We start from the raw sequence: 72089 nt of genomic DNA on the forward strand, positions 1-72089 counted from the left end.
GAGTCACGATAAGGTTTTAGACTCAGGACTCCTGCTGTCTTGCAACAGAATGAGCTTCGCTACGGGTCTTCGGATAGACACATGCGCGGTGGTGACATCAGCCACTCGGACGAGACCGTCAGCCCCGGGCAGAGTGCGCTCAATTCGCCCTAAACGCCACTCGTTGGAGGGGAGATGATCTTCGGACACGATCACGAGGTCGCCGGTCTGGATGCTGCGAGTCGGTGATTTCCACTTGTTCCGTTTGTGAAGCTCCTTGAGGTACTCACTCTTCCAGCGGCGGCAGAAAGCCTGCTGGATTGCCTTTAGTCGCTGCCATCGGTTGATCAGCGACATAGGCTCGACCAGAATTTGCGGTTCCGCAATGGATAAGAGTGGTCCTCCAATCAGGAAATGTCCCGGGCTTAGGGCCAGCAGATCCTCTGGGTCCTCGCTCATGGGAGAGATTGGCCTGGAGTTTAGGCACGCTTCGATCCTACACAGGAGAGTGGAAAGTTCCTCGAAGGTGTATTTGACAGTGGACGAGGACTTGTAAAACAGGGTCTTAAAACTTTTGACCCCTGCTTCCCACAGTCCTCCCATATGGGGGCGCTTGGCGGGGAAATGCCTTCATTATTTCAAGCTTGGTGGCGTTCAGGAAATCTTTTTCGAGCGCCTTTGAGGCCCCTACGAAGGTTTTGCCGTTGTCGGAGTAAATGCGCTGTGGGCATTGTCTCCGTGCGACAAACCGAGAGAAGGCTGCAAGAAATCTTTCAGTGGTGAGGTCGGAGGTAGCCTCGAGATGGATTGCCTTCGTGCTGAAACACACAAAGACGCAGACATAACCCTTAGTTATGAGACACGCACGCCCGGTGTAATTTTTGATCTCGAACGGCCCTGCGAAGTCAATGCCCGTGTGGGTGAAGGGCCTGGAGTACGTGATGCGTTCTCGAGGGAGATCACCCATCATCTGGGTCTGTAGTCGTCGACGATAAACGATGCAGACTTTGCACCCCTTGATGTGGGACTTTACCATGTTCTTTATCCGTGGGATCCAGAATTTGTGATGACGTTCATCATATCGGAGGGACTCAGCGGCCCGGAGTCGTCCGCAGGAGCGGAGTAACCCATGCTGGTCGAGAAATGGGTTCAGATTGAGTAGCGTGCTGGATGATGGCAGGGGTCGCCCTTCTCCCAGGGCCCGTATCTCCGCGAGGTATTCCCGCCGCTGAGAGGTCCGAATCAAGGCACGCTCGGCGGAAAGAAGTTCGTCATTGGTGAGGCGAAACGTGGAAGGCGTCGAAATCCTCTTGGTGGCGAAGCGTAGGATGTACGCGATGACTCGTAATGCCCTACCATAATTCGAGAAATGTTCGCTGACGTCCTCGAATAGGGTGGTCGCGGTGGTGTGGCACTGGACCCGTTGCTCCAGCTGGGTGTCTGGGAGTTCGTTATGGGGAGTTGCTTAATACTCGGGGGTCGCTGGAGTCAGTCCGGCCCATGCCACCAGAGGCTGCTGGCCGATAACTCGGCCGCGGAGACTCCACGGCTCGCCTGATCAGCAGGGTTGTCCTCGGAGCGCACATGTGACCAGCTTTGGCCACTGGTGCTTTCGGAGATCCTGGATACCCGATTGGCCACAAAGGTGGACCAACTATACGGGGGTTTATTGAGCCAAGCCAACACGATGGTAGAGTCGGTCCAAAACTGGGAGGTTGCAGGTGGGATTGGGAGTTCAGGAACGATCGACGCCCAGAGATCGGCTAGCAGAACCGCTCCGCACAACTCCAGCCGAGGCAGCGAGACTGTTTTGACTGGAGCTACACGGGTCTTAGCCGTTAATAAATGGACGTCAACTTGATCGCCGTACCGAACCCGCACATATAGGGCCGCTCCATACGCTTTCTGTGACGCGTCACTGAAGCCATGAAGCTCCCACGAGAGCTTCATTCCAACGGGGAATGCGGAGTCGACTGAGGCCTGGGTAATCCTGCAGGAATTCGTGCCATTGCTGCAGCAGGAGAGGCGGCAGAACATCATCCCAGCCCAGTTCGGTAAGCCAGATTTGCTGCATGAATATCTTCGCTCGGATGACAAATGGGGCTAGCCAAGCAGCGGGGTCAAAGAGTTTAGCGATATGGGACAGAACCTGCCTCTTGGAGATCGACTCCTTCAAGGGGGGGGTCCGCTACGGTGAAGAAGAAGACGTCCTCAGCAGCTTGCCAGCGAATGCCCAAGGTTTTTGCAGTGCTCGCGTCTTCCAGCTCGAGAAAGTCTTCTCGCAGCAAATGCTCTCTCGGAATGGCTTGAAGTACTTCCTTCTTATTGGAAGTCCACTTCCGAAGCGGGAAGCCCGCAGATTGGAGGGCCGCTTGAAGCTCTCGTATGGCGAGACGGGCGTCGGCTTCAGTGTGAGCGCCGGCAAGGACATCATCAACATACATGTAGTTCCGAAGGATTTCGCTCGCCTGAGGATACATCGCTTGCACGTCTTGTGCCAGTTGTAAAAGGACTCGGATCGCCAAGAATGGCGCGCAGTTAACCCCAAACGTGACAGTTTGTAACTCGTAATCCTGAATATTGCCGCGTCTCGGTAGAGGATCCGCTGAAAGGGGGTATGCCTGGGATCGACTCGGATTTGTCGATACATATGCGTTATGTCGGCGTTGAAAACGAATTGAAAGAACCGCCATTTCAGTACCTGAAGCGTGAGGTCGGCCTGAAGAGTGGGACCGGTGTGCAAGACATCGTTGAGGCTGACGCCTTGTGTGGAGGGGCTCGACGCGTTAAATACCACGCGTACCTTAGTGGTGGTGCTATCGGGCTTAAACACCGCATGATGGGGGAGATAGAAGTTTTTCCCATCTTGAGGCGGCGTCACCCGAATCATATGAGAAGGCGTGCTTCATTCCGCAGGAATTGAGGCAGCGCGATCGGTCTTGAGTGGCCCAAGTCAACGCTATTCGCACCTTTGAACGGTAGGGACACAACATATCGGCCGTCCTTTCCCCTTTGGGTGGGAAGTTGGAAGTTCCGCTCGCAGAATGCGTCATCCTCCTTTTCCGGCTTTGCGGGAAGGTCTTCCACCTCCCAAAACTTGGTGAGGAGTACATCAAGTTTTGCTTCGAGACACCGGACGGTCAGGAGTGATAGCCCCACACAGAACCCATCCAAAGATGGTTTCTAGCCCGACGAAATCACCAATATCCATTTTGATCCGTTCTCCGAGGATGTGGGGAAACAGGTCTACACCGATAATCATGTCAATAGGCGCGGGCTTGTTGTAGTACGGGTCAGCCAGAGGGCGATCGAGGCCCTGCGTCGGAACCGTATTAAGGAATGGAGCTGTTGGAATGGCCCCTGACAATTTGGATACGACCAGGGCGGACACCTCAATCTTGTTCAGTCTGTCACACGGGGGAGACAGCATTAGCAGACACACCTTGTCGGCGCAGCCTCCATCACTCTGGCCCATGCCAGTAACCGCGGCGTCTACTGGGTAGAAGGGGGGCTGGACCATGCTGAAGACACGCTCGGAGAGAAAAGTTGAATCGGCCCCCGAGTCGATCAACGCCCGAATATGATGATCCACACCACGATGGTGCAGAGTGACAATCGCAGTGCCTAAAAGGCCTCTGCCTGGGGTAGATGCAAAATAACTTTGAGCATTTGTGACCTGGTTGCTCGTGGACGGACGCTCTGTGGCGCTGGATGGTGGGACTTGCGCAGAGGACGGCGAGGGCACGGACACATCACTAGGATGCAACAGCGTATGATGACGTTCCTTGCAGGTATGGCAATTATGCGCACTGGAGCAGCCCTTCACTTGATGACCGCTTTTTTTTTGTTTTGGAAGTGAGAAGTGGACTGTATGGGGACGCAAGAACTTTCTCACTGTGCACCGCAGGATTGCGGGAGAATTTTCTCGCGTGTGGCTCGGAAACGAAGCCCCTTTAATGGGGATAGATACGGAATAATATACGAACGCACGATTGCGGATTGAAAATAACACGTAGACGAAGAGAAATGATTACAAAACAAGTTTATATGGATTCGTGAGTAACGATGGGAGTACGTATAAAACAAAACACGGATGAAATATATAAATAAAGATGTATAGTATAAAAGATATATATATATATCTGGATATATATACGTGCGCAAAATAATGGCCGGAAAAAATTGTATACATAATTTATATATATGGACGGATATATAAATATGGGCCCGATAGTGCTGGAAAAAATATATATATGTATTTATATAGAAATATGGGCGGATATATATATGAGCGCAAAAGGCTGGCCGGAAAAAATATATATATAATTTTTAAATATGAACGGATATATAAATATGGGCCCGATAGTGCTGGGAAAAATTTATATGTATTTATTTATAAATATGGGCGGATATATATATGAGCGCAAAATACTGGCCGGAAAAATTATATATAAATAATTTATAAATGTGGACGGATATATAAATATGGGCCCGATAGTGCTGGAAAAAATATATATGTCTTTATTTATAAATATGGGCGGATATATATATGAGCGCAAAAAGTTGGCCGGAAAAATTATATAAATAATTTATAAATATGGACGGATATATAAATGTGGGCACGATAGTGCTGGAAAAAATATATTTGTATTATTTTATAAATATGGGCGGATATATAATTAGGCTAAAAAGGAGAATCGGAAATAATGTGATTTGAATTTGGCGCGCTTGAGCCGCCTATCGATATCACGACTCTACTCACGTGTCACCACTACTCCGAAAACAGCTGTCGGCCGCTGTTTATATATTTGGTTTTTGATTTTGTTGTTTAATTATGTTAATAATTTTTTTTGTGGTTGTGCGGAAAAACCAAGAACAAAAGAACGTTTTTACACACCGCGAGTGTTGTGCGCGAAGGCAAACAAAACAAACGATCAATGCATATGGACAAATGCTTTGATCTATGTATGTACGTACATGCATAAGTACACAGGTGAGTATATAGATATGTATGCACACGCGTTGTTCACAACAACAAAAAAACGTAAATAATGGTAATTTAATTGGATGTGGGGTTGTGTTAAATCAATGCGCGACAATGGATATGTACATATGTATGTGCAATGTATGACTATGTAAGCATGTATGTACGTATGTAAGCAAGTGCACCGGTATCCAAAGACGCGCGTGAGGAAATTAATTTCGCACCTAATTCGAACGCGCAAGAAATCGCGGTGCATACGTTAAGTGCTATTTTAAAAAGAATATATATTTTTTTTTTTGCCTTTTTGTGTCGTGGTAAATGTGCGAAGGGATTATATGTATATGGATATGTACTTATGCGCGTACATCAACAGGTGACGATGTATGTATGTACGTACTACGTAGATACGCGCGTGCGGAAATAAGTTTGGCATTAAAAATAATTATTCCAACACATAAGAAAACGCGGTGAACACTTTGATTATTATTTTTTCCTATTTTTTATAACACTTTAATAATTTTTTTTTGTTCTTTAAACCTTTACGCGGATTTGGGAAACAGCTGTGGAAATTACATGTACATGTGAATGCATATGTAAAAAAAAAAGGTGGATTTGGACAAGTGCGAGGAAAAAACATAAATAAAAATGGATAATCGTGGAATGTAAAACGAGAACGTTGGACAATCACGCTAAGGATTAGGAACTACCATGTAACCTTGGAACAGGTCATGTATGTACATACAATATGTAAAAGTGTGTAGGTCGCTATGGAGAAGCGGGAAAACCTCACACTTTTAGTAGTATGTAAATGAAATGAATAATGAAATTTTGTACTTATCAGGAAGTCCGCCGATGCAAGCTGGAGGAGCGGAAGGATATCCGGCTCGAAGGACCAATGTTCGTGGAGGGGCGGAAGGACCCAAATAATATACAAGTAGTTGGCGGGTGCCAATTTCTTCTGGATATGGTGAGCGAGTGGTGAATTAATAACGCGCGATAACTTCGGTTAAACAGAACTTATGCTTTATTAAATATTCACAGGGAGCCCGACACACACGAAATGGTTCGGGTTGAACAAAATGACTAATCGTAAAAGAAAAAGAATCAGGAAAAAGAACGGGTGTTCGGGTGAAAAGCTCGATTCAGAATAAATGGCGGTGCCCATTGGAAAAACCAAGTCACTCCTCCTGGTGTGACCGTAGATGCCGAGGATCAAAAAACCCTCCTCACTCCCTCACCGCTCACTGCTCTTCGCCGCTCACTGCTGTTCACCCGGTGGCGTGAACAAGATATTTTTCTGCCTTGGAGGAAATGTGTGACGTAAGCGTCACATACTGGCACTTTCAGGCTAATCTCTACAATTTGTATCGTGAGCGCACACATACACGAGAGTCAGCGACGCTCATACACACTCACACGATCCGATGCGGCATCACACATGTGAGAGCCAATGCACACGAGCATCATCGTTTTTTTTCACACATACACGCACTTTGAAAACTCTTTTTCTTTTTTTCAAATATTTTTGACGACGAAAATACTCGAATCGAGGGCGATCCGAATGCAGGATTGTCCGAGCTGTCACCAGACAGTTTATGAATATAATGATTCAGCCCTGGACGAGCGACGTTATACTCTACCCCTGGTTTTATCGATAAATGAAGAAGAGGTAGTTGGCGAATAAACATTGAGAAGGAACGAATAAGCTCCTACGATCGGTGGTAACGAACGGCCATCACGAACAAATTCAACGGCATCGCTTTACAAACGTCTCTATATGGTTAAGTCTCAATTAGTTAATAAATCCATAGTAGTTATCTACCTAAACGTACGAGTCTCGCATTTCTATTGGTTCCAAAAGCCGCACTGCCTAAGCCTTCCTGACAGCTTCTCCATCTACAATCTTCTACTGGTTAATGAGATTTACAATCGACCTTCTCAGAAGTATGTTTTAGATGTGACAATTATTTCTCACTCATTATTTTTTTAAATATTTTAAGTTCAACCTAGCGGATGAAATGTCATAATTTCCTTCGATTAATTTAGTTGAGCCGTCATATTAGGTTAGGTTGAGCCTAATATATTTCTTAGATTAAGTTAGGTTGAGTCCCCATATTTGTGGGATTTTCGCCCACAAGAATTAAATTTATTATTATGTTATTCATTTGGTAAGTTATTATATTTAAGAAAGATTATTAAATTGGTTTCTAAAAAATTTAAGTGATTTGATGAAATGTTCTTGCTTCGTCTACACACACACGTCGTTCCTTGTTCGTCGTTCTCTACTCTCTCCTCGTTTTCGCCGTTGCCACATCGCTTTCTCTGCTCTTCTTGCCACCACGTCGATCAGCTGCTCGAGGATAGGTCGGGCCTTACAGCGCTACCATACCATCACAACATTTATCCAACGAATTGACCTCGAGCCGGCAAAGCATGTCATAAATAATTAAAAGGTCGCTAAAATCAACAATAACAATGTTATGTTTATATCATTAAAGCTCATTTACTTATTTCTAATATTTGTATTAGATTAAATCATAGTCTATTAAAATATATAAAGCCTTTTTAATGCTTAGTTGTCTGTGCTTAGTTGTCTATCCCCGCTTAACACATTGTAAAATCTTCAACTTTAAAGTTTTCTTTCAAGATAATCAGCTACGATATATTTTCAATCTATTCTATTGGCTTGTTAGATTTGATATAAGTTGGCGTGCTGGACTACAAAGTATTCAAGGAAAGCCTAAAATTCAACTCCGCAGTTTTTATACCCTTGCAAAAAGGGTATATTAATTTTTGTCAGAAGTGTGCAACGCATAGAACGAAGCATCTCCGACGACGAGACATGTCCGTCCGACACCTCCTAGACCGTAAGAGCTACGGAGCTGAAATTTCGCACGTATATACTGCAGGGCTTGGATATCTCAGATTCAGCCGGATCGAACCACTATATCATATAGCTCCCATACAAACGCCAAAGTCACGAACAGTGACTTTTCTCAATAACTTCGTTATTTTCTGTGCTATTATCGTGAAACTTAAATTTAATCAAGATCAGTCACCAGATTTATCATATAGCTCCCATAGGAACGATCGCTCGCAAACAGTGACTTTTGTAAATAACTTCGTTACTTTTAAACATTTGTTAGTTTAATATATCTGTTAATGACTGTGACGAATTTAATGAAGATCGGGCGCCTATATCATATATTGTAGGATTGCGTGAGAACCCCTAATGGTATCAGAATGCCGATAACGATATTAGTTTGAAAAGAAGGGGAGAAGAGCTTGAGTTGCTGGACGAAGAGGTTGTGTTGGTCTCGTAAAATTAAAAGTGTTCAATAAGATGGTTTCCTTTTTTCTTTTGTTAATAATTAAATAAAAATGATAAGCTAAGATACATACATAAAAGCAAAGTGGTGTGAAGAGTATTTCATTCTGGTCCAGTGGACTCAGCCTTTCTACATTTTGGGGGCTCGTCCGGGAAAGTTACAAAGAGCGAGTGAGAGAGAAAACTTTATGAATAAATCGCGCGTAATTGCAAGAGTGACGCCAACATAAGGAAACATGAGAGCAAGCGAGACAAAATAAAATGAGTGCTTTAATTTGACCACCGAAAGACAAGAAAAGAGACGAACACATGAGAAATAACAACAAAGATGAAAAGATGAGTGACGCTTAAAAGACGACAATTTTGTTCAGAGAGGAACAAAATGAGGAAAAGCAAGAACAAAGACGAAAATATTTGAAAGACGAACAACTTCCCAAAGACGAAAATTTGCTTCAGAGACGAACACGAAGAGCATCAAAAGACGAAAGACGACAAAAATTTGTTCAGAGAGGGACAAAACGAGGAAAAAAATTGAACTTGCTTGGATTCGGCGCTATCCAATCATTCATGCAAGCCAAGAAGTAACCTGGAGCAGAGATCGGACTAGGAGTCACACGGAGAGTGGCTGCTAATACGAGGAGTACCAGATCAAGACAAGACGACCCGATTCACCACTACATGCACAGTCAGAAGGCATCATCCATCCAACATTGTGTGTGTGTGAGTGAGAAGAAGCTAAGACGTAAAGAAGACGACACGTAAGAAGACAACTGCGTAAGGAAGACTACACGTAAGAAGACAACTGCGTAAAGAAGATCACGAGACACGAACAACATAGACGTAAAATAACCAGGGCTACATCGCAAGTACATTTATTTTTAATACTAACAATAGTTAAAAGTTTTGAAATAGGAGAACAGACGAATAACAATTTGTAAAACTAAGAAAAGAAGATTTAAAATTTTGGAAAAAAGAAAAGTTGATCTAAGAGTTTTGAATAATAGAAAAGATGAATTACAATTTTTAAAATAAGAAAAGAGGATTTAAAATTTGAAAATAAGAAAAGAAGATTTAAAATTTTGAAAAATAAGATTAGAAGATTTAAAATTTTGAAAATAAGAAAAGAAGATTTAAAAGTTGTGAAACAAGAGAACAATGAATTACAATTTTTAAAAATAAGAAAAGAGGATTTAAAATTTTGGAAAAAAGAAAAGCAGATTTAAAATTTTGAAAAATAAGATTTAAAATTTTCAAATTAGAGAAAGCGAAATAAGAAAAGACGAACTACGAGTTTTGAAAAATAAGTAAGAAAGAAAAATTCAACAAAGAGGAATTAGAATATTTGTAATCATATAAACTAACATCTAATTTAAACACTAATTTAAATTATTTTGTAATCAATATTTTTACACATGTTGTATAACGAGATCACCGAACTGACCGTCGCAGGGTTAAAAGAAAAGTTAAAAGAGCTGAATTTAAGTGTAAAAGGCAACAAACCTGAATTAAGAGAGAGATTAATTTCATATTTTGATTTAGACACGAACGAGGAATCCTTATATTCAGAAGCTAATACCAGTATTCAAGGCGAAGTTGAAGAAGTTGAGAGAGAAGTGTCAATGACGTTCACATTAAAAGATATTCGTGATTCGTTGACAGAGTTTGATGGGAGCAACAAAAAGGATGTATTAGAATGGCTTTCAGACTTTGAGGGTACTGCTGTAACAGTACAATGGAGTGATCTTCAGAAATTTATCTATGGTAGACAGCTGTTGACAGGAGCGGCTAAGTTGTTCGTAAATAGTCAAGAGGGTCTAACAAGTTGGGGTAGACTTAAGAGCGCGCTACAGGATGAGTTTACTGTTAAATTGTCGGCAAAAGAAGTTCACAAGCAATTAGAGAGTAGAAAGAAGAAATACAACGAGAGTCTGGTTGAGTACTTTTATCTAATGAAGAGTATAGCCAAAAGAGGCAGCTTAGATGAGGAAAGCATTGTCGAATACATCATTGAGGGTATCCCTGACTCTAAAATGAATAAAAGCGTTCTTTACCAAGCGAGAGATATGAAGGAATTACGAGAGAAACTAACGATGTACGAGAAATATGCTTCCAACCAAGAGTCTAAAACAAAACCAAGATTTGAGAAGCTGCAATCGAGGAATACTTTGGAGGATTTCAAATGCCTTAAATGTGGAGGAAAGAATCACGTCGCTAAGAATTGTAAAGACAATTTCAAATGTTTTAAATGTAATCAGATGGGTCACAAAGCTAATCAGTGTGAGGCAAGGAACACAAAAGAAACTAAGAAAGATAATACAAACTATCAACAAATGACACTTAAGTTTAATCGTTCTTTTAAGGACGTTCCAATAGGCGATAGAGTATTATCTGCTCTGTTTGATTCAGGCAGTGATCTTTCCACCATTAGCGAGAGCACTTATAAGGAAATAAACCCGGTTAACTTAAACCGTGAATGCAAGGAGGTAATTGGCGTAGGAGGGAAAAAGATTCGTACACTGGGGTTTTTCAATATCAAAACAGAGTTAGATGGCAACGCTGTAGAAATAGACTTTCATGTTGTTCGGGATAAAGACACATTGTATAAAGGAGTGATCGGGAATGATGTTCTGGAGAACTTGAATGTTACTATTGGAAGAAAACGAATCGTGTTCCACAAAGAAGACGAAATACCAAAGCCAATAAGCCGAGAAGTGCAAACTAAGACAAACATTTCTGAATTGCAGACAACGTTTGAGAGAATTATGACAATGACCTTGGATGAAGACGCTCCACTGGAAATTGATCTCAGCCATTTAGACGAAGGTATAAAATCAGATATATTAGAAATGTTGAAGTCATATAAACCGGTAAAGCCTACTATTTCGCCAGTGGAAATGAAGATTGTGGTAACAGATGATATTCCAATTTCTCAAAGGCCAAGACGTTTACCATATCAGGTGTTTACAACCCTCGATTTATGCAACGGATTCTTCCACGTTCCCGTAGACGAAAGCTCACGGAAGTTTACATCGTTTGTTACTCAAAACGGCCAGTTCGAGTTTAATTTCGTGCCATTTGGGATAACCAATTCGCCAGCTGTATTCATGAGATACATATTTGCAGTCTTAAGGCCACTTATCGATGAAGGGATTGTTATTTTGTACATGGATGACATTATCATACCATCAGATGATGAGGAAGATGGATTAAATAAGCTGAAAAGAGTATTAAATCTAGCCGAGACTTCCGGATTGAAAATTAAATGGGAAAAAAGTCAATTTTTACAAAGGCGAGTGAATTTTCTAGGATACATAATTGAAAGTTCGACTATTAAACCGTCCAGAGAAAAGACTATGGCTGTGGAAAGTTACCCAATCCCAAGAGACAAAAAGGGCTTACAAAGGTTCTTAGGTCTTACTTCGTATTTTCGCCGATTCGTGAAAGACTTTGCAACAATCGCTAGGCCGTTGACGAATATGATGAAAAAAGATGTACCATTTATGATGAATGAAGAAGCATTTGCATCCGTTAGACAGTTAAAAGTAGGTTTGTCAAATCCGCCAGTATTACGTTTGTTTGATCCGATGGGTATAACCGAAGTTCACTGTGACGCTAGTATGTATGGTTATGGCGCTATGTTACTACAATTTAATTCTGAAGACCAGAATTTTTATCCTGTGGAGTACATGAGTCGTAAGACTACACCAGCAGAGGAGAAGTATCACTCATATGAGTTGGAAGTACTCGCCATAATTCAGGCTTTGTCAAAGTGGAGGGTTTACGTGCTTGGGAAGAAGATAAAAATGGTTACAGATTGTAATGCATTCGCAATGACGATTAAAAAAAAAAGAAGTGCCTTTAAGAGTGGCTCGATGGCCGATATTTGTACAAGATTTCGACTTCGAGATCGAACATCGACCTGGAACTAAAATGAAACACGTGGATGCGTTAAGCAGAATTCATTGCTTATTGCTCGAAAATTCTCTGAGACACAAGATACAACAGGCTCAGCTTTTGGATGAATGGATTAATGCAGTTAGAAAGGTATTGGAAAACGGGACATATGACGACTTTTATTTGCAGTACGATATTTTACACAAAGACCCGATTAAAGAACTTATAGTTATACCGTCGGCAATGGAAAGAGAAATCATAACTATGGCGCACCGCCACGCCAATCCAGGAAGGATTTTTAAATGTCATCGACAAAGGTGATGAGCCATTGACAACGTTTCACCTAGATCACATAGGCCCCATGGAATCGACAAAAAAGCAGTATAACCATGTTTTGGTCATAGTAGATGCTTTCTCCAAGTTCGTCTGGCTATATCCCACTAAGAGCACAGGATCTGAAGAAGTTGTTGATCGTCTGCAGAGACAATCGGAAGTATTCGGGAACCTAAAACGTTTTATAACTGACAGAGGAACTGCTTTCTTTTCCAACATGTTTAAAGAATACTGTACCTCCCAAAAGATTCAGCATTTACTTATTGCTACAGGAGTACCTCGTGGAAATGGGCAAGTCGAGCGTCTTAATAGGACTGTTTCAACGCTATTGACCAAGTTATGTGCAGAGGAACCCAAGTCCTGGTATAAAAACGTTGGCAGGGTACAACAGTTCATCAACTCTTCGCCACCACGGAGTACTAAGATCTCGCCTTTTAAAATTTTGACTGGTATTGAAATGAGAACGACATATGATCAAGAGTTAAAGTCCCAGTTAGAGGAAGAATTACTTATAGAGTTGCAACGGGAGAAAGATGAAATTCGTAGATTAGCAAAAGATAATATAGCAAAAATACAGGAAGAAAATCGTAAGTCATATAACAAGTTCAGAAAGTCCGAAACAGAATACGAAGTGGGCGATATGGTTGCTATAAAGCGTACCCAGTTTGGAGCAGGGCTGAAGCTTAAGAAGAATTATCTAGGGCCGTATAAAATTGTTAGAACGTTGAGACATGGTAGATACTCAGTGGAGAAGATTGGGGATGGTGAGGGCCCAAATAGGACCAATACCGTAGCGGAGTACCTGAAGATGTGGAACCCATCATTCGGGACGAATGAGGCTGTAGAATGGCCGAATGTAGGATTGCGTGAGAACCCCTAATGGTATCAGAATGCCGATAACGATATTAGTTTGATAGATATCGATAGATGGTTAATCGGAGAGGGGGGAGAAGAGCTTGAGTTGCTGGACGAAGAGGTTGTGTTGGTCTCGTAAAATTAAAAGTGTTCAATAAGATGGTTTCTTTTTTCTTTTGTTAATAATAAAATAAAAATGATAAGCTAAGATACATACATAAAAGCAAAGTGGTGTGAAGAGTATTTCAGTGGACTCAGCCTTTCTACATATTATTCATGATTTATTTTTACTTTCACACTTTTACAAAATTCTTCGCGTTAATAGCAAGTCTTCGTCAAGAAATTGTGGATTAATTACTAAAAATACTGATTTAAATTCTTGTCCGTCAATTACGAATGGTTGTTTGATTGAACCCATGGCTTTGACCGCGTCGCTACTACCAATCCCGATTAATAATATGTTGCACTCACATTGCTTTGGCTGTTGTATTCTTTTATAAGTCGTTTCGGACATAAGATTGTATTTACTTCCAGTGTCAATCAAAGCATTCATCTTTAAACGGTCGATAATTATCTCTTTATACATACGTGAGATTAATGTGTTTAGTTTTCGTGTATTACTTACTTTGGGTTTTTCCGGTTTTTTGGAACACTCTGCCAATTTGGCCAAATATGTTGCATTCAAAACCCTTTTTAACTTGGTTTTTACTTTCACAAGAAGCGGCTGTTCCTTTGCATTGGTTGAGAGTTACGTTCACTTTTCTGGATTTTTTTGTTAAATCATAGAACATTATTGCGAATACATCTGGCAGCCTACTTGGTCACCCGCCCATCTGGCAACCCTATACGCGTCAAGACGCACTCTCGTATATGGCACAGTCTGTGCCGGTCGTGTTTCTCATAGTTCTACCACAAATAATATATTCACTACTAATATATATCTATCAATAACTCTGTAAACCCATGAAGTTGAATAAATCTCAACAGGTTATGGGCCCAGCACGCTTCCACTGCGCCAATAATTCGATGGATTCAGAATAGTGAAAATAAAGTAAAAGGTGTAAAAGTTGTGGCGAAAAAGTTCTAGAAAGATTTTTGTGTCTCGCCTGTGTGGCGCCGAACTGCCGTTTTTTTACGTTGCTTGTGTAGCTTCGCGGTCGGCTTTTGCTTGTGTAGCTAAGTCAAGAAAAAATATCAAAGAAGTTAAATTCGGCTATGCCGAAGTTTATATACCCTTGCAGTCCTTGACAATAATAATTTCACATGTTCAAAATTTCTTTTCTGCAACTCAATTCATTAATATACAAACAAAACAATTTTACTCTTCATACTATGTACAATTTGTTCTTCTTCTTCCCTCATTCCCTAAGCAAAGCAACGCACGCATACACATACAGTTTATGTAGCGTTGCGTCTGTGTGTGTATGCATGTGCTCTGTTAACAGATGGTGACGTAGTAGGCAGCAAGCAGAGCTGCCGGCAGCGATTGAACCGATTTATATAGACTGTAACTTGTGTTCTATTTATCCGATCAGGGTCAAATTTTGGGATCTGAGATTTTATATCAAATTCTATTATATTGGTAAATTTCATGGGGATACTCCAATTTTTGCAAAAATTTTTGTTCCAGAGCTATATGATATAGTAGTCCGATCCCAAAGATTTTCATACTTTATCTCACCCGGGTAAAAAAAAGCTCCCAAAAAAATTTCATCCCGATAGCTCTTAAGATGGCTGAGTAAAACGCGTACGCACCGACGGACAGACGGACAGACGGACATGGCTATATCGACTTAGCTTCTCATGCTGATCAAGAATATATATACTTTATGGGGTCGGAAACGTCTCCTTCTGTGCGTTACAAACATCTGACCAATTTTATAATACCCTCTGCAAGGGTATAAAAAAAAAAAGTGCGAGAGAGAACACAATAGAAAACAGTTAAATAAAGAGAAACAGAACATAAAAAATGAGTGTCGCAAGTGTACGTATAGAGCCGTTAGGCAAAGAAAATTTTGATACTTGGAAAATTCAAATGGAAGCACTTTTGATCAAAAATGATTCGTGGAAATATGTGAACAATACATGTGTAAAGACAGAACAAAATGCTGCACAGTGGGTGAAAGAAGATGCTAAGGCAAAATCTGACTTAATTCTGGCCATGGCGACAACAGAATTAAAACAAATAAAAAACTGTGAAACTTCACACGAAGTATGGAAAAAGTTGCATAGCATCTACCAGTCAACGGGTCCCGCACGCAAAGCCACCCTACTGAAGTCTTTGATTTTGCTGAAATTAGGCCCCGGCGCCGACATGCGAGATCACGTCGATAAGTTTTTTGACATTGTAGACAAAATAAATGAAACTGAAGTAATCAACATAAATGATTTAATCTCGATCTTGCTACTGTACAGTATATCAGAAGAATACGAAACATTTCGTATAGCAATCGAGTCGCAGGACAATTTAATTACACCTGAAGCACTAAAGGTAAAATTATTGGATGAATACGAGGCGCGAAATCGAAACAAAGGAGAATCATCACCAGGGGCACTGATGATAAATAAGAGATTCAATAATGGTGCACCAGGGTCGTCCAAGACAGGTGGTTTCAAATACAAATGTTATAATTGTGGAAAGGTGGGGCACAAGGCGGCGAAATGTCCCAAGAAATTTCCGAAAAAGTCCGGAGAAAACAGTGAGTCATATTCAAGTATGTACATACAAGAAGCAAATCTCACACGCACAAGCCTAAAGGGATGGTGCCTGGACTCTGGAGCAACGTCACATATGTGTTCAGAGAAGGAAAGGTTTAATAAAACGTATGCAGAAAAATCGCAAGAGTTAAAACTAGCAAACGGCGAAAGTACAGCAATTAATGGAATCGGGTCGGTAACTTTTAAACCAAACTGTAAGTTTTCTGCAAACCTTTTGAACACACTGTATGTACCAGATATTAGAGAAAATCTACTGTCAATAGCGAAGATATGTGACCACGGTTTTAATGTGTTATTTAAGAAGAATTTTGCAGAAATAATACAGGTATCCAATGGGCAAGTAGTTTTTGTCGCACAGCGAAAACATGACCTATACCATGTCGAGGAAATGAGTGAAGAAAGCCATTTAGCAGTCGGAAACAAAACAAGTATCAGGGAGTGGCATGAACGTTTTGGTCACTTAAACGAAAAGGACTTAAAAGATGTCATCCAAAAAGGAAGAGTACATTGTGCATGCGTAAATATAAATGAGAGTCTACCAATCTGCGAAGCATGCATTAAGGGAAGTAATCACGAAAACCGTTTCCTGCATCCGACTCCAAATCAAAAGAACTACTAGAACTAATCCATAGCGATGTATGTGGACCAATGCGAGCAAGTAGTCATGGAGGTAGTCGATACTTTGTTACATTTATAGATGATTTTTCGAAATGGTGCGAATTGTATACTATCAAAAGTAAATCAGAAGTTTTTAACAAATTCAAGGAGTTTAAGGTATACGTCGAACTCAAAACTGGAAAAAAGATTAAACGTTTTAGATCAGACAATGGAACCGAGTATACCAATAATGAGTTTAATAAGTATTTAAAAGCCGCAGGTATAAAGCACGAGCATTCAGTGGAATACACCCCACAACAAAATGGAACGGCTGAAAGGAAGAATCGAACTCTTGTGGAAATGGCTCGCTGCATGATGATCCAAGCCGTACTACCACCTAGCTACTGGGCTGAGGCAATAAACACTGCAAATTACTTACGGAATAGATGCCCATCCAAAAGTCTACGGGGAGAAGTCCCTTTTACATTATGGAATCATCGTATTGCATCTATCAAACATTTGCGCACATTTGGTCAAATTGTATACTCGCTTGACAAACGTGCAAAAGAGTAAATTCAGTCCAAGATCTAAACGTTGTATATTTATAGGTTACTGTAATGATGCCAAAGCCTACAGACTATATGATCCCGAAGCCAAAATGGTATTAAGAAGTCGTGACGTCATATTCACAAATATTTTTGGCAACGATAATAAATTTGAAGAATTCTCAGAGCTGAGTGCAGCCAATGCGGAATATCAAGAGGAACATAGTCAGGAAAATGATTTTCAAGAAGAGCGTGTCGTTTCCGAGGAAAATACCCCAGAAGAGAATGCCGATATTGAAGAAAATATCCAAGAAGAACCAGTACTGCGAAGACGTGGACCTGGAAGACCCAGAAAAGTGCATACAGGAAAACCTGGTCGTCCCAAGCTCATCTATAATGAAGCCCAAATCCAGTTAACCATCGGAAATGAGCCTGAAGCGGAATCTGATGAGGAAGACGAATTTTATGAGGCATCGTCACTAATAAGCATCGGAGATGAATCGTTAACGCGCGCAGCTCTAAGTGGTCCAAATGCAATTGAGTGGAAAAACGCCTTGATAAGTGAGTATAAAGCGCTACAAAAGAATAAGACTTGGGAAACAGTAAAGCGAGAGAGGAATCAGAAAGTCATAGAAACCAAGTGGGTTCTCCGCACAAAGTATAAACCAAACGGCGAAGTGGATAGCCGCAAGGCTCGTCTAGTAGCAAAAGGTTTCACTCAAAGAGAGGGAATTGATTATAATGAAACTTATTCCCCTGTAGCTCGTATAGGATCAATACGAACACTGATAGCAATCGCCGTGGAACTCGACCTCGACCTCCATCAATTTGATTTTAACAGCGCATATCTAAATGGAGACATAGAGGAAGAACTGTATATAAAGGTTCCACCAGAATTCACCGAAATACTTACGGAAAAAGAAAAGCAGAGATACACCGACGACAAAGTATGTAAATTAAAGAAAGCTTTGTATGGGTTAAAGCAGAGTGGACCCCAGTGGTATAAGAAACTGGATTACAAATTGAAGGAAATGAACTTGAAGCCACTTGCAGCTGATCCTTGTGTGTATATGAAAAAACAAGGTAATGGGATTATTATCGTTTCACTGTATGTCGATGATCTCATAGTCGCAACGAATAATAACAAGCTACTAACACAGCTGAAAGCCGCATTAACACGTAATTTTGAAATGAAGGATTTAGGAAAACTGTCTTATTGCCTGGGTATCGAATTTCTTCAAAATAAGAACAAAGGTGAATGTTCTTTGGGTCAATCAAGGTATGTAAAGGATATACTAAAGAAATTCAACATGGAGGACTGTAAACCAGTGAGCACACCTATGAACGCCAGCGAGAAAATTTCAAATCAAATGTGCCCAAAGACAAAACCGGACCTGGATGAAGTATCAGGCGTCCCATATCAAAGCTTGATAGGTGCTCTAATGTGGCTTGCAGTATCGACGCGCCCTGACATTGCACATACCGTAAGTCTTCTTAGCCAGTATAATAATTGTTACGGGATACAACACTGGGTTGCAGCCAAAAGGGTACTTCGTTATTTGAAGGGTACTCAAGACCATGGACTAATATATAGAAAAACCGGAAAAGATTTGGTTGGCTATGCTGATGCCGACTGGGCTGCTAATATTGATGATCTAAGATCTTTTACAGGTTTCGCATTTAAGATGGCAAACGCACCAATAAGTTGGAAATCCCGTAAGCAGCGAACTGTCGCTCTTTCTAGTACAGAGGCGGAATACATGGCCCTATCTGAGACGTCTAAAGAGGCTGTACATCTAAGATCTTTCTTGCAAGAGATTCTTGGCTCGCTCCGTTCCACCATAATCTACAACGACAATCAAGGAGCTGGCCAACTCACACGAAATCCTCTATTCCACAAGAGGACAAAGCATGTCGACATCCGTCATCATTTTATAAGGGAATTGGTGGACAAAGGGGACCTTCGCATTGATTACATCTCAACAAGTGAAATGCCCGCAGACGTTTTAACCAAAGGACTAGGAACAGCAAAGCATGAGTCCTGTGTGACACTGTTGGGAGTACAAAAATAGAGAAATAAGGCGCCATCTGAGGGGAAGTATTGCGAATACATCTGGCAGCCTACTTGGTCACCCGCCCATCTGGCAACCCTATACGCGTCAAGACGCACTCTCGTATATGGCACAGTCTGTGCCGATCGTGTTTCTCATAGTTCTACCACAAATAATATATTCACTACTAATATATATCTATCAATAACTCTGTAAACCCATGAAGTTGAATAAATCTCAACAAACATTTTTTTTATCACTCTTAGATTTCTCTCGCATTATTTCGGCGGATTTCAATTTGTCTTTTAACGTCAACGTTGACTTGTTCCTACCAAAGTCTCCAATGCCATTAATAACATACTGAATCAATGCAGATCCTTCGATACTTCCTCGTTCATCAGCAAGAAATATTCTTGGAAATTCTCGTTTTTCCCCATTTTCCGATAAGCCATAATTTCCTGGCTTTGATGTCTACGGTAAACCGATAGACTATGACATGGATGTGCAAGTTGACCAATGCGTATAAATATTTTATTTAATTTTTAATAAATTCTGCAGCTGAGGGGTCAGAAAATATAAAAATATATATGTTTGTTCAAAGAAAAGTAAGTAACGGTGACGCGTAAATGAGAATTATCGCCACGAGGGAAACTTTCGAGGTGGTTTTCGGTTTAAATATTTTGAACAAAATCTTTGCAATAGTTCGAATATATAAGAAAGATCTTGCCTGTTGATAGAATTAGATCCGGTTTGTTTATTTGAATTGGGAAAATCCTTGAATGTAGAATATAGTTATTGGAGAAGTGATTAAATCTCCCTCGATGTTGCCCAAAGAAAATAAGCGCTTACTCCGATTAATGTTTAGAATATCCTTGGGAAAGTAATGGTCCTTCCTGCCGAATTTCCTGATGTCCTTTGCATTAAAAAAAAAAAATTTTAATAAAACTAATTTCCATATCCGACTCTGTCGATGGCTCCGTTGTTGACTCTATGGCTAGCTCTGTCGGTAACTCAGTAGCTGACTCCATTAATAATTCTCTCTGAAATATGCTGTTGATGAGATTATTAATCCTGTGGAAAACTCTGTTGAAACCCCGCTGGAGACTCTTCCGATATTCTTACTTAGCATGACCTGGCTTTGCGCGTGTTATATATAATTATATATTTTTTTTTTTTTTTTTTAAATTGTTGTTTTCATTTCACTGTACTCAACAAAAAAAATAATCATGCGAGTCTGCATAAAAACGAATGGTTTTCTTTTGCTCATGTGTGTGTTAAACTCATGCATACCCTTCCATACGTATACCCATACGAATGTGTCCAATGTAAGCGTCACATACTGGCACTTTCAGGCTTATCTCTACAATTTGTATCGTGAGCGCACACATACACGAGAGTCATCGACGCTAATACACACTCACACGATCCGATGCGGCATCACACATGTGAGAGCCAATGCACACGAGCATCATCTTTTTTTTCACACACACACGCACTTTGAAAACCCCTTTCTCGAGGGCGATCCGAATGCAGGATTGTCCGAGCTGTCACCAGAAAGTTTATGAATATAATGACTCAGCCCTGGACGAGCGACGCTATACCCAACCCTTGGCGTTATCAATAAATAAAGATGAAGTTGTTGGCGAATAAACGTTGAGAAGGAAAGGTGCGAACGAATAAGCTCCTACGATCGGTGGTAACGAACGGCCATCACGGACGAATCCAACGGCATCGCATTACAAACGTCTCTATATTGTTAAGTCTCAATTAGTTAATAAATCTTGTGACGAGTCACATTTCCATTGCGGCTTAAACTACGCCCATGTGGGGCCCCTCTGTATTATTACTATTATTCTTCATACGCCCATGGAGGGCACATTAAATACCTCAACATGAAAACTAACTGTAGTTCTTTTTTTTCTGATAGGCAATATTTACGATCGCCGCCTCCCTCTATTTCTAACTACCGTCTTGATGAGGCTGCAGCGTCGACTGCGGACGCTGCGCTGCATGGCGACGCTAAAGACACCATGAGAAAATCGAAAGTGAAAGAGAGAGACGGCGATCGTGACGCGTGCCAAAGCACAAGACGCATCGAATGTTTTCACCGTTAGGACATAAGTATGCATAGCAAGGGTGGGTTTGAAAAGAGAGCGAGAATTAGGAGAAAATCACTTCGCCAGTAGCCACGGGAGTAATCAGTCACATTGTGAAAAAGTGAGTGCAAATCAACAAGTGTATCAAAGTATAACCAAGACTAGAGACCGAGTACCAGAGAGAGATCCTTCAGGAATAGCAGGTGAGCCCTTGACCAAAGTTCCCCTTTATTTCTACTTGAGTGCGTTAGGGACCCGTATAAGGATTAACAACTGGACAAGGATCAACAACCGGACAAGGATCAACAAGGACATAGGACAAGGACATTCATCGCCAAGCTGAACTAAGCTTCAAGGACACAACGGAGATTAATGCAAAGGACATCAGGAAATTCGGCAGCAAGGATCACTATTTTCTCAAGGATATTCTAAACAGTAATCGGAGCAAACGTTTATTTTCTTTCGACAACATCGAGGGAGGAGCTACCCCGTCTCCAATAACTATATCCTACATTCAAGGATTTACTTATTTTAAATAAACAAACTGGATCGAAATCTATCCACAGGCAAGATCTTCCTTATATATATTTGAACCGTTGCAAAGATTTTGTTCAAAATATTTAAATTAAAAGACACCTCGAAAGTTTCTCTAGCGGCGATAATTCCCATTTACGCGTCACCGTTATTTACTTATCCTTGAACAAACATTTATATTTTCTGACCCTTCCCCTGCAGAATTTATTAAAAATTAAATAAAATATATACATATATATGTAGCGTTCATTTAGCGATCGTTACTATATTTATTTATTTATTAATATTTGAATTGTTTGATGACAATCGAGTTCAATATATTGTTAGAATTTATACATACTTATTGAAATAACACTAAACTAATTATGGACCTTGACGTGCGACTCAGTTGACAGTCTCTGTGCGAATAATCCACGGCCTCTTTAACAAGCTCTCTCTCAACTTATATAATGATCCTATGCCCTGCTCTCTCTACTACTACTAGAATGTTCGGCCACTACGCGTTTGTCTCCTCTCTTCTATCACTTTTGATTGCTCTCTCTCAATACCATTTCCCACATTCGGCCCTCCTGACTGTACATTCGACCCGAATGACGGTCCCCACAATTTCATATATTCCGATACAGTTGATGTCCTATTAGGCCCTTCCGCCTGTCCAACTTTCTCTACTTCATATCTACCATGATTTTTAATTGCCGTTAATTTATAGGGTCCTAAATACTTTCCTTTAAGTTTCAGACCAACGCCATATTGGGTACGCTTAATAGCAACCAAATCATTTATTTTGAATCGTTTTCCCTCTTTTCTCTTTAGATTAGCTGACTTTTTGTTCTCCTCCTGAATTTGTTTTATATTTTCAACTGCCTCCATTCGTATTTTCTTTCTGTGTTCTGCTAGTTCTTCGATTAGAAGATCATCGAGTAGTTCTTTAAGGTTTACATCCTCTGATCTACGCATGTCAATACCGGTTAGGATCCTAAAAGGAGCTATCTTAGTACTTCTAGGTGCCGTATCGTTGATGATTTGCTGAACTTTCCCAACGTATTTATACCATGAAGCTGGATTATCTAAACTCATTTTAGCTAGCATTGGAATAACAATCTTGTGAATCCTTTCAACCTGCCCATTGATTACTCCGGTGGTAATCAATAAATGCACGATGTCGTGATCCTCGCAATACTTTTTGAAAATATGCGATGTGAAAGCCGCGCCTCTATCAGATATCAATCGTACTGGGTTCCCAAAATTTGTTGCTTGAACTTCTAAACACCGTATCACTTCATCTACGCCTGTGCTCCTAGTGGGATACAACCAAACGTACTTAGAAAAAATCTATAATAACCAACAAGTAATTATACCGTTTATTTGTAAATTCCATTGATCCGACGTGATCAATATGGTAAGAACAAAGTGGTTTGTCACCCTTTTCTTTCGAAGTTAGATATCCCTCTCTTTTGCCAGCCTTTGCGTTAACAACAATACACTCCACACAACTATGTACCACACGAATAAGCTTATCTCTCAATTCGGAAATATAGTATGATTTCTCGATTAAATCTTGCGTTTTCTTGACGGAAAAGTGACCCTGGGTATGTGCAAGTCTAATAATCTCATGTTCCATTGCCGAAGGCACTACAATCAACTCACAATTAGGGTCTTTAAAGAGAATCTCGTTCTCTATATAGAAGTCTTTATAACTTTCTTTTTCGACTAGCGTCCTTACTGCCTTGGTCCACTCATCTTCCAACTGAGCTTCTTTTAATCGATGTTTAATAGTGTCCTCAACAAGCATACAACATGCAAAACGACTCAACGCATCGACGTGCCTCATTTGAGTACCTGATCGATCTACGATAACATAATCAAAATCTTGAAGATACATAGCCCAACGAGCAACTCTCAAAGGAACATCTTTCTTTTTCATGGTCATAGCAAATGCGTTACAATCAGTAACTATGGTGAATCGAGATCCTAGGACATAAACACGCCATTTGGTTAGTGCTCCAATTATAGCAAGCACTTCGAGTTCGTAAGAATGATACCTTTCTTCGCACAATTTTGTCTTACGACTCATATATTCAACGGGATAAAATGAATTATCCTCTGGATGCTTTTGTAACAAAGCTGCCCCAAATCCGTATTTTGAAGCGTCCGCATGTATTTCAGTTTGCAATTTCCGGTTAAACAATTTAAGGACGGGTTCTTTAGTCAACGCAGCTCTTAGTTCCTCGAAAGCGAGTTTGTGTATATCTTTGAATTCAAACTTAGAATCCTTACGCATTAAATCGGACAACGGTTTCGCAATTACTGCATACCTTTCAATAAACTTTCTAAAATAGGAAGTTAGACCCAAAAATCTTTGTACCCCCTTTTTGCTATTTGGGATAGGAAAATTCGAAACAGCTCTAATCTTTTCTTTGCTCGGCGTTATGGTACCATTTTCCACATCATACCCTAAAAATAGGACTTTTCGTTGTAGCATCTGACATTTACTCCAATTAATTCGTAAACCGTTTTTGGCTGACACGTCTAGTACGCGTTTTAGCTTGGCCAACCCATCATCGATACCTGTACTTGGAATGATGATGTCGTCCATGTATACTACACAATCGTTTGCTTTAATCAAATCTCGTAACACAACCATTATGAATCTTGTAAATACATCTGGTGAATTTGAAATACCAAAAGGAACATACAGGAATTCATATTGTCCACTCTGAGTAACAAAAGAAGTGTATTTCTAACAGCTTTCTTCTACCGGTACATGGAAAAATCCGTTTGTTAAGTATAAAGTTGAAATCATATTGGCACCTTGCAACTTTTCTAAAACGCTGTCTATATGAGCCATGGGAAAGTTGTCACGAAGAATCTTCTCATTTAATTTCCTGTAGTCACAGCATAAACGCTTTTGACCATTCTTTTTCGAGACTAAGACAACTGGCGACGCGTACTCAGAAGTACTGGTTTTAATTATTTTCTCTGCTAGCCATTCTTGAATTTGTTTATCAACAATTTCCTGATCACAAAGGGCTAAACGTCTCGGGTGCTGATACACAGGTATTTCGTCGCTCAATATAATTTTCATGCTTACTGGTGCGTTTGCATTTCTTTTTGGCTGGTAGTTCCGAATTAATTTTTCTACTTCCCCTTTTATCAAATGGTTTAAATGCGAAAGATTTATGTCTGGACTCTTATCCCTGTCTTCAATATTTGTGATGAAGATATTTCCAATATCTCCTGCCCACTGAATATCTGACTCATTTTGTTCTCTCTTTGACATACTATGGGTGTGACAAACTTCTATATCGTTGCGCATAGCAAACCTAGATCCATTTGCTGTAACATTTATATTGACAGTGTTCAATATCGTTCGACCCAGTATAGCATCAAAACTTATATCCTGATCTGGCACTACATGGAATTCTATGTTCATAACTAAACCATCCACTTTCACTGGTATGATAAAACTACCGAAAGTCAACACTTTACTGTCGCCAATTCCTGTTAAGTGTCTAGCTCCGCCTAATAACGGTTTCGATCCAATCATAAAATAAATATTTCTTCGCATAAGACATAATCCAGAGCCAGTATCTACGAGTCCTTTAAATATAACGTTAGAATATACGATGTTTTTAAGTTCTAACCCTGACGGAGTAAATGCGCTTGACGGCTGAATTACTACATCTTCATTTTCTACCACGTTTGTATTTATCTCGTATTTAATTGGATTTTCTAGTTTGCACTGTGCCATTCGATGTCCTACTTTACCACATTTGAAACACTTTTTGGTCGTTCTTCGGACAGTCTCGTCTGATATGTGATGTATCACCGCAACTATAGCATTTCCGATTCTTAGATGTATCAATTATTTTACCCTGATTAATCTTTCCTCCTGACTGAGCCTCAAACTTGTTTAACGACTTGTGTGAAACACGAACTTTCTGATACGTTTCTATTTGAAACTTCAGTTCTTGTAGATTCCTGGCTTGAAATAGAATAGCTTTATTTACTTGTGAATCTGGAATGCCCTTTACAAAGTATTCTATCAAGCTCTCATCGTCCAAATTCACTGGTTTGGCAATTTCCATTAAAGCATACAAATATTCATGCAAAGTCTCCTCTCTTTTCTGAGAACGTTGCGATAATATTCTATGAATCTCAGCTGCTGATCGTTTCGAACCAAATTCTTTGCGCAGTGCTGCTTTTAATATCTCCCAATTGTTTATACCATGTTGACTCCGAATAAATGATTTAGCTGCCGCAGCTAACAACTGTTTGGCGTATATAAAGGTCTGTAACTTGTCCCATTGTACTGTAATAGCACACTCTTCTATCTCTTGTACCCACGAATCAATGTCGGGACTACCTGAGCCGGAAAAATAGGATACACTGCCCTCAACATCTTTTAAGGTGTACCAAGATCGACTACAATTGTTTATAGGCAATTCGTCTCTAGCTGTAACTACTGATTCTACTTCTTCATCCTCGCTATCTTGGTCTTGAATATCGTAATGAGTAAGAAGTCTATTCTGTAGATCACGTTTTCTTCCCACTGTGCTTAGGTTCAATTCGGCCAACTTATTTCGCAAATCTGCGACTCGCAATGCCATAACCTCGTCAAGCTCCATATTACAATATTTTCTTTGTTCAATACCAATAATTAATGCTAAGGTTAGTTTTAGTAAATTCAATTAAGGTTAGAACTATGTATATACATATAGTCCCCAAAAAATTTACCCAAGTCCGCTCCTGTCCCACGAAGTCTTCGTTTAATTTCTGCCAGCAGGTTGTCTGTCCTCTTCTAACGTTTTGTCTCTTGCCGCGTCCAGCTTCTGCCTCTGCCAACGGGTTGCCTCTGCCAACGGGTTGCCTCTGCCTCTGCTGACGTTTTGCCTCTGCTACGTCCAGCTTTGCCTCTGCCAACGGGTTGCCTCTGCCAACGGTTCGCCTCTGCCAACGGGTTGCCTCTGCCTCTGCTGACGTTTTGTCTCACGCTACGTCCAGCTTTGCCTCTGCCAACGGGTTGCCTCTGCCACGGTTCGCCTCTGCCCAAATATTTCTAGACTGTTCTAGAAAAATTTACTGATCGCCGTCCGTTACCAAACATGCTCGTGCGTGTATTGTCTGCGTCGTAACGTATTTGGGCACCAAAGATTTTATGCAACAATTTAGCACAGCCTATCTCGCTTGCTCTTACACAATGATGACGACACAAAAGTTTTTGCTTTGTCACTTCGAAGAACTTTGTTTGTTGTCTCTTCCACTCACGCAGTGTTATATGTTTGTATGTTAATTTCTTTAAACAATATTTCGGGCGAGCCCCCAAAAATGTAGCGTTCATTTAGCGATCGTTACTATATTTATTTATTTATTAATATTTGAATTGTTTGATGACAATCGAGTTCAATATATTGTTAGAATTTAAACATACTTATTGAAATAACACTAAACTAATTATGGACCTTGACGTGCGACTCAGTTGACAGTCTCTGTGCGAATAATCCACGGCCTCTTTAACAAGCTCTCTCTCAACTTATATAATGATCCTATGCCCTGCTCTCTCTACTACTACTAGAATGTTCGGCCACTACTCGTTTGTCTCCTCTCTTCTATCACTTTTGATTGCTCTCTCTCAATACCATTTCCCACATATACGCAATGGCCAATTTGCACATCTATATCATAGTCTATCGGTTTACCGTAGCCATCCTTACATCGTATCGCGAAGCCTACTGGGCGAACTCCGATATCCTTCGGTTGCTTATCGCTTATATTACGACTCCGAGTCTTTACTAACATACTAGCAGTGGGCGTTCATTGGATAAACCATCGTCGCAAAGCCGAGTTGGAGGTCCTTTGTGACGAATTCGGATTAGATACCGGTGGAATAGTGGAAGAACTAAGAAATCGGTTCCGTGAGTTCGCCTCAAGGGAGGATCATCATCCTGAGGTATTGAGTCGACTCGCAGAAATCGAAGCCCAATTTAGTGCCGGAGACAAGAAATTAGATGTAAAGCCACAGTCCAGAGCACCGTCGCCTACTCCCAAAGGAACTATTTCTCAACTTTCGGTGCCACAAGACACCAACTATCGTTCTGAATCGCATTCTGGTTCTCGTTCCGGTTCTCCGACACTGCGGACTAAGGGCGGTACGTACCATCAAATGTTGCCGTCGTTCGGGAAACGGGCCAAACCTCCGTCTCAATCTGCGACAGACGGAGGGACCAGACCAGGACCTCAGTCCAGTAACCCACTCCTCCTAAAGAAAGACCGCATCCAACTCCATGTCTTCGTCAATAGAAAACCAATGGTAGCTAGTAAAGAGCTGCATGGCTTCACTCACAACGTACGCTGAAATGAATTCATTCGAATTGAATTGAATTGAGTGAGTGAGGCGCACACAATGAATTAAATGTGCATGAATGTTGTTGTGTGCTGGAACTCATAACCAAAGTCACTCACTCGAGTGAATTCGATAGAATGAAGCGTAAATCCGAGTGAAAACTTTGGAAATGCCGAACACACTCGAATTATTCTATTTTTAGCACACACATTTTGAGCATCGTTCATTTCGTTGGAGACAATTGTGGCAGGCATAATGGAAAACAGTCAAGCGGACGAATTTGTATGTATTTGGCACACTAATTTTGATGGTTTTGTTTTTATTGTTGTTGCTATATATATGTATGTTGTGTTATATATATGTATGTATGTATTTATGTAGGTAATGTAGGTTACTATGCATAAATATGTTTTCTTTTTGTTTCATAAATTATTTTTTATTATTTTATTTATATGGGAGACGAGTTGCAGAGTTTTGTAGCTTGTAAGATGTGCTTTACTGTATATAAGTTTACAGGAAGCACATCAAACCTTGTAAAACATAAATGCTACTTGGTTAACGCGAGTAAATTTAATGAATCCGCCCCAATTGATGTTGACCCTGAAACGAAGCAGGAGGGTGTAGCAGTCGCAACAGAATGGGTTGTGACGAACTGTCGTCCTCTAAAAATCGTTGATGATTCAGGATTGAACAAGTTTGCAGCCTTCTTAATTAACGTAGGAGCAACTTATGGAAAAAACGTGGACATAACAAGGTTATTGCCCCACCCCACAACAATATCGAGAAACATTAAAACGCTTTATGAGTGCCATATCGGTCCTATTAAGATCGAGATTCAAAAGTTTAAGGAATTGGGTTACGCCATAACAAGTGACATATGGACCGACAATTATTTGAAAACGTCTTACTTGTCGTGTACTATCCATTATGTGAAGGAAGGTGTACTGGCTGACCGACTAATTGCCATGAAGTCTATGAAAGACACGTCGTGCACAGGTTTGTTTATCTACACTTATAATCGAAAGGTTATTTTAATTTTCTTGTCTATGTTTAGGCCTAAATATTCGAGCAAAAATGGATGAAATACTCGAAGACTTTGGCTGTCAAATTGAAGTGGACAATCCCGTAGTTGTGACAGACCGTGGATCAAATATGGTGAAGGCCTTCCAAGATGTAGACAAAATGCGTTGCGTTGATCACCTAATTAACAACGCTATTGAAAAAGCCATCAATGCTGTGCCCGAGATGGGGAGTATTATTACAATTTGCAGCAAATTGGTTAAGTACTTCAAAAAATCAGGAATGAATTCAGCATCTTTAAAAAGCTTTTGTCCCACTCGATGGAACACCGTTTATTACTTGCTGAAATCTATTGAAATGAATTGGATAGACCTTACAACAACGCTAAAAGATAAAAATCAAACAGCCAAGATTGATGGAATTAACATTAATCATTTAAGATGTATTGCAACCCTTTTAGAAGTTTTTGAGAGTGTGTCAAAAAAGCTCGAGGCCAGTAAACGACCAACTATACATTTAGTTTTGCCGAATATAAATAAACTAAAAAAAGCATGTCAGTCTGATAGTAAAGTCCTTTAAGTCCGCTTTACACAGCCAAATTCTGACTACAGTTATCCCCAATTTATCTAAGTTTCACAACATTGCCCTTTTCCTTTTCCCACCGACAAACAAATTAATTCAATTTTCTCCCACTGAGAAAGAATGTATTTTCGGCGAGTGCATAAAAATGATGCAAAGCTTTGATAAACATAACCCAAACCCAACAGAAATTGATTCGCCTAGTGATGAGTTTGCTAACTTCGTTGAGCCACACCATCATGACACAAATAGGGACCCAATAGAAGAAGAAATTAATGGGTATTCTAATCTTAATGTACCATATACAACAAATTTTGATGTTTTAGCTTGGTGGAATACGAACCAACAATTTTTCCCTTTGTTATTTAAGGCTATATAAAGATTTCATTCAACATATACAGAAATAATGAGATGCTTGAGCACCCCGAAATGGAATTCGAGGATTTAATATTCAAAGACATTGACGAATACAATAAAACCATCCATAGTACCACCAACAAAAAGCCAATAGAAGCATTTTTTGGAACAAATTTAATCCAAATAGTAGCCGAAGATCTTAATACCAAGATTAAAACCAGGTCAGGAAGGATAGTTCATAAAAACCACTTGAAGTATTGATAAACATCCTCTTCCGACAGATTGCTCATGTTACCATTTTGCTGGGGTCACACAACCATATTAGACTATACTAAGTCAAGAGTGGTCATGTTGGAAACCGGGTTAGCCGCGCGCCAGAACGGAACGTTTAAAATCATTCACGTCATCGAATTAGAAAAATATCAAATGGCCATATCCGTTCTAAAAGAAGTCGTTAAGAATTCATCCAACCTTACTCTGTATCAACCTTTTTTGGCCTATGAGATAACTCGGATACAGAACGAATTAAGGAGGCTTCAGCCGATGAAATTCAGAAACAAAAGATCGCTTGATATACTTGGCACGGCTTGGAAATGGTTAGCTGGCACACCTGATCACGAGGATCATAAGATTGTGGTAGATAAGATCAATGAACAATTGGAAAACAATAATCGGCAGGTCATTATTAATAATCTAATAGAAAATAAGATAAACGATTTAATTAAGATAACTAATACCATATTAATTAGAGGTAAACCCGAATATAATAATAAGTCAGAAGAAATCGAAATAACCAAATTTAAATTGAGTCTTTTAGAGAAGAAATAACAAATATTATTTACGCAATTGATTGGGCTAAGGCCAATACCGTAAACTCATTAATACTGTCCTCTGCTGAAATAGATTTTATTGACACAATTAAAGAAGAGAGCCTAACATTTGTAAACATTGAAGAACTAATAGAGTTTGCCGAGGTCAGCATAGCCTCAGACGGTAAATCACTCCTTTATATTGTTAGCCTACCCAGAGTAATTAATGAAATTTGTAAACAAATCCTTGCAATAGCAATTAAATATCAAAAATTTATAGAAGAAATAGACTATGAGAATATCATGAAATGTAACAAGAAATACTTCGGGTTAATCAATAAGAGTAAATGTAATATTCATAATGGTAAGACAATCTGTAAACTGGAAGATCTGACTAATTTAGAAAACAGTAAATGTGTAGGAGCCTACTTGCAAAGAAGGAATCCACAATGTAAGGTCATCAATAACCAGCACGTAAAATCCCATTCAGAAATAATGCCCGGTACCTTGCTGCTGAATCAATTTCAAGGAGACATCAACATCAATGGAGAAAATATTACCCTAGAAGGCACCTTCATAATTCAAGCGGAAAACGCGACAATCGTCATAGAAGACTCCTGGTATATTGTGAAGACACGCTTTGAAGTCGAGGTTCAACCGCCGCTGTTGCAATTACTATCAGATAAGCAGCAAAGAGGTGAAAGGTTATCTCTGGAAAAGATCAAGGAACTACACATCAATAATACTAATAATCTGGAGAGAATCCAAAGAAACAACTTGATTATGTCTTCGTCAAGCTGGATTATTCTAACCCTTCTGGCAGCCGCAGTGATAAAAAAAAATTCTGCAGCCACGAAACAGGCAACCATGGTCCACCAATGGAAGTCTCAATCGCGCCAGTTCAATATGTTGTTGCGACCGAGGACGTCCGCACTTAAAGGGGGAGGAGTTAAGCACTTCTATCATAACAAGGAGTCAAGTACTTATACCATAAAACCCAAGTCCGTCAACACATGCCCATTGGCCGATCCTATTTCATCATCACAAGCAATTCCCATTGGTCAACCCCACCCAGTCGTCACATGCCCATTTGTCGCATGATCGCCTGTCTCAAATAACAGTCCAATAGCTAGGATAAACAACAAGTCACCCCACTCAATCGTCAGATGCCAATTTGTCGCATGATCGCCTATCCCCAGCAACAGTCCGATCGTTAGGATAAACAACAAACCTGATACCCAGAATCACCCCACAAATTTCGGCAATAAACAAAGAATGGTCCTGAACACTTGTGTAAACAAAGAATGGTCCCACGCTCTTAGTGGACTATTGGACTCAGCCAACGCCGCCGCCTGCGACGACGTCAATTATCCAAGCCTTCATCCAACATAATCAAATCATAGAAAGTCAGTCTTAAGCCTAAGTCCAAACCATCCGGTAAAACTTCGCTTTAGCTCCGCGGAATTCACTCAGTCAGAATCTTTCAGTTATCATTAAGTTTTAATTGTAAAGTGACTTTAAATAAAAATTGTATTTTTTTATACCGTGAGTGAAGGAAGTGTTTAATTTATATAATAAAATAATAAATATAAAAACATAAATTTTGTTTTGCATTTTCCCTTGTTCTTCTTCTGCTTCAAGCATGACAAAGCCAAAAAAAAAATGTTGTTGGCATTCGAATGAATTCATTTGGCGTTGAAAATTTTTCGGCATTCTCACTCATTCAATTCGTCTATTGTCGGTTGAATGTCGTGCGACCGAGTCTTTCGCGAGCGCTTTCACTCACTCAAATTCATGACGTTTCGCATTCAATTCAATTCAACTCATTTTGAGCGTTGTTAATTCGAATGTACCTTTTTTGACATTCATGCAGCTCTCTAGTCGGTATCTACCTTATTACTAAGTCTTATATTTGTCAGGGTATTTTTTATCTGCAGCATTTCGAAAGTGAACCGTTTGGTGTAATGTTTTTCTTTATCTACCATGTTTGCTGCAGTAAAATAGAAGGTGAATGTCCACTGGCCGCACAGTGCCACAAGTGCCGCTTTTTGTATATTGAAGTGTACCTATGTAATTTTCTTCAGTTTTCTGCATTATTCCCGTTGCAGGATATTTTATAAACTACATTGCTCTTGTCCATTGTTGTTCACGCCACCGGGTGAACAGCAGAGAGTGAGGGGTAGGGTTTTTCCCAAAACCGAATGCGGTCATACTGAGGAGGGTGACGAAGGGTTCTCCTGTAAATCGCCATATTCAATCTAATCCGAGGTTTTCACCCGAACACCCATTCCTTCTCTTCAGAATTTTCTATCTCGAAATTTGTATACTTTTCACCCGAAACATTTCGTGTGTGTCGGCTACCTGTGCATTTAATAAAGCATAAGTTTTTGAACCAAAGTTATCGCGCGTTATTAATTCATCCCTCGCTCACCCAGAAGAAATTGGCACCAGCCAACCACTTGTAATTTATTGGGATCCTTCCGCCCCTCCACGAACATTGGTCCTTCGATCCGGATATCCTTCCGCTATTCCAGCTTGCATCGGCGGAATTCCTGATAAGTACAACATTTCTTATTAAAAATCTCATTCACATTATATTCCATTACAAACTTATAAAAGTGTGAGGTTTCCCGCTCTTCCATAGCGACCTACACACTTTTGTATACTTGTATGTACATACCTGACCTGTTCCAAGGGTTACATGGTATTTCCCGATCATTTTTGTGTTTATGAAGTGCATTTTTTTTGTCCATTCTTCGAAATTCGGATTGTCCAAAAGTCCAATTGCATAGCAATACATACATACATATGTATGTATATACACACATATGCATTCCTACATGTAAAAACAGCTGTTTTCTAACCTGCAAGTAGAGGTGCTTAATAATCGAGAATTTATAAAGTACCACTTACCTTTACTTAAAGTGTACAGCACACTCCACGGGCTGATCATTAGTCCATCGGCATAAATTATTTATGTCAAATAATTTTTACATCCATACACATGTAATACTTTTGCCGCGTTAAGCACACATTTACACACATACATATGTCCATATGTCTAGGAAATCGTGATCCTCGTTAAACAATTTACAATTAATTAAACTCACAAAACATAATCAACGGCAGAACAGCTGACTCTCGATCAGTGCTGACACTCAAGTCTCATCAGTGCTGACACTTGAGCCAAGCCGTGACTCGGTCACGACATCCATTTTTTCCTTCGTGATTTTCTTATTGTGCAAACATATTTCAATCGACTGATTGAATTTAATTCGCAAAATGTTTTCTAAAGAAAAATAAGTACAACTTTATTTATATTAATATTTTGGCTTGTCTTGGTGCATTTTGATCTTTTCCTCAGGGATTCATGAAATTGATCTTGTCCGTTTAATGAAAACTAATTTCGAGTTTTTTTTTTCCTTATTGAAAAGTTATCGGCACTCCCAATCCTACTGGTCTCAATTTTTCCATACTTTTAAATACTCTTATAAATTTAAACATTTTTCCACATTGTACAAATTTTAATATCCAAGTGATTATATATCCTTTTAATTATTCACACAACTGCGAGGAAAATTATAAATCCTTCTAATTTTATTTATGCTATCTATGCTTATTCATTGTGTTCATTAAAAAGAGGAGACATTTCTTCTGCTCACTCCTCCTCTATACTTAAATTATACAGTCCACTTACGGCTTCGTTTCGATCTCCTCGCTTGAGAGCTCTAATTCCACGAAGTTATTTGTTTCCATTCGATTCGTAATAGCTCAGAGAACACTCTACGATGTCTCTTTCCGACTTTGTTGCCGTGTGCGAGGCATTAACGGCGTTCGAGACTCGCGAGTCCCAGGCTTTAGCTGACGATGTGCCACTCGTCTCCGTTAAAATACACTTAGACCAGCTTAAGTCACTTTGGACAAAAGTCGAGGCAGAGTTTTCACGATGCTATAAAGCCTTGACGGCTCAAAAGAACGAAGATAGTCCGAAGCACATAGCTACAATTAAAGCTAAACATGAATATTGTTATATGGTATATGTGCGAGGCGGGACTTTGTTTGGAGAGCGAATCGAGCAGTTGTCCGCGAAAATAGCTTCCCCACCAGTCAGGCTCTCCGTCGATTCCACCCACCAAAGCCACACAGTTCCCCCGTGCGAAGTCGAAATCTTCAACGGAGACAGCCTGGCTTGGCCTACATTCCGTGATTTGTTTACCGCGATTTTTATCCATAATCCAAGCCTAACACAAGTGGAGAAACTTTATCACTTAAGTTGCAAAACTCGCGGTGAAGCCAGAGCCATTGTTTCTAGGTCACCCTTGACCAATGAAGGGTTCCAGTCCGCGTGGGATAACCTCACTGCGCGATACGAAAATAATCGATTATTGATTATGACCCATGCCAAGCAGCTTCTACAGATCACAGCTGTAACACAAGAGTCTGGCAAAGCGTTGAGAGAACTGCAGACGTCAATTCAAGGTTGCTTAACCGGTCTTGAGCTTTCCGGGGCTTGTACAGACAATTGGGACATCCTTCTCATAGCAATCCGCTCAAGTGCAAGAGAGCTCAGCACCTGATGCTTGTATAATTCCGATTCCTGCGTCCTCCGATTCTTCCAGCAGCCCTCATGTAAACGTGGGAAGTTACTTCGCCTCCACTCGCAACACTGGCCTCCTGGGTACTGCAAGGGTAACTATTCATCATCGTGGCAAGCAGTTTCAAATCCGCGCTTTGATTGATATGGGATCCGAAGCGTCCTTTATTTCCCAAAGAATGTTTGAATTGATTAATCCTCCAAGCTGCAAAGTATCAACTAGCATTCGCGGCATTGGGCAATGCGATGCTGGTAGCGGCGACAAAGTGTGCCGCCTACAGATTTCTCCTCCTGACGAACCGCTGCGACAGTTCCAAGCAGTCGCCGTGGTGCTGCATAGTGTAGCTGAAGCATTTCCGTCCCGCGCCGCCCCGAATCAGGTGAAGCAGGATTCGCTTGACCTTCCGCTCGCTGATCCGCAGTTTCACCAAAGAGCTCCTGTGGATTTGGTGCTTGAGCCGAGCTCCTTCCCACTATCCTTGGGGGAACGAATCATCAAGAATGTTGGTGATTCTTTCGTGGGGATCGAGACGATGTTCGGATGGGTTCTCTGTGGATCCGTTACTGGAAAATCCAGAAGGTCTCGGTCCACCTCCTCCAGCAGCCCGAAAATGTCTCTAAGGACAGCAGCACCATCCGATGTAGAACGCAGTTCCAATTGCTTCAGGTGCCGCGTTTGTCAAGGGGCACACGCGCTCCGTCAGTGCCGACAGTTTCGAGGACTACGAGCTGACGACAGGCTACGGGTAGTCTTGAGCAACGGATACTGCCCGAACTGTTTGGCTCATGAGCATTCCAATGGTTCCTGCAGGAGCACAGCAGGATGCTATTGATGTGGCAAGCAACACCACACGCTCTTGCACATCGACAGCTCTGTCGCGTACATCCAACCCAAAGAGCAAAGACCCGAAAAGCACCCGCCTTTCATTCGGGCTTCTATCCAGAGGTCTTCAGCCATCGTGCCGCCTACTCCATCTGCATCCAAAGTTCCCCCTCCATCTCCACCCGTATCTTGGCGATCCAGAACGCTGCCATCCCCCATCCTTAGATATGTCCAGCGAGGCAATTGCAACTTGTTGCAAGGGGGCGGTATGTTCACGCCACCGGGTGAACAGCAGAGAGTGAGGGGTAGGGTTTTTCCCAAAACCGAATGCGGTCATACTGAGGAGGGTGACGAAGGGTTCTCCTGTAAATCGCCATATTCAATCTAATCCGAGGTTTTCACCCGAACACCCGTTCCTTCTCTTCAGAATTTTCTATCTCGAAATTTGTATACTTTTCACCCGAAACATTTCGTGTGTGTCGGCTACCTGTGCATTTAATAAAGCATAAGTTTTTGAACCAAAGTTATCGCGCGTTATTAATTCATCCCTCGCTCACCCAGAAGAAATTGGAACCAGCCAACCACTTGTAATTTATTGGGATCCTTCCGCCCCTCCACGAACAATTGTATTAATCTTGCTTTTTGTCCTGTTGAATTTGTTTTCTTACTGTGAGTTATTAGTAACGTCCTTGTCCTTTAAAATTTGTCTTATTTCTACCTCTGTTTTTTTATGAAAATTGGTCCGATACGTTGAGCACCCGTTGTATACAACCTCTTGCTGTATTCATTATCATTGACTTCGGATGTTTTGAGTTGAAGTTGATGATTCGTTCTGATGCTGTTGGTTTTTTTTTACCATTTTAATTGAAGCTCGTTTCCTCGTCTGTGTATTGATGAATCTAGATATAGGCATTTCCGGAAAAAGTTCAACCACAGGACCTAAACATAAAGTTCCAAATATCCGTATTTTTTTCATTATATTTTATTAAGAAATGTTCCAAATGTACAGTTTTGAATAGTAGTAGTGAAAAAAAGGTCAAATGTAGAAAATATTTGTAAGAAAATTTGAGTTTGTGTTTTTAGTAAACTTGTTATATTTTTAAGAGATTACTCTTTAAATTATTTACTGCATTAGAGCAGGGGTAGGCACAAAAAAGGCCCCCCCAAACTTTCAGTTTTTTTTTGTTTTTTACACCTCAAAAAAAAAAAAATTAAAAAAAATATTTTTAAATTCTAAAAACAAAAAAAAAAAAAAATCTTACAAAAAAAAAATTAAAAAAAAAAACCCAAAAAAAAATTTTTTTTTAATATTTTTTAAAAAAAAAAAAAAAAAAGTGCTCCCCCCAAAAAAAAAAAAAAAAAAAAATTTTTTTTTTTTTTAACCACACAACCTCATTACTTTTTCATTCAAAAAAAAAAAAAAAAAAAAAAATTAAAAAAAAAAAAAAAACCCCCCCAGGGAAGGGTTCCCTTCTCTGCATTAGAGGTTCTGTAACCGTAAATGTTCTGCTCTTAAATAAAACTTAGACACGTGAACTAACCGTAAAAAATATAAAGAGAGCCGTAAGAGTACGATTTTACCGTAATTTCGCTTATTTGTCAAGTCAATTTTTTTTGTCGTGTGAGTGACCGAAAAACAGTGAAAGTTTTCTTAGCACATACAATCATATAAACAACGTCTAGTCACAAAATTGAAATTGGATCATCACATTGGATCAATTTGGGTTATAGCGTGCTCGTGGCGAATCAGGCACTTGTCTCTGCGGATCACATAATCTGTTTTACTGTTTTAAACCAAAAATTTAAAATTATTTGAAATTCCGAAATTTCTTTTTCAGCGTTATTTCAAAACTCATCTTTAATATAAAAAAATATATTCCACAACATAAAAATATATACATCAACTTCTCAACTAATCGCAAAATTCAAATGGTATCCTCCAGAAGCTATATTTCAAACGATAAGAGCGTTCTTTGATCGCATCGGCACTCTCCGCATCCATCCAGATCTCGACCTGTTCATAAATGCAAATATCTGTGTCGTTTTCAGGGGAAGAGCGCGGCAGATTTTTTGAATAACTACTGCCCATTTCTCTGTCGAAATATTACAGTTCTGGCTTTCTAGGAGCTTAAAAATAAGTTTCAGGCTACACTCCACTTTTGGCCATGTAACTCTAGCAGCGGTTTACCGTTAGAAATTAATAAGACTTATGCCTCAAACTGTCCCATAGAACAAATATTTCTTGCCACCCATTCCATTGTATCTTCATCAGCGGCTGCCTCGAACAGTCGTCCATTGAACTCCGTAACGGGTGCCACTTCATTGAATGAGGCATGCAACGCTTCTATAATCCTGGAAACTGCCGAAGAAATCTTCAAGATGGTAATAATCCTTCGCACAATCTGAAGAGACCACCAGCACAAACGGCCTGTTTTCTGGCAACATATCCATGTATGGTGGCCGCAGTCCATTTTCCTCCATTTCCAGGTCCGATTCGGATTCGACTGGTTTAGTCCTGGACTTAATCCCGCAGCCTCCCATACCGCAAGCCTCTATTATGGCTCCAACGGATGACGTGCTTGGAATACTCTCCTCACTAAATTCGACATCATTTTTGAACCTAAATTCAATAGACAGAATATTCTGTTATATCTAATTCGGATCTTCTATTCCTTGCGCTTACTTAGAAGGCATAGGATTTTCGCGTGTATTGCCCTTTCGCTTTAGACCGCGTTTGCAATCATATGTGGAATCGCTGCTAGACCCAGAGCAAAGATCAATGACTAAAGAATCCGACACCTGGTTATCGACTAACGGAACCGCAACATCCTCTGCTTTAAGAGAAAACAGTATCAAGCCCACCATATTGTTTCCGTTATAGCATGACAACACCGGCTTGCTGCGTTTCTTGTTGCCTAGACCAGCTACTTCTGTAACGAGATCGGATTCAGCTAACGTAACACCTGATGCGGTTATCTTCAACATTTCCGATTGCACTTTTAGATGCCGTTCAAGTTCTGACTTCAGGTCATATATCGTAGCTGAGATCGGCAGCTGCATAGCCAATTGCTGAAAAGGAACACTTAGATATGATTATGAAAAGTTATATCCTTACGATCACCAACCTTCCCGGATTCCATGATTAACTTAACAGTTAAAACGGTTTGCCATTTCAGCATTTCTTTACTGAATCTACAGGAATTGTCCTTCGTTATTTGTTGTTTATTTTTGGCATTTTAAAATATGTTAAAAAAAAACCGAAACAATTGTAGGATAATCATCCAAGATTGTATTAAGTTTGAATATTTATATGGGACACAAATATGTTTTTTGCATTTGAGCTCAGTTTATTCAATGATTCTTGATTCTGATACATTTGTTAATTAAAGCTAAGACCGCGTAGCTGCTTTGCTAGCAATGCAGGCAGAGGAACGGTATGCTTATGTATAAACATATTTATGTATAAATGTATAAATGTTTACATAAGAGTATGTATGTGTATATGCCGCCGCAGCGGGAGAGTGAGGTTATATCATATTGCATATCGACACACGTAGTTATAACCGAATCCATGCGGACGTGAGTATATTGGGGTATCATCATTGACTACGATTCGGATTTTCACGTTTGTCGACTTTGCATTTACATTTGCATTTATAGTTTTAAATCAGTTCGCGTACCTCGTTCTTTGCGTAATTGCTTACGTTAGCTTCAGTATTTAATTCAATCTCGTCGACATTTAATGTATTTAAATTATTCTTATCAACACCGAAATTTCCGTTTCAAACTCGATGCTGTCACGTTTTTTACAATTATTCATGATTAATTTTTACTTTCACACTTTTACAAAATTCTTCGCGTTAATAGCAAGTCTTCGTCAAGAAATTGTAGATCAATTACTAAAAATACTGATTTTAATTTCTTGTCCGTCAATTACGAATGGTTGTTTGATTGAACACATGGCTTTTTTCCTCATTTTCCGATCAGCCATCATTTCGTGCAATTGAGCACTATTCGTAGTCGACTTGAATTCATTGAAAGGCGCCTTTTTTAGTTTTAACCAGTTAGAAATACCTCGCTCGCTCGCAACAAAAAGCTTTTATATGTAATCCTTTTAATGACAGTTTTGCAAATATAAATATTTGTAAATCATTCCAATAAACTATGGTTACAAGATAATCGAATTCATTAATTTGTACTTCAATGGAAAGGGTATCTTCACCATTAAACGATTTAATTGAATATTCAACGTTATGAAAATTTAAAGCAAGTCTTGGCTACTGAAGGGTTGAATTTGTCTCCTTCATCTTGTACATAATTATCGTTAACTTCAATATTACCATCTTCTTCGTTGTCGCTTTCGTCATTCACGGTATTAAAGTTAGCATCAGGTAGTAAATTTTCCCATTTCAGATTACAAAATATAAACTTGAAGTTCACAATTTCAGATCTCAATTTGTCTAAAGAAAATCATTATACCCTTGCAGAGGGTATGAAAACCATAAGGATCGGACCACTATATAAAATAGCTCTAGAAGAACTAGAAGAAACATTTTCATAAAAATCGAGTATGCTATGAAATTTACATATTTGATAATATGAGAGTAGCAGAAAACAAATTTTGAACATGTAAAATTATTATTACCAAGGACTGCAAGGGTATACAAACTTCGGCATAGCCGATGTTAGCTTCTTTGATTTTTTTACATAAATTTGTTCATCTTAATGGGCGTTTTAGCACTGTATTATTTCTCACTCATTATATTGTTATATTTTTTAAGTTCAACCTAACGATTGAGCCGTCATATTTTCCTTCGATTAATTTAGTCGATAATAGAGAGGACACGGGCACACTTACTCAAGCACGATAAAATTTATTCATAAAATAAATAAGCATTTTCACACATTAATAAAAAAAGAAACTGAATTAATCTGTGAATAACACATTTCAGTAATGTTGCCAATAAAGTAATGGTTAATGTAATCAATTACCACGTTTTTTAATCGATTACTTTACTTCAAAATTTAAAAAATGTGATTTAAAATCGTTCATCTTAGTAGTCCTTTGTTCAAGATCAAAGCAATCCATGACTTAAAAATTAAGGCCCTCGAACTCAACCTACTAAAAATCGTTTCTAAAAAACATCACAGTCAAACACTTCTTTTAGATAATATTATATTTTTTTTCTATCTTGTAGTTTTCGTCCTTTACAAGTTTTTTTAAATTGAAAATGTTTTTTTTTGTAAAAAAGCGAAACGTGAAATATTTTGTTAAAGTTCGGTAAGTGTAACATAATTTTTAAGCGATATAGGTATTTAACTGACTTGCTCCTTAGGGATTACCGATACGGGCGGTACTTATTAATTTAATCTTCTAATGTGGCTGACCATCTCATCCTACAGGACTATTAAATCTACTAGATGATGAGGTTAAGGAATCAAATAGGATATACTGGAATTTCAAATACAGCCTTGGAACCGGGGTTCAGAGAACTGACTAGTCCCCTCCATAGCCCGTAACGTTTGGGAATCTAGATTCTTGAGGTTCTTCAAGAACATAACTTCACATGTAGTAGCCTGATGCCCTGCAGGAGGTACTCCTCTCATCTTGCCATTGTCTACAACGACCTTCCAAACCTGACCATTTAGACGGAAGGAGACTTCCATGGTGACCATCTGTTGACAGACCGAGGGACGAGGGACATCTAGCCCGTAATTAGTAGCCCCAAGTGTTCCTAGGGGTGGGACCCTTTCTCGGTTGAGTAGGGCTTTGATATCTCGTGCCATGGTTTCCTGGCAAAGACTATAATTTCCTAGGCTCCTTCCTAGCTGAGTGATTGCCATTTGAAGGGTGTTATTATGATTCATGACTTGTTTGACCTCTTCGCGGCAAGCTTTAACAGCTTCTTTCATGTCATCAACTTTCTCCTCAAACACTTATTTGGCAGCCCTAGCATACCCTGCCTGGGTATACAAGATTTGGCTTCTTAAGATGGAGGCGTCTCGCCCTAATTTATTGGCCCAGGCCAATCCGCATAGGTTGCTGTCATGTTTGATTAGCTGCTCAAAGATTAGGGCAAACACATGGGGGTCTATCGAGTCTGAATTTTCGCTTAATATGGTTCGGTTATGGTTAGGATATAGTGCATGGAAATACTCCAAGGTAGTTTTAATATAATCCTGGTCTGTAGGGTTGATCCATTTGGATGGTTCATGTTGGCGGCAGCAGCACTTTTCCTCCTCAATGCTGGTGAATATCCACCCTGGGAGCCCGCCTGACTTCTCCAGCTTGGGGGCCATAGATGCACATCCATCGCTCTCCAGGGGGAGAATCTCTCTACCCGCATCGGAGCGTTCTTCCCGATACATCTGATTGAGATCCCGACAGATGCGTTGATGACCCTCTGGAAGAGAAGATCCTCAAATCATGACAGACACCTCATCTGTGGTCGAGGGGGGTACATCGTCCCGGGAAGCTGATGCAGAGATGGAAGTTCCAGCATCCTTGCGTTTAGGGTGTTTGTGAGAGGCTCCTGTTTTATTCATTATAAAGGGGATCAGCACCTTGGAAAAGAGATCAAACACCTGGGTGTGAAACGAGGTTCCTGTGATGCTAGGATACGACCGAGAGCTAAGACGAATCTGATAATCAGGTTTGAATGACAGGCACCGTACAAATTCACGCTCAAGTTCAGAGTCCGAGGTTCCTAGTTTAGGGAGAACATTCATACAACCTGGTATTATATGTCTGATAGGTATAAAAGGGTGATGAAAACATAAACAGATATAGGCCGAGAGGGAACGCAATAATTTGGCGGATGTAAAAAGAGTGTGACCGTTGTCACATACTAAACTCCCAAAAGTATACAGTTCTCGAATCTGAGATTGAATTTTTTGATAAGCACTTGGTAAGTGAACATACATATAGAGCAACTTAAACAATGCGGAAGCAAACTACCACCATTCTAGGTTTTTATGTTCCTAACGAAATTATATTACCCATTGTAAAAAAGTAAAAAAACTAAATTATTCAGGTTTCTAATGTTTATTAATAGTCCTCTGAATTCAAATTCTTAGTTTGCAATAGTTTGCCTTATCAGGGCTCAAAGCAGTGTTCCTCGAGTGAAAAGCAGTGAGTGGAAGTGAGTGGCTATAAACCGATTGCGTGGACTTTCCCACCCCCACAATATTTTGTCCCATTCGAATTCAGCTCTTGGTTTCAACACAACACAATGTCGAATGACGAGTCAATTGCTTGTCTCCACGGTATTATATCCGGGAATACTTTGTTATTATCCTCGTTTTTTGATGAGTCGAAATTGAAAAATTTTGGGGAAATGATATTTAACCGCTCTATTCGTCAGCAGGAACACGGCTATTACCAATACTAAGCAATTGCTTAGAGAAATCATCAGCAGATAGATAGTTTAACAGTGCAATATTCATAAGCTTACAGACAGTTGGAGCTTCTTTATATATCGTCACAAGATTTTATATAGATCTTGGAATGGTAGGTTTTGTAGAAAACCGCCAGATAATAAAATCATCACCACCAAAACATCTTTCAATGTCAAGTGCTTCCAATGCGCGTTTGTGTGCCATTCTGCACTCGTCCAATTTTTCATGCTACTAAAACTTTGGCCATTGCGGAGTGTTTTGAAATGCTGTATGTCGGTTGTTCAGTAGTTTGAAGGTCAATTTCGGATCTCGCACGTTCAGTGGTTAAACTCAATGACATGAGGAATGTCTTCTTAGTTTCACCAGGGGCATCCGAAAAAAAGCCACAATTTCCATCAAAAATTTTTTATTAATCAGTGTATCAAAGACTTCCCTCTGCTTTGGATTTAGCAGTGCTAGATTCCATTAAACTGATTGAATTAGTTCATGCGGATCATATTCACGTTCACGTTTAACTGTATTTTTGAGTGTTTGCTAGAAAATTCCGTCATTCTAGTGTTGGTTGTGGGACCAATAATGGAAATTTTACTTCACCATTAAGGCAGCACAAACCAGTCGTTTCAACAGCAATGTGCCAAAATGCTGGCAGACAAAGTTCATAGCACCAATGCAAACTAATCGATGGAAGCTTGAGTCGTTGGTGCAATTATAGAGAAAGTCTGCTGAATTCCAATCAATACTTGAACCATTTCTTCTTCGAAGTTTATTTCTCTGTTCATCTGTATGATAAGCTCGAAGATTTCTTCTTTCTAACCTAACCGTTTCAAGGGTTGCTTCTCTGTGCTCTTGTTTGAGAAGCACGAACCAAGGCCCTTCTTCGTTTTATTATGTCACTGCACAAAACAAAATTATCGAAATAGTGATATTAAAATAACAGTGCCCTCAAACTTTGTTTAGGCAAAAAAAAAAATTAACTGTTTTAACGGATTTCCGGCAATTATTTATTGTTCTTAAGGTGTATTCTGCTATTCGGGGCAGAGACAAATACAACAAATCAATAACCATAAAATTTGCTTCAGCAGATCTCGAGTTGAACAAATCGGACTTTTTATACAATACACTCATAGGGTGAAATGGTATATTAAAGTCTCCAAAATGTATGTAACAGGCAGAAGAAAGCTTCTCCGACTCTATAAAGTATATATATTCTTGATCAGGATCAACAGCCGAGTCGATCTAGCCGTCCGTCTGTCCGTTTGTCCGTCCGTCCGTCCGTCTGTATGAACACGCAGATCTCGGAGGCTATAAGAGCTAGAGACACCGAATTTGGTATGTATACTCATGTAGTATGTAAATGTATCACATAAAAGAATCACATAAAACTATTTTTCTTAAAAAGTATAACAGCTATAGACATCAAATTTGGTTTATATTTTCGTTTAGTTAGCGCGCAGAAACTAATTGTTCACACTTTTTGCCACGCCCCCTCCGCTCCCGGAATTTACATAAAACAGATTTTCTTAAAAACTATGACAGCTACCGACTTTAAATTTGGTATGTAGACTAGTTCAATAGACGCGCAGATATTGGCTATTTAAAAATTTTGCCGCGCCCAATTCCGCCCCCGCAAATCAAACAAAACTGATTTTGTCAAAAACTAACAAAGCTAAAGTCACCAAATTTAGTATGTACACTGGCTTAGTATGCGCGCAGAGTATACATCTTCTCATATTTTGCCACGTCGACTTTCGCCTCCATAATTTGTAATAAACCGATTTCTTTCTGTAGTTTTTGATTTCGCATTCAAATTCGCCAGACTAACTATTTCTACCAAACTACCAAATCGGACAAGAAACATGCAAAATATGAGTATGAACGTGCATAAGGCCAGGATTGGCCGTTGGCTAGTAGCGGCGCTAGAGTGCTCGTGTGTTTGTGGAGTGAGCGAGATAGCACATAGTATGAGGCATGTAAAAACAATTTAATAGATATACATCTGGTTTTCGCAATTTGAAATATTTGTTTCACCTGGTGAAACCCAAGTCGGCGAGTCGACTTACTTCATTATATATATAAGATTAGATACCTATACAGATCGGCTCTGCTACACCAACCGCAGCTCTATATAAACCGTATGTGTATGCGTGCCTTGCTTTGTGAACTTATCTTTTCTTTATTACTAGAATTGCTCTACTTTCAGTTCTCCTAATAGTGTTATGGTTTACTAATCCTAATAATCCTTTCAGTTTATGTCGAAAAGAAATGTTACTGCGACCAGCAATCCATTCGATGGCCGTTATATACCCCGAACTGAGCATCTGGAGTAGATAAATGGAAAACTGAATTCAAATTATATGCATCTAAATTACTTGTGTTCCGGCCTATTTTTAGCTCTTTGATATCTTTAAATCTGATGAAGAAAGTGAAATGTTCAACCACTACGGATTTTGATCATATACAGAAATTCTGATTACTGAAGATGAGTTTCCATCGCACGTATGGGCGACCAGAAGAACATTCCTGTACACTTGCTGATAAAGGGTACTCTTTAGGATCATTGATCATAGGATCTAATTGCCTGAAATATGGAATAAGTCATAATAATCCGATTCCATATATATATCATTACATTCGACAAGCAATACTGATCAAGAGGTATTTAGATACAGGTTAAGTCCACCGATGATACTGTGATAAATAAACTAAAGAAGGCCCAAAATACTAAAACGATTTGGTACAAGTAATTAAAACGCGCCGGAATTTAATTTTAACCTAGTTTTAAACACAATGATTTATTTACAGGCAAGTATTCACCCACGATATGTTTCGGGCTAAAGTAAAACTGGAGTTAAAAGTGCGGGTGGTCGGCGTAACCGTATTCGCTTTTGGAAAAACATTTCTACCACTCCCTCCCTGCTGTTCACTCAGTGGCGTGAACACTAATGATGACAAATCAAGGCAACATGAAATCGCTTCGAAGTGGTTAATGAAAGGATTAAGCCACACGGATGGAAGATATACACGAATAGACCAAGCTAGATTTCATATTTCATATATTATCTAAATATCAATGTAAAAATCCTCTTTGAACCGAGTTGAGATCTTAACTATGTTTTATGCACAAGAGTCTATGGATTCCAAAAATTATTTAGTTTTTTCCAAAATTAACAGTTTTGTAGAGCAATGCTTATAACAAACACTATTTTAGAATAAACTAACATTAAAGTGTGATTACATCAGCTACTTATTTTTGCACGTCCGCACTCTGTAACGTGAAGCTATACACTGATTTGTCCCTAATAAATGCCTGTATAAATGAGCGTAGTTGTCGGTATTTACCTTATTACTAAGTCTTATATTTGTCAGGGTATTTTTTATCTGCAGCATTTCGAAAGTGAACCGTTTGGTGTAATGTTTTTCTTTATCTACCATGTTTGCTGCAGTAAAATGGAAGGTGAATGTCCACTGGCCGCACAGTGCCATAAGTGCGGCTTTTTGGATATTGAAGTGTACCTATGTAATTTTCTTCAGTTTTCTGCATTATTCCCGTTGCAGGGTATTTTATAAACTACATTGCTCTTGTCCATTGTATTAATCTTGCTTTTTGTCCTGTTGAATTTGTTTTCTTACTGTGAGTTATTAGTAACGTCCTTGTCCTTTAAAATTTGTCTTATTTCTACCTCTGTTTTTTTTATGAAAAATGGTCCGATACGTTGAGCATCCGTTGTATACAACCTCTTGCTGTATTCATTATCATTGACTTCGGATGTTTTGAGTTGAAGTTGATGATTCGTTCTGATGCTGTTGGTTTTTTTTTACCATTTTAATTGAAGCTCGTTTCCTCGTCTGTGTATTGATAAATCTAGATATAGGCATTTCCGGAAAAAGGTCAACCACAGGACCCAAACATAAAGTTCCAAATATCCGTATATTTTTCATTATATTTTATTAAGAAATGTTCCAAATGTACAGTTTTGAATAGTAGTAGTGAAAAAAAGGTCAAATGTAGAAAATATTTATAAGAAAAGTTGAGTTTGTGTTTTTAGTAAACTTGTTACATTTTTTAGAGATTACTCTTTAAATTATTTACTGCATTAGAGGTTCTGTAACCGTAAATGTTCTGCTTTTTAATGAAACTTAGACACGTGAACTAACCGTATAAAATATAAAGAGAGCCGTAAGAGTACGATTTTACCATAATTTCGCTTATTTGTCAAGTCATTTTTTTGTCGTGTGAGTGACCGAAAAACAGTGAAAGTTTTCTTAGCACATACATTTTTCCAGAAACAATCATATAAACAACGTCTAGTCACAAAATTGAAATTGGATCATCTGCTCCATCACATTGGATCAATTTGAGTTATAGCGTGCACGTGGTGAATCAGGCACTTGTCTCTGCGGATCTCCTCTGAAATTCCGAAATTTCTTTTTCAGCGTTATTTCAAAACTCATCTTTAATATAAAAAAATATATTCCACAACATAAAAATATATACATCAACTTCTCAACTAATCGCAAAATTCAAATGGTATCCTCCAGAAGCTATATTTCAAACGATAAGAGCGTTCTTTGATCGCATCGGCACTCTCCGCATCCACCCAGATCTCGACCTGTTCATTAATGCAAATATCTGTGTCGTTTTCAGGGAAAGAGCGCGACAGATTTTTTGAATTACTACTGCCCATTTCTCTGTCGAAATATTACAGTTCTGGCTTTCTAGGAGCTTAAAAATAAGTTTCAGGCTACACTCCACTTTTGGCCATGTAACTCTTGCAGCGGTTAACCGTAAGAAATTAATAAGACTTATGTCCTCAAACTGTCCCATAGAACAAATATTTCTTGCCACCCATTCCATTGTATCTTCATCAGCGGCTGCCTCGAACAGTCGTCCATTGAACTCCGTTACGGGAGCCACTTCATTGAATGAGGCATGCAACGCTTCTATAATCCTGGAAACTGCCGAAGAAATCTTCAAGATGGTAATAATCCTTCGCACAATATCCATGTATGGTGGCCGCAGTCCATTTTCCTCCATTTCCAGGTCCGATTCGGATTCGACTGGTTTAGTCCTGGACTTAATCCCGCAGCCTCCCATACCGCAAGCCTCTATCATGGCTCCATCGGATGACGTGCTTGGAATACTCTCCTCACTTAATTCGACATCATTTTTGACCCTAAATTCAATAGACAGAATATTCTGTTATATCTAATTCGGATCTTCTATTCCTTGCGCTTACTTAGAAGGCATAGAAATTTCGCGTGTATTGCCCTTTCGCATTAGACCGCGTTTGCAATCATATGTGGATTCGCTGCTAGACCCAGAGCAAAGATCAATGACTGAAGAATCCGACACCTGGTTATCGACTAACGGAACCGCAACATCCTCTGCTTTAAGAGAAAACAGTATTAAGCCCACCATATTATTTCCGTTATAGCATGACAACACCGGCTTGCTGCGTTTCTTGTTGCCTAGACCAGCTACTTCTGTAACGAGATCGGATTCCGCTAACGTAACACCTGATGCGGATATCTTCAACATTTCCGATTGCACTTTTAGATGCCGTTCAAATTCAGGACTTCAGGTCATATATCGTAGCTGAGATCGGCAGCTGCATAGCCAATTGCTGAAAAGGAACACTTAGACATGATTATGAAAAGTTATATCCTTACGATTACCAACCTTCCCGTTGTTCATGATTAACTTAACAGTCAACATTTTTTACTTTTTTTACTTTTCAGTTTTCACTTTTTAGATTTCCAAACATCCCAGGCCTTCTTGGATCTCAAAAATTGTACAGTTATTTCTGTCTAACTGAAAAATATAGACCTTTTGAAGTATATACATTTGTACATATGTATATATTGATGAGAATCTGAGTCGATATTGCATTTTACTGGTTCAATTTTAAAGCTACTAGGATGAAACTTGGTATGTAGGCAACTTATAACCTGGACCACTACTTCATTAAGTGCTACACTAAAAATTTATTGAAATTCATTAAAAATATTCTACTTCTATGTCTATACATAAATTAAACACTTCCTTCACTCACGGTATAAAAAAATACAATTTTTATTTAAAGTCACTTTACAATTACAACTTAATGATAACTGAAAGATTCTGACTGAGTGAATTCCGCGGAGCCAGAGCGAAGTTTTACCGGATGGTTTGGACTTAGGCTTAAGACTGATTTTCTATGATTTGATTATGTTGGATGAAGGCTTGGATAATTGACGTCGTCGCAGGCGGCGGCGTTGGCTGAGTCCAATAGTCCGCTAAGAGCGTGGGACCATTCTTTGTTTACACAAGTGTTCAGGACCATTCTTTGTTTATTGCCGAAATTCGTGGGGTGATTCTGGGTATCAGGCTTGTTGTTTATCCTAACGATCGGACTGTTACTGGGGATAGGCGATCATGCGACAAATTGGCATCTGACGATTGACTGGGGTGACTTGTTGTTTATCCTAGCGATCGGACTGTTATTTGAGACAGGCGATCATGCGACAAATGGGCATGTGACGACTGAATGGGGTTGACCGATGGGAATTGCTTGTGATGATGAAATAGGATCGACCAATGGGCATGTGTTGACGGACTTGGGTTTTATGATATAAGTACTTGACTCCTTGTTATGATAGAAGTGCTTAAATCCTCCCCCTTTAAGTGCGGACGACCTCGGTCGCAACAACATATTGAACTGACGCGATTGAGACTTCCATTGGTGGACCATGGTTGCCTTTTTCGTGGCTGCAGAAATTTTTGATGATGTAATATGTTATAATTGCAGCTGCCAGAAGGGTTAGAATAATCCAGCTTGACGAAGACATAATCAAGTTGTTTCTTTGGATTCGCTCCAGATTATTAGTATTATTGATTTCCAGTGATAACCTTTCACCTCTTTGCTGCTTATCTGATAGTAATTGCAACAGCGGCGGTTGAACCTCGACTTCAAAGCGTGTCTTCACGATATACCAGGAGTCTTTGTGCTGATAATTGATGACCTTACATTGTGGATTCCTTCTTTGCAAGTGGGCTCCTACACATTTACTGTTTTCTAAATTATCAAATCTTCCAGTTTACAGATTGTCTTACCATTATGAATTTTAGATTTATTCTTATTGATTAACCCGAAGTATTTCTTGTTACATTTCATGATATTCTCATAGTCTATTTCTTCTATAAATTTTTGATATTTAATTGCTATTGCAAGGATTTGTTTACAAATTTCATTAATTACTCTGGGTAGGCTAACAATATAAAGGAGTGATTTACCGTCTGAGGCTATGCTGACCTCGGCAAACTCTATTAGTTCTTCAATGTTTACAAATGTTAGGCTCTCTTCTTTAATTGTATCAATAAAATCTATTTCAGCAGAGGACAGTATTAATGAGTTCACGGTATTGGCCTTAGCCCAATCAATTGCGTAAATAATATTTGTTATTTCTTCTCTTAAAAGACTCAATTTTAATTTGGTTATTTCGATTTCTTCTGTCTTATTATTATATTCGGGTTTACCTCTAATTAATATGGTATTAGTTATCTTAATTAAATCGTTTATCTTATTTTCTATTAGATTATTAATAATGATCTGCCGATTATTGTTTTACAATTGTTCATTGATCATATCTACCACAATCTTATGATCCTCGTGATCAGGTGTGCCCGCTAACCATTTCCAAGCCGTGCCAAGTATATCAAGCGATCTTTTGTTTCTGAATTTCATCGGCTGAAGCCTTCTCAATTCGTTCTGTATCCGAGTTATCTCATAGGCCAAAAAAGGTTGGTACGGACTAAGGTTTGATGAATTCTTAACGATTTTTTTTAGAACGGATATGGCCATTTGATATTTTTCTAATTCGATGACGTGAATGATTTTAAACGTTCCGTTCTGGCGCGCGGCTAACCCGGTTTCCAACATGACCACTCTTGACTTAGTATAGTCTAATATGGTTGTGTGACCCCTGCAAAGTGGTAACATGAGCAATCTGTCGGAAGAGGATGTTTATCAATACTTCAAGTGGTTTTTATGAACTATCCTTACTGACCTGGTTTTAATCTTGGTATTAAGATCTTCGGCTACTATTTCTTTTTTATATCTAGACGTTAGTTTCGAGCCTAGCCGTTTATTAATCCTAACGTAGATGATTTCACCTGGATCGTAGATTTTGACGGGTTTTTTTGTTTTATTATGGTACTCTAGGTCCTTATTTTGCTTCTTTAAAATGGTTTCTGAAATCCTTTCCCTTTCAAGTGCTAATTTTTCTGGAGTATGGATTAAATTTGTTCCAAAAAATGCTTCTATTGGCTTTTTGTTGGTGGTACTATGGATGGTTTTATTGTATTCGTCAACGGCTTTGAATATTAAATCCTCGAATTCCATTTCGGGGTGCTGTAGCTTCAAGCATCTCATTATTTCTGTATATGTTGAATGAAATCTTTCTACTTGGCCGTTGCTAGACGAAGTATATGGTGGAGTAGTGTGGTCTTGTATACCTAACTGATTATTCAAAAGAAATTTTATTGATGCAGAATTTAAAGCCTTTTCGTTATCCATCACCACGGTTTTTGTCATACCGAAGGCTATTAACAACTCACGTAAGGGTACTTGAAGATGTTCTGCTGCTTTTGAGTTTACGAGTTTAACTTGCGCGTATTTAGAAAATTTGTCTATTGCGGTTAAATTAATCTTATTTTGGGTGGAATATAAATCTATATGAATAATTTCACCTGGATATTTCGGAATAGGGGTTGGTTGTATTTCTTGGTTCGGAGGGTGTCTTTGGTATTTAGAGAGTTTGCACGTTTGGCAAGAGTTTACTATTGCTTCTATCTTTTTCTTCATACCGGGGAAAAAATATTCAGATAAAATTTGTTTTTTATTTTCAACGGAATTTCTATGTGCTCTGAGGTGTTCTTTTATTATGATATCTTGTTGTTGGATCTGATCATGGACATCTATAGTTTGAATATGCGTGAATCTTGCCTTGTAATTCCTAAAATGCTCTGGAAATATTTGTTGAATTTTTTCCCATGATACTTTCGGAAGTAAAGATACCATTAACTATTCTAGGATCCATTTTTTCTTTCAAGTTTGTTACAAGATCTTCTTCGGAATAATTGCTTCTCACTATTGTATGTCTATGATATGTAGGAAACGGTATTTCAAAGGTAGTGGATTCGTTATCACCAGTGAGGATAAACAATTGGTTTTTAAAGACATTGATGGGGGTTTCCATTGCTGTAATGAGTTCATGACCTGCGCTTTCATCACTATGGGCTGTAGCTGACGTACTGCTAGCATTTATGCTGGTAGGGTTTCTAGAGAGTGCGTCTGCTACCACATTTGAGCTACCCGGTTTATATTTCAACTCGTAGTTATATTCCTCCAGGTAACTTTTCCATTTCCTATTTCAGCAGAGGACAGTATTAATGAGTTCACGGTATTGGCCTTAGCCCAATCAATTGCGTAAATAATATTTGTTATTTCTTCTCTTAAAAGACTCAATTTAAATTTGGTTATTTCGATTTCTTCTGTCTTATTATTATATTCGGGTTTACCTCTAATTAATATGGTATTAGTTATCTTAATTAAATCGTTTATCTTATTTTCTATTAGATTATTAATAATGACCTGCCGATTATTGTTTTACAATTGTTCATTGATCTTATCTACCACAATCTTATGATCCTCGTGATCAGGTGTGCCCGCTAACCATTTCCAAGCCGTGCCAAGTATATCAAGCGATCTTTTGTTTCTGAATTTCATCGGCTGAAGCCTTCTCAATTCGTTCTGTATCCGAGTTATCTCATAAGCCAAAAAAAGGTTGGTACGGACTAAGGTTTGATGAATTCTTAACGATTTTTTTTAGAACGGATATGGCCATTTGATATTTTTCTAATTCGATGACGTGAATGATTTTAAACGTTCCGTTCTGGCGCGCGGCTAACCCGGTTTCCAACATGACCACTCTTGACTTAGTATAGTCTAATATGGTTGTGTGACCCCAGCAAAGTGGTAACATGAGCAATCTGTCGGAAGAGGATGTTTATCAATACTTCAAGTGGTTTTTATGAACTATCCTTCCTGACCTGGTTTTAATCTTGGTATTAAGATCTTCGGCTACTATTTCTTTTTTTATATCTAGACGTTAGTTTCGAGCCTAGCCGTTTATTAATCCTAACGTAGATGATTTCACCTGGATCGTAGATTTTGACGGGTTTTTTTGTTTTATTATGGTACTCTAGGTCCTTATTTTGCTTCTTTAAAATGGTTTCTGAAATCCTTTCCCTTTCAAGTGCTAATTTTTCTGGAGTATGGATTAAATTTGTTCCAAAAAATGCTTCTATTGGCTTTTTGTTGGTGGTACTATGGATGGTTTTATTGTATTCGTCAACGGCTTTGAATATTAAATCCTCGAATTCCATTTCGGGGTGCTGTAGCTTCAAGCATCTCATTATTTCTGTATATGTTGAATGAAATCTTTCTACTTGGCCGTTGCTAGACGAAGTATATGGTGGAGTAGTGTGGTCTTGTATACCTAACTGATTATTCAAAAGAAATTTTATTGATGCAGAATTTAAAGCCTTTTCGTTATCCATCACCACGGTTTTTGTCATACCGAATATACTTTAAGATGTTCTGCTGCTTTTGAGTTTACGAGTTTAACTTGCGCGTATTTAGAAAATTTGTCTATTGCGGTTAAAATAATCTTATTTTGGGTGGAATATAAATCTATATGAATAATTTCACCTGGATATTTCGGAATAGGGGTTGGTTGTATTTCTTGGTTCGGAGGGTGTCTTTGGTATTTAGAGAGTTTGCACGTTTGGCAAGAGATTACTATTGCTTCTATCTTTTTCTTCATACCGGGGGAAAAAATATTCAGATAAAATTTGTTTTTTATTTTCAACGGAATTTCTATGTGCTCTGAGGTGTTCTTTTATTATGATATCTTGTTGATCTTGCTTTTTGTCCTGTTGAATTTGTTTTCTTACTGTGAGTTATTAGTAACGTCCTTGTCCTTTAAAATTTGTCTTATTTCTACCTCTGTTTTTTTATGAAAAATGGTCCGATACGTTGAGCATCCGTTGTATACAACCTCTTGCTGTATTCATTATCATTGACTTCGGATGTTTTGAGTTGAAGTTGATGATTCGTTCTGATGCTGTTGGTTTTTTTTTTACCATTTTAATTGAAGCTCGTTTCCTCGTCTGTGTATTGATAAATCTAGATATAGGCATTTCCGGAAAAAGGTCAACCACAGGACCCAAACATAAAGTTCCAAATATCCGTATTTTTTTCATTATATTTTATTAAGAAATGTTCCAAATGTACAGTTTTCAATAGTAGTAGTGAAAAAAAGGTCAAATGTAGAAAATATTTATAAGAAAAGTTGAGTTTGTGTTTTTAGTAAACTTGTTACATTTTTTAGAGATTACTCTTTAAATTATTTACTGCATTAGAGGTTCTGTAACCGTAAATGTTCTGCTTTTAAATGAAACTTAGACACGTGAACTAACCGTATAAAATATAAAGAGAGCCGTAAGAGTACGATTTTACCATAATTTCGCTTATTTGTCAAGTCATTTTTTTTGTCGTGTGAGTGACCGAAAAACAGTGAAAGTTTTCTTAGCACATACATTTTTCCAGAAACAATCATATAAACAACGTCTAGTCACAAAATTGAAATTGGATCATCTGCTCCATCACATTGGATCAATTTGAGTTATAGCGTGCACGTGGTGAATCAGGCACTTGTCTCTGCGGATCTCCTCTGAAATTCCGAAATTTCTTTTTCAGCGTTATTTCAAAACTCATCTTTAATATAAAAAAATATATTCCACAACATAAAAATATATACATCAACTTCTCAACTAATCGCAAAATTCAAATGGTATCCTCCAGAAGCTATATTTCAAACGATAAGAGCGTTCTTTGATCGCATCGGCACTCTCCGCATCCACCCAGATCTCGACCTGTTCATTAATGCAAATATCTGTGTCGTTTTCAGGGAAAGAGCGCGACAGATTTTTTGAATTACTACTGCCCATTTCTCTGTCGAAATATTACAGTTCTGGCTTTCTAGGAGCTTAAAAAATAAGTTTCAGGCTACACTCCACTTTTGGCCATGTAACTCTTGCAGCGGTTAACCGTAAGAAATTAATAAGACTTATGTCCTCAAACTGTCCCATAGAACAAATATTTCTTGCCACCCATTCCATTGTATCTTCATCAGCGGCTGCCTCGAACAGTCGTCCATTGAACTCCGTTACGGGAGCCACTTCATTGAATGAGGCATGCAACGCTTCTATAATCCTGGAAACTGCCGAAGAAATCTTCAAGTTGGTAATAATCCTTCGCACAATATCCATGTATGGTGGCCGCAGTCCATTTTCCTCCATTTCCAGGTCCGATTCGGATTCGACTGATTTAGTCCTGGACTTAATCCCGCAGCCTCCCATACCGCAAGCCTCTATCATGGCTCCATCGGATAACGTGCTTGGAATACTCTCCTCACTTAATTCGACATCATTTTTGACCCTAAATTCAATAGACAGAATATTCTGTTATATCTAATTCGGATCTTCTATTCCTTGCGCTTACTTAGAAGGCATAGAATTTTCGCGTGTATTGCCCTTTCGCATTAGACCGCGTTTGCAATCATATGTGGATTCGCTGCTAGACCCAGAGCAAAGATCAATGACTGAAGAATCCGACACCTGGTTATCGACTAACGGAACCGCAACATCCTCTGCTTTAAGAGAAAACAGTATTAAGCCCACCATATTGTTTCCGTTATAGCATGACAACACCGGCTTGCTGCGTTTCTTGTTGCCTAGACCAGCTACTTCTGTAACGAGATCGGATTCCGCTAACGTAACACCTGATGCGGATATCTTCAACATTTCCTATTGCACTTTTAGATGCCGTTCAAATTCAGGACTTCAGGTCATATATCGTAGCTGAGATCGGCAGCTGCATAGCCAATTGCTGAAAAGGAACACTTAGACATGATTATGAAAAGTTATATCCTTACGATTACCAACCTTTCCGTTGTTCATGATTAACTTAACAGTCAACATTTTTTACTTTTTTTACTTTTCAGTTTTCACTTTTTAGATTTCCAAACATCCCAGGCCTTCTTGGATCTCAAAAATTGTACAGTTATTTCTGTCTAACTGAAAAACATAGACCTTTTGAAGTATATACATTTGTACATATGTATATATTGATGAGAATCTGAGTCGATATTGCATTTTACTGGTTCAATTTTAAAGCTACTAGGATGAAACTTGGTATGTAGGCAACTTATAACCTGGACCACTACTTCATTAAGTGCTACACTAAAAATTTATTGAAATTCATTAAAAATATTCAACTTCTATGTCTATACATAAATTAAACACTTCCTTCACTCACGGTATAAAAAAATACAATTTTTATTTAAAGTCACTTTACAATTACAACTTAATGATAACTGAAAGATTCTGACTGAGTGAATTCCGCGGAGCCAGAGCGAAGTTTTACCGGATGGTTTGGACTTAGGCTTAAGACTGATTTTCTATGATTTGATTATGTTGGATGAAGGCTTGGATAATTGACGTCGTCGCAGGCGGCGGCGTTGGCTGAGTCCAATAGTCCGCTAAGAGCGTGGGACCATTCTTTGTTTACACAAGTGTTCAGGACCATTCTTTGTTTATTGCCGAAATTTGTGGGGTGATTCTGGGTATCAGGCTTGTTGTTTATCCTAACGATCGGACTGTTACTGGGGATAGGCGATCATGCGACAAATTGGCATCTGACGATTGACTGGGGTGACTTGTTGTTTATCCTAGCGATCGGACTGTTATTTGAGACAGGCGATCATGCGACAAATGGGCATGTGACGACTGAATGGGGTTGACCGATGGGAATTGCTTGTGATGATGAAATAGGATCGACCAATGGGCATGTAGGAGGAGGATCGACCAATGGGCATGTGTTGACGGACTTGGGTTTTATGATATAAGTACTTGACTCCTTGTTATGATAGAAGTGCTTAAATCCTCCCCCTTTAAGTGCGGATGTCCTCGGTCGCAACAACATATTGAACTGACGCGATTGAGACTTCCATTGGTGGACCATGGTTGCCTGTTTCGTGGCTGCAGAAATTTTTGATGATGTAATATGTTATAATTGCAGCTGCCAGAAGGGTTAGAATAATCCAGCTTGACGAAGACATAATCAAGTTGTTTCTTTGGATTCGCTCCAGATTATTAGTATTATTGATTTCCAGTGATAACCTTTCACCTCTTTGCTGCTTATCTGATAGTAATTGCAACAGCGGCGGTTGAACCTCGACTTCAAAGCGTGTCTTCACTATATACCAGGAGTCTTTGTGCTGATAATTGATGACCTTACATTGTGGATTCCTTCTTTGCAAGTGGGCTCCTACACATTTACTGTTTTCTAAATTAGTCAGATCTTCCAGTTTACAGATTGTCTTACCATTATGAATTTTAGATTTATTCTTATTGATTAACCCGAAGTATTTCTTGTTACATTTCATGATATTCTCATAGTCTATTTCTTCTATAAATTTTTGATATTTAATTGCTATTGCAAACAAACAATGGTCCTGAACACTTGTGTAAACAAAGAATGGTCACACGCTCTTAGTGGACTAATGGACTCAGCCAACGCCGCCGCCTGCGACTACGTCAATTATCCAAGCCTTCATCCAACATAATCAAATCATAGAAAATCTGTCTTAAGCCTAAGTCCAAACCATCCGGTAAACTTCGCTTTAGCTCCGCGGAATTCAATCAGTCAGAATCTTTCAGCTATCATTAAGTTGTAATTGTAAAGTGATATTAGTATAGTGAGTATAGTGTCATTAAATGTAGATAATTAATTTGTTTTGTTTTATTATTATTATTTTTTTTTGTTTTATGTGTATTAATTGATTAAAATTTTTAACCTATCTTTATGCACTAATTGCTTCTTATTCTTTGTATCTTTAATTAAAATGTTATCCCTATCCTTTATTTCTTCTATAATGTATGGGCATAAATACTAACGTTCTAACTTATGACCCGTATCATTACGTAATAAAACCTTATCTCCTAGTTCTAATTCGATATTTTTACTTTTCTATCATATATCTATTTATCCTTTGCTTTATGCTGTTCTTACATTATTCTGGTTTTTTTATATGCCTGTTCTAATCTAAATTTGGATTCCTCAGCATAATCATATGGACTCATATGGACTATAATCATATGCCATAGAGGGTGTTGTATTAAAACAATATGCGAAGTATCGTATCCATACATCCCAGTCAGTTTTGTCAACTGAAATGTGTGATCGTTAAAATTCATTGAGTGTTCGGTGGCTTCGCTCTACAGTGCCTACAGTCTGGTGATGATGTGCAGTTGAAGTTATTTTGAGTTTCTATATTCTGTTCCCATGTCCGTAATGAACGTCTTCATTGGACCGTACTGCAGAATGAAATCTTCAAATATTGCTTTTGCTACTGTTTGTCTTTTATTGGTATTATTACAAGATATTTTGTTAGGTCGCAGATTAAAGTTACTGCGTATTCATTTCCGTGTTCTGATTTTGGGAGTGGACCGATCGTATCCACAATCACCCTGTCAAAAGCCAGTTGTGGCGTTTCAGTTATAATTGATGAAGTTTTTTGTGTGCTTTGTTGTTTTTAGCTTTTTGACACTTAGTACATTTTTTTATATATTGAGATATATCACGTGTCAAATTCCTCCAATAGTAATGCCTTTTTATTTTGCCATAGTTCTTAATATTCCAGTGTGACCTCCTTGACCTTGACCTTCTTTATCATTATTTGATAATAGGGTCACCGGCTTGAGTAGCGGTACTCTTAAAAATTGTAAAATTTTATTGCCCATATTTTTGAAAGATTCTATTGAAATAGTTTCAAAGATCTTTTCGCTCGGTGCCACTTTGACTTGACTGATATTGAGTATACCGGCTTCTTTTTTGAGCCTTTGAAAAAATTGACCTAAATCGAGAATTCGATTGGTATACATATCGCAAATGTCAATTCTTGCCATGTTTGAATGTGATTAAAGAATCAGTTATTCGCAAAGTCACTACTTTTTGTACTGCTTCATTTACAATGACGTCATATACATTGGGCTTAGAAGAATTAAGAAATTGCTTTTGCAACCCTTTTATATTATTTTCTTTTTCTTTTCCTGCGCAGGAACTTGACTGTTTACACTGATTTCTGGTAGTAACTCTCAAAATTTTGTTGCTGGTTTGTATATTTTGTAAGTCCTGTATTGTTATCCTAGACAGCGCGTCGACTACGACATTATCTTTTCTTTTTATGATATTCTACCGTAAAATTATATTCCTCGAGTTCATGTCGTATTCTGGTTAGCTTAGAACTTGGATTTGTCATCGAAAACAAATAAGTTAACGCTCTGTGATCTGTTTTGACAGTGAAATGTCTACCATAAAGGTATGGTCTGAAGTGTGTGATTGCCCCGTGAATTGCAGCTAACTCTTGTTCAGTTGTACTCTTATTACTCTCATTTTTGTAAAAGCTCTATACGCGTATGCTACTGGAAGCTGTAGTACTTCCTCACGTGGCCGATCATTGTGTAAATCGTGCCAATCTTTTTAATTTTCTTCTGATTGTCCACCATGGCTTTCCATGAATGCTGTGAATGCTTTCCTCGCCCTCGAATGGTGACATTCCATTTTTATTTTGTGTGAGGGCTGCTCCACATGCATATTTACTTCTCCATTTGAATTTAACATTTTTCTTACATAATCTTGTATTGTGACGAGAATATGCAGCAAAGTTTTGTATAAATCTTCGATTATAGTTGCAAAATGCAATGAATCTTCTAGCGCTGTCCGCATCATGTGGGACTGGATAATTTTGAATGACATCATACTTTGTGTCTTCAGGCAAGATTCCTTTATCTGTGCATTTAAGGTGACTTCATGCATAAAAAATAAACATTTTTCAGGATATAACTTTAGGTTCCTACACTTCTCAAAAACATCTGTTAGATTATTGAGCAATTAACAACATCAACTCAATGGCTATTGGGATTGTTGTTGGCCTCATTGGCAGGTATTGATCAATAGTAGTACAAAATAATTGTGCAGCATGGCGCTGGCTCGGGCTCTGGCTCTGGCTCTGATCACAATGAGCGGGAAATATTATGCAATAACTGCGACCATTCAATGTAAAATCTAGAATCCAAAACGCGTACTGGGCCCAGGGGCAGGCGAGCAGTTCTTTTGCGTTATCGAGGCCTAAACTTGAACCAAGCATGTTAAAAGACATTGAGAAGCTTATCAGTAGCTCAAATTGAACTTGATGAAGTCTCATAATTTGGTCTTATCACTCGTGGCCCAGGGGCGTAGTGAATGAAAGGAAAATTAATAAACTGAATCAATGCCCTAATGTGAGACACGTCCATGACAATGCTCTAAGCATTGGACAGGGTTGAAAATCTAAATTTGTCAGAGATTTTGCCCCAATTTCAGTATTTGCCGAAGTGTAGAACGTGAAAGGTGAACCAACTGATGAAACTTCCAGCAAAATGAATGCTGGGTCGTTGCTAGTAATAAGCCTCTGTTTGGCTTTATTGGTGAGTTTGAAGCAGGCAAAAATTAAAGTTTTCCTTGACTTTCTCATTTCCGTCTGAGCAGTTTGAATGTCACTTATTCGAGGGCGAGGAAAGCATTCCCCAGCATTGCATGGAAAGCCATGGTGGACTATCAGAAGAAAATATAAAAAGATTGGCACGATTTACACAATGATCGGCCACGTATGAGGAAGTACCTTGTTTTACCCAGTGCTATATTGGGGAGATTGGCATCTATGACCCAGAGCTGGGTTTCAATAAAGAGGCGACTGTTAAGCATTTTAAACATCCCCTATACAATGCCTGCAAAGAGAGATTAGCATTGATAGCAGCTGTGATCATGCTAAGGAGGACAATGACCCTTGCCCGCTATAGACACTGATTATTCTTCCTATTTCACAGATAGAGAACGATCCATTCATTTAGATCGAGAAACTGCCAAATGTAATAGAAAGAGCCAAAACAGTCATGAAGGAATGCCTGCAGCAAAACGTCATCGCATCAATGACTATCAGAAGTTCTCAGTTGCCGAACCCATTCCTTGTTATATACGTTGCTTTTTTGCAAAGCTGAGATTATTTGATGAGAAGACGCGCCGTTGGCAATTGGCGGCCATGCGCCGCGACCTAGGCATTCCTCTGCTGGGGGGCTCATGTGAATGGATGTAACCAACGTCGGAACAGAAATCCCTGCAGCACCACCTACCAGCCGTTTACCTGTTACGTCATGGCCAACTAGAATTTAGAAGTGAGATATTTTCTCAATATACAGACATGATTATATTTTGACCTTATGGAAAATCTTATTCTTAACTAATTTGATTTTTGTTTCGTCGACTTGATAATAGTTTTAGATATCAGCTCCCAACTCATCGGCCACATGTTTGCGCTGCCATTTGTTGGACTCGATATCGAACCAGCCCTTCTCGCTGGCCACACAACGCATCAGACAGGGCAACTCTTCGCGTGTCCATTCGTTATAACGTTCCAATTTGTTCAGATCACTATTTATGCGTTCGGGAGTGCTGATCTCCCGCAGACATTTCTCCAATATCTTGGCATCGCCCTCCAAATCAGCTTAATTGTTACCTATTCGACAATTGGAGCAAACAAAATGGAGCAAAATGCGAGCGGGTAAATAATATTTGAGATCATCATGAACGATCACAATGAACAGCAATGTATAAGATTTCATCTCTCTTCCGAGTCTTCGAATGTGTCGTGGTAGCCAGCCAGCTTTAAGATTTTCCATAATTTTTTTATAAATGTATGTATACATTAAAAAATCGAGAATGCATTGGCCAGCCCGATCAGGCCAAAAAGCCACCACCAAGTATATAACATGTGTGGCACTAGGTGGTTGCTAGCTGGCTGGCTGCTGGCGCTTGGGTCTTGGTGGAACCCTTGCGTCAGTTTGCTCTTAAAAAACAAAAAAAAAAAAAAATATCAAAGAAGCTACCTTCGGCTATGCAGAAGTTTATATATCCTTGCAGTCCTTGGCAATAATATTTTTTCGTTTTGAAATTTGTTTCTTTGCAACTCAATTCATCAATACACAAACAAAACATTATTACTCTCTTTTTACTACAATTTTTTCTTCCTTTTTCATCTTTCCCTAGGCAAAGCACGGCACGCATACACATACAGTTCATGTAGCGTTGCGTCTGTTTTTGTGTTTTTTTTATAAATAAGGGGGAAAGCATTGAACGCCGAAGTGTGGGACTTGGTATCGACCTTGGTTAGTGGTCACCGCACCGCACTAAAACCTACCCTATGCTCCGTATCCCTCTCGCGGAACCAACGCTGAAGTACTACTTCACGAGGGGTAGATGGCACGTATGCCTCGTCTAGAGTTTACCTAGAACTGAAGTTTTGGTTACGCTGGCGTTCAGCGCGACGCAAGGATTGCATGATGACTGCTGCCATGTGGCTAACAGCTAGCCAATTGTTTTGCGAGCTTAGTAGGATATCCATAAAGTCGTTGACTATAAATGGCCTCCCAATGCCTTGGCTTAGCTCTTCCCGTTCAGCAGAATATCTAGGACAGACAAACAGGACGTGTTCTGCGTCTTCTATATTGCCCGCACAGTGTGTGCAAAAAAGGATCTGTCTATTGTTAAACCTATGCAAGTAGGACTTAAAGCATCCATGTCCCGTCAGTAACTGTGTCAGATAGAAGTCAGTCTGGCCATGTTTGAGATAAGGCCATGGCCGAATGTCGGGGAGAAGGCGCCTTGTCCAGCTCCCATGGTTTGAGTCACGACATCTGCGTTGCCAGTTAGTCAGAGTCGTCTCTCTTCTAACTGACGGCGGATCTCTATTTCTAGCCTCGTGAGCCAAGAGGTCTAGTGGGGCCATATCAGACAGCAACAAGGCGATATCTTCATAGACTGTCATAAACGCGCATATGGTCCTGAGTGCGCATGTTCGGTACTACGATGTGCAGTCCCGGATGTATGTATGTGAACTGATGGCGTTGAAAGTGCTGCGTTTCCTTCTGAATCCAAACTGCCAGTCCGACAGTCCTTGACGTTGCTCCAGTTCCTTCTCCAGTCTGTTGCAAATGATGCGCTCAAAAAGTTTCCCAATCACATCAAGCATACACAGGGGTCTGTATGCTGATGGGTCAACTATTTTATCACCTTTGGGAAGCAGGACCAACCTTTGTAGCTTCCACCTCGTAGGGAACTCCCGTTGCAGCATGCACGTGTTGAAAAGTTCAACAAACGTCAACGCTCCCACAGAATTGAGAAGTCTACTTCCAGGTCCCGTACAGTTTGTTTTAAAAGGTCCTGTGCCGACCTGCAGTGGTTTAGATTATGCTGTAGAAACTTAATCCTTCCTGTTACTGCCGACATTCTGCCGGCAAATCATCGTCGATCAGTTCCAGGACGGCGAGCAGAAGATCGTCTGCATTGTGGAATTCTGCGAGATCCTTTATTTCGACCAGGGCCTTATCGCTGATCGCCTTGACATCAGCAGTGTCTCCAAGAGCCTGTTTCACTGTCTGCTGCAGTTTGGCAGTTGCTTCGTCCGCTGGCTTGGTCAAGTTTAGGAGTAGTTCCCCGGCTGCTGTGCGTCGAACAGCACATACGTTCTCCTTGTACTGCTGGATTCCGTCGTCTGTGTGGACTGACTTCAGTACCAACGCGTAATTGGCTGGGTCTTTACACTTCACCATGATGACGTCCGGCCTCTTCTTTTTAATGGGTCTCGGCTTGCTTTTCACCTTGTGCCATTTCCCTCCAGCGATGTTCGTTGCGTGTGTTGGTTCAGCTACTACTGGTCCTGGTGACACTGCTGTTGCTGCGGGGCTTCTGGTCCTTGGTGTCCGCTCCTGGTTTGTCGACTTCTTTTTCCTCCTCCTGTCATTCTACTTGGCTGTCGGTGGGTCTTCCGTCCTGGTATCCTTGTTTTCCGTAACCTCTTTGGTGGTTTTGACGACAGAGTTGCGCGTTGCGCATGCAAGGCATGGTCCAGCCTTCACCGGATATTCCTGCAACTGTTCCATTACCTGTAGGTGAATGGATTTCATCTTAAGATGTGCCTCCTTCATCCATTGGGTAGTGTTGCGCGCCGGGGGAGCCTTTTTGCGTCTGTGTGTGTGTATGCATGTGCTCTTTTGTTTTGATGATGACGTAGTAGGCAGCAAGCAGCGCTACCGGCAGCGGTTGAACCGATTTGTATAGACTGTAACTTGTGTTCTATTTATCCGATCAGATTTGAAATTTTGGAATCTGAATTCTTATATCCAATTCTATCATCGTAGTAAATTACATGGGGATACTCCAATTTTCATGAAAATGTTTCTTCTAGAGCTATATGAAATAGTGGTCCAAATACCAAGTTTCATCTCGATGGCTCTTAAGATGGCGGCGTGAAGTTGAAGTTGGCAATTTTTTTGTGCACCTATCACCCATTTTTTGCGGAGAAAAGGTAAAACATTTTGTTTGTTTTGTTAAATATATACCAAGACCGAGTTCCTTTGATAAAAATAGTATATCCAAGATGAACACGTCAGTGTCCATGCATAGTCGTTTTTAGAATGATTCTTTATTCCAAATTATTATTTTGCTTAAGCTAAGTTTACATATATATTCTTATGCTGCGACTTATGCGACAGCTACAAAAGAGAGGGAGAGTGTCAGTACATACATACATATTGTTGGAGCGCTTGCATCAAAGTGCTTGGTCAGCGTTCACACGCTGGCCTGGCTCTAGCTCATGTTATGCTTGTGCATACATTGCTTATGTGAATATATGTATGTGCATATACAAATGTACATACATATATGATCATGCTTAGCTGTAGATTTATGTGAATATGTTTATGTACATACATCAATGTATATATATAAACATATTCAAGTGCATAATTATATTTTAGTGCGTATATGTTTAATTGTTTATACTTGCAACAGAGTGTTACAAGTTGAGCTCATTGTACTGAATGATTATTTGTATGAATATACTACACCTCCCCTTTTTAGTGAATAACGTAATATTATGGAGTTATTAATAATCATTAGTTAATTAATTAAAGGTAAAATAAGGGTAAGGTAAATGTGTATATTAGGGGAAAAAAAAATTTTTTTTTGTGTTTTAGATTGTGTCTGCTTAGACAAATTTTCTTTCTCTCTTTTCTTTTCGAAATCATATAAATATATTTTTCGATAATAGATGAATCCATAAAAAAAATTTTATATACATATATATATATTTTTTTTTTGTTTAATTAACTCTTGATATTATATATTTATTTTATTTTTTTTTTTTTTTTTAATCTATCTTTATGTACTTTTTGTATCCTACCTATATTGTTTCTAATTTTTATATTGTTATTTTTACCTATTTCTACAACATCGAAGGGTCCTAAATACACTGAATCAAGCTTATGACCAGTTTCGTTTTTTAAGAAAACCTTGTCTCCTATTTCTATTTTAAAATCCGATAGTTTTTTATCATTTATTTCTTTTTGCTTAATTTTATTGTTTTCTAAAATTATTCTAGCTCTTTTATACGCGTTTTCTAATCTAAACTTAACTTCCTTAGAATAGTCTTCTATATTGTATATTGGATCTATAGTATTAACGCTATTAAATTGAATTGGTAGGTTACTTTGTCTACCAAATACAAGTTCATATGGACAATAATTATGTGTTACTGATGGTGTTGTGTTAATACAATACACGAAATACTGTTTAATGTATTTCGTATATGAACGAATGTACTCGTTGAAGGTCCTATGACTTCTTTCAACGGTACCTAATGTCTGGTGATGGTGTGCTGTAGATGTTATGTTATCTATTTTCAAATATTTGCACAGCGCAGTAATAATGGAATTTTTATATTCTGTTCCCATGTCCGTAATGAACGTCTTCATTGGACCGTACTTCAGAATAAAAGATTCGAATATGGCTTTTGCTACAGTTGTTGCACTTTTGTTTGCAACAGGAACTGCTACTAAATACTTTGTCAGGTCACATATTAATGTGATTGCGTATTCATTCCCATTTTCCGAATGTGGTAGTGGACCGATCGTGTCTACTATCACTCTGTCAAAAAGCATATAATGGTGTTTCGGTTATAATCATAGGTGATCTTGTATGTTTTGTCGTTTTCGACGTCAGGCATTTTGGACATTTATTAATGTACTTTTTTACACATTTAGTCATGTTTTTCCAATAATATCTATTGCCCATATTTTTGAAAGATTCTATTGAAATAGTTTCAAAGATCTTTTTGCTCGGTGCCACTTTGACCTTGGTGATACTAAGTATACAGGCTTCTTTTTCGAGCCTTTGAAAAAACTGACCTAAGTCGAGAATTCCATTGGTATACATATCGCAAATGTCAATTCTTGCTATAACTTTCTTGCCATGTTTGAATGTGGTCGAGGAATCAGATATTCGCAAGGTCACTACTTTTCGTACTTCGTCATTTACAATAACGTCATATACGTTGGGCTCGGAAGCTTTTTCAAGATTTTGCCTTGGCAATAGTTCTTGTTTATTTTCTGCGCAGAAATTGTTTTGTCTACTTTGGTACCTGGTAGTGACTTTCAGGATTTTTTTTGTTCATGTCAATTAGATCGGATATTGTTATCCTTGATAGGGCGTCTGCCACAAAGTTATCTTTACCTCTCAAATACTCTACTGTAAAGTCGTACTCTTCCAATTCTAGCCGCATGCGTGTCAGTTTTGAACTCGGGTTGACCATGGAGAACAAATATGTTAATGGTCTATGGTCTGTTCGCACTGTGAAATGTTTTCCATATATATATGGTCGAAAATATGTTATTGCCCAGTGTATTGCTGCTAGCTCTTGTTCTGTAGTACTCTTGTTGTTTTCACCTTTAGTGAATGCTCTTGATGCATATGAAACTGGAAGCTGGAGTCCATTATAGTTTTGTGTTAAAACTGCTCCACATGCTTGTTTGCTTGCATCTGTGATTATGCAAAATTCTTTGCTAAAATCCGGGTACTGCAATAGATTAGGTTGAACGAGCTTTTCTTTTAAGTATTGGAATGCATTTTCGCATTCTGCTGTCCATTCGAATGGAACATTCTTTTTACATAATCTTGTTATGTGCCGGGAATATTCGGCGAAATTTTTTATGAAACGTCTATAGTAATTGCAAAATGCAACGAAACGTCTAGCACTATCTGCATCATGTGGGACTGGATAATTCTTGATGACGTCAAATTTTTGTGTCGTCTGGCAAGATTCCTTTATCTGTCACCTTATGCATAAAGAATGAACATTTTTCTGGATGCAGTTTTAGATTATTTTTTCTGCAGAGTTTAAACTAAATTTTTAATCATATGTTGTTCAGAACAACCAATAACGATTATATCATCCATATAGAGGAAAGCTTGACTTGGCTCAAGCCCCAATTTGATGAAAACCTGACATTAAGTCAAGGCAAGAAAAATATTTTGCTCTTCCCAATTGATCAAGAACAACATCAATTCTGGGGAGCGGAAACTTATCTGACAGCAATTTTTTGTTTATTTGACGATAGTCAATTACTAATCGCCAGTTTTTTTCTTTAGATCCCGAAAGTGTTTTCTTTGGGACTAGGAAGAGTGGGCTACTATAAGGCGAAACAGATGGTTCAACAATACCCTGTTCGATTAACTTTCCAACTTGTCGCTGGATCTCGTTTATTTGGCTATGCGGACTCCGGTAGTTTTTTCACATATACCGGTTCATCATCCTTATGTCTTAATTTTTGTTTATAAAAATTATTTTTTGTGATCGGTTCGGTGTCAAGTCCGAACACATCACTATACTCAGTGCATAACTTTTTGAGTTTGTCTTTGAATAGTATTGGGAAATTTTTCTTCAACTTATGAATTACAGATTCTTTTCTTATATCTCTGGTATTTTGAACTATATCGTAGTTCGAAAGTGATTCAAATTTTATATTGTTAACGCCTACTATTTGGCATTTATCTGTGGTATTTAAGAATCGGACAAAAGTACTTTAGGCTGTTGCAATAGTGTTTACGACATAAACGCCCGGTTTAATTTCCTGATTCGGAATCAAAATGTTATCTTCTGCTGAAGATAGTTCTATTTTGGGTACCACTTGGGATCTTGCTGGTAGAAGTGTTGAGTTATTACCAGAATTGAATGTTATTGGAACATAAATTGGGTACGTTAATTTTTGTGATCTAAGTATAAACCAATCTTCTGAATTGCTGTAATCTAGCGAAGTTCAGCTTTCAGTATGTCAATACGCTCTATGCAGCGTTGTCGGTCTTCCTACGTCTTCAGAGTGGCCAGTAGGTCTACTTCCAGCCTCTTCTGCTGGAGTAGCTTTCTTACTTGGCCTCCTCTTTTTGTCTTCTTTGACTCTGTTGATTTGGTGTTGCGGGCCCGGTACTCAGCTATTGTGAGTGGGCGCGGTCCATCGTTGGGATACAACTCTAACGCTTCTTCTAGCGTCGGCGCATCCCTTTGCTCGATAGGAGCAGATTCCGCAAAGGGAATATCTTCACTGTTCATTGGTGTTCCTTGTTGATTGATTGGTTGATTTTCTTTGGTTCGCTTGATTTATAAATGGTTCCAACCGCTGCTACTGCTTTCTTCTGGGCATTTATTCCAATTGATTTAAAATAAAATTTTCATTTTGTAAACATTAGGAATATTTTCAATAAGCCCGCTTCTCGTCTCAGTGAATTTCCCCGATAACCGAATTTGGGCACACTAAAAGGGTATAATACGCTAAGGCGAGGTACGGGCACACTCTCTTGAATATAGTCAATAAGACCGCATGTGCACTTAATTTGAAAATAAATAAGTACATTATGCATTGTACTCGTCCGGATATTGCAACAGCCGTCAATATTCGAAGTAGATATACTAATAAAAATAATATAGAACTTTGGAAAGGTTTAAAAAGGGTTCTGAGATACCTTAAAGAAAACATTGACATGAAACTAATTTAAAAAAAAATATTGATTTTGAAGATGTGTTCGTTGGCTATGTTGACTCCGATTGGGGTGGGAATGAAACTGATTTTTCAAATGTTTAATTCAAATCTTATTTGTTGGAACACAAAAAGGCAGAATTCAGTAGCGGCATCATCTACTGAAGCAGAGTATATGGCCTTGTTTGAAGCTGTAAGAGAAGCCTTATGGCTGAAGTCTCTTTCAAAAAGTGTTTTTATTAAATTAGACAAACCTATAAAAATATTTGAAGATAACCAGGGTTGTATAAGCATAGCCAGTAGTTCATCATGTCATAATAGATATTAAATATCATTTTGCCAGAGAGCAAGTAGAAAATAATCTTATTTCTATTGTGTATAATCCCATAGAAAATCAACTGGCTGATATTTTTACAAAACCGTTATCTACTGGAAGGTTCATGGAGCTGAGAGGCAAGATGGGACTGCTTTGAGAAGTCAAAAGAAACAAAATCTACAATTCAACAAAATCTCATAAACTAAACTGAAGTTAATTTTTTTTTTTTAAAGTAATGTTTAACGTAACTTTTTGAAATGAAAATAATGTTTGTTTTGCTTAAATGATATAAATGATCTGATTGGTTTTTCCAATCTTAATGGTGAATGCCAGATCATATTGTAATACCTCCCAGAGTACACGCACCAGTCACAGTAATTGAATTATTATTTGAATTTGTTTTTTTTTTGAAAATTAATATAATGTAATTTTTGAGGGGGCGTGTTGAATAACATAACATAGCTAAAGTTGCGACGTTATGTAGACCTGCAAAAATAACATTATAAAAGGCCTAAAAAATTAATGTACGGGCACACTGTTTTTCTTACTTCCTCTTTCCTATTCGGAACGTGTAAGTGGCTGGTCGTGTGAAAATCGAGATAATAAAAATCTAATAAAATAAAATCAATCATAAAACAATTAAAAAGATTATTGTGCTTTTATTAAAAATTAAACTAATACTAAGCCAACTAAACAAATATTACAACAGTTCCAATTTGTTCAGATCACTATTTATGCGTTCGGGAGTGCTGATCTCCCGCAGACATTTCTCCAATATCTTGGCATCTCCCTCCAAATCAGCTGCAATTGTTACCTATTCGACAATTAGCTTTAGCCAAGTAAAACAACACACTTTTGTTCATTTACCAAAATGGAGCGCGTAAATAATATTTTAGATCATCATGAACGAGCACAATGAACAGCAATGTATAAGATTTTATCTCTCTTTCGACTCTTCGAATGTGTCGAGGTAGCCAGCCAGCTTTAAGATTTTCAACAATGTTTTTATAAATGTATGTATACACTAAAAAATCGAGAATGCATTGCCCAGCCCGATCAGTCCAAAAAGCCACCACCAAGTATATAACATGTGTGGTAATAGGTAGTTGCTAGCTGGCTGGCTGCTGGCGCTTGGGTCTTGGTGGTACCCTTGCGTCAGTTTGCTCTTTAAAAACAAAAAAAAATATCAAAGAAGCTAACTTCGGCTATGCCGAAGTTTGTATATCCTTGCAGTCCTTGGCAATAATATTTTTTCTTTTTGAAAATTGTTTCTTTGCAAATCAATTCATCAATACACAAACAAAACATTATTACTCTTTTTACTACAATTTTTTCTTTCTTTTTCATCTTTCCCTAAGCAACGCACGGCACGCATACACATACAGTTCATGTAGCGTTGCGTCTGTGTGTGTATGCATGTGCTCTTTTGTTTTAATGATGACGTAGTAGGCAGCAAGCAGCGCTACCGGCAGCGGTTGAACCAAAGAATTTGAAAGCTCAACGGCACTTTTGCATTTGTGTAATTAACGGCAGGGTATATACATACATACACCATATAGGTGGAATGTGCCACAGACAGAGTGGATCGGCTGTGTGGATTGCGTGTAAACTGAAACTGAAGTCTCCAAATGAAAGGATTAGCTTGGCACAAAATATCTATTTATTGTCTTAATCGAAAGCAAAATGGCAAAAAATTAAGAAAATTATATTCGTTTGTTTCCGTTTCTCCTTCTTTTCGTTTATGGAACCAAATTGAACGTTTGCCAAAATAAATCCAGTGATTAGATTACTAGACTATCTCTCATTTGTAACGAACACGCGGGTGTCGGAGTGCACTCTCTGTCTTTTTAACAAGTGGCTCGGCTGAGCTC

General features: G+C 38.9%; 2 long non-coding RNA genes across 6 annotated transcripts; one reads left to right on the top strand and one right to left on the bottom strand.

The window, feature by feature from the left end:
- The first annotated feature begins 41565 nt into the window (after positions 1–41565).
- On the top strand, positions 41566–47076 carry LOC137574911 (uncharacterized). Of its 5 annotated transcripts, none has more exons than XR_011032064.1 (5): positions 41566–41720; positions 41776–42571; positions 42631–43347; positions 46084–46577; positions 46640–47076. It is a non-coding gene; the product is annotated as an uncharacterized lncRNA (long non-coding RNA). The 5 variants fall into 5 exon arrangements; XR_011032065.1 differs by having other exon boundaries at positions 41776–42033; XR_011032063.1 differs by having other exon boundaries at positions 41776–43347.
- Positions 47077–55958: 8882 nt separating this feature from the next.
- LOC137574923 (uncharacterized) lies at positions 55959–56992 on the bottom strand. Its single transcript, XR_011032072.1, has 3 exons — positions 56886–56992; positions 56443–56829; positions 55959–56379 (listed from the first exon to the last, which is right to left on the bottom strand). It is a non-coding gene; the product is annotated as an uncharacterized lncRNA (long non-coding RNA).
- Positions 56993–72089: the final 15097 nt, after the last annotated feature.

The sequence above is a fragment of the Drosophila tropicalis genome, unplaced genomic scaffold (genome assembly GCF_018151085.1).
Source record: "Drosophila tropicalis isolate 14030-0801.00 unplaced genomic scaffold, ASM1815108v1 contig_501, whole genome shotgun sequence".
Classification (NCBI taxonomy): domain Eukaryota; kingdom Metazoa; phylum Arthropoda; class Insecta; order Diptera; family Drosophilidae; genus Drosophila; species Drosophila tropicalis.